Source organism: Triticum aestivum, chromosome 6A, assembly GCF_018294505.1.
Source record: "Triticum aestivum cultivar Chinese Spring chromosome 6A, IWGSC CS RefSeq v2.1, whole genome shotgun sequence".
Lineage (NCBI taxonomy): Eukaryota > Viridiplantae > Streptophyta > Magnoliopsida > Poales > Poaceae > Triticum > Triticum aestivum.
This window is the reverse complement of record NC_057809.1, coordinates 60584889-60656977: the sequence shown is the minus strand read 5'-3', so window position 1 is coordinate 60656977 and position 72089 is coordinate 60584889. Positions and strand designations below refer to the sequence as shown.

General features: G+C 44.6%; 3 protein-coding genes across 4 annotated transcripts; 2 read left to right on the top strand and 1 right to left on the bottom strand.

Annotated features, from left to right (window-relative positions):
* The first annotated feature begins 28083 nt into the window (after positions 1–28083).
* LOC123130275 (F-box protein SKIP19-like) lies at positions 28084–29401 on the top strand. The gene is made up of 2 exons (XM_044550207.1): positions 28084–28479; positions 28659–29401. The coding sequence occupies exons 1-2, from the start codon at positions 28100–28102 to the stop codon at positions 29314–29316; spliced, it is 1038 nt and encodes a 345-aa protein (XP_044406142.1). The 5' UTR covers positions 28084–28099; the 3' UTR covers positions 29317–29401.
* Positions 29402–31742: 2341 nt separating this feature from the next.
* LOC123130274 (65-kDa microtubule-associated protein 3) lies at positions 31743–36486 on the bottom strand. The gene is made up of 6 exons (XM_044550206.1): positions 35624–36486; positions 34866–35540; positions 32742–32829; positions 32541–32614; positions 32342–32416; positions 31743–32164 (listed from the first exon to the last, which is right to left on the bottom strand). The coding sequence occupies exons 1-6, from the start codon at positions 36113–36115 to the stop codon at positions 31922–31924; spliced, it is 1647 nt and encodes a 548-aa protein (XP_044406141.1). The 5' UTR covers positions 36116–36486; the 3' UTR covers positions 31743–31921.
* Positions 36487–59022: 22536 nt separating this feature from the next.
* On the top strand, positions 59023–66201 carry LOC123132021 (calcium-dependent protein kinase 4). 2 transcript variants are annotated; one of them, XR_006464451.1, is made up of 12 exons: positions 59023–59375; positions 60914–61044; positions 61555–61596; positions 61701–61812; positions 61883–61994; positions 62122–62291; positions 63297–63423; positions 63959–64074; positions 64154–64261; positions 64343–64405; positions 64503–64676; positions 65776–66201. XR_006464451.1 is itself a non-coding variant. In XM_044551771.1 (12 exons), the coding sequence occupies exons 1-12, from the start codon at positions 59121–59123 to the stop codon at positions 65932–65934; spliced, it is 1536 nt and encodes a 511-aa protein (XP_044407706.1). In that variant the 5' UTR covers positions 59023–59120; the 3' UTR covers positions 65935–66201. The 2 variants fall into 2 exon arrangements, 1 of the variants encoding a protein (XP_044407706.1); XM_044551771.1 differs by having other exon boundaries at positions 61916–61994.
* Positions 66202–72089: the final 5888 nt, after the last annotated feature.

The following is a 72089-nucleotide window of genomic DNA, read 5'->3' as shown; positions in this document are numbered from 1 at the left end:
TCTTAAGCAATTTTTCTTTAATCAAAGCATTGAAATTCTTTTGCGAAGTAATAAATTCTTTAATATTAGATTCAAAATCAGAGGGCATCTTATTATAATTTCCATAAGAATTGTTGTAGGAATTACCATAATTATTAGAGGGATTACTAGGATAAGGCCTAGGATTAAAATTTCCTCTATACGCGTTGTTACCAAAATTGTTCCTACCAACAAAATTCACATCCATAGATTCATTATTATTCTCAATCAAAGTAGACAAGGGCATATCATTAGGATCAAAAGAAACACTCTTACTAGCAAATAATTTCATAAGTTCATCCATCTTTCCACTCAAAACATTAATTTCTTCTATCGCATGCACCTTTTTATTAGTAGATCTTTCAGTATGCCATTGAGAATAATTAACCATAATATCATCTAGGAGTTTAGTAGCTTCTCCTAAAGTGATTTCCATAAAAGTACCTCCCACGGCCGAATCTAAAAGATTTCTAGAAGCAAAATTCAATTCGGCATAAAAATTTTGTATAATCATCCACAAATTCAAACCATGAGTAGGGAAATTACGTATCATTAATTTCGTCCTCTCCCAAGCTTGTGCAACATGTTCATGATCAAGTTGCTTAAAATTCATAATATTGTTTCTAAGGGAGATGATCTTAGCGGGAGGAAAATACTTAGAGATAAAAGCATCTTTGCACTTATTCCATGAATCAATACTATTCTTAGGCAAAGACGAAAACCAAGCTTTAGCACGATCTCTAAGTGAAAAAGGAAATAACTTCAATTTAACAATATCGTTATCCACATCTTTCTTATTTTGCATATCACACAAATCAATGAAGCTATTTAGATGGGTAGCGGCATATTCACTGGGAAGGCCGGAAAACGGATCTTTCATGACAAGATTCAGCAAAGCAGTATTAATTTCACAAGATTCACCATCGGTAAGAGGAGCAATCGGAGTGCTAATAACATCATTGTTGTTGGTATTGGTAAAGTCACACTATTTAGTATTATCTTGAGCCATCATGACAAGCAAGCAAAACTAACACACAAGCAAACAAAAAGCAAGCAGGCAAAAAGAGGCAAATAGAGAAAGAGAGGGATGATAGAGAGAGAGGGCGAATAAAACGGCAAGGGTGAAGTGGGGGAGAGGAAAACGAGAGGCAAATGGCAAATAATGTAATGCGGGAGATAGGGATTGCGATGGGTACTTGGTATATTGACTTTTGCGTAGACTCCCCGGCAACGGCGCCAGAAATCCTTCTTGCTACCTCTTGAGCACTGCGTTGGTTTTCCTCGAAGAGGAAGGGATGATGCAGCAAAGTAGCATAAGTATTTCCCTCAGTTTTTGAGAACCAAGGTATCAATCCAGTAGGAGGCTATGCGCGAGTCCCTCGTACCTGCACAAAACAAATAAATCCTTACAACCAACGTGATAAGGGGTTGTCAATCCCTACACGGCCACTTACGAGAGTGAGATCTGATAGATATGATTAGATAATATTTTGGGTATTTTTATGATAAAGATGCAAAGTAAAATAAAAGCAAAGTAAAAAAGTAAAGGAAATTACTAAGTATTGGAATATTAATATGATGAAGATAGACCCGGGGGCCATAGGTTTCACTAGTGGCTTCTCTCAAGAGCATAAGTATTCTACGGTGGGTGAATGAATTACTGTTGAGCAATTGACAGAATTGAGCATAGTTATGAGAATATCTAGGTATGATCATGTATATAGGCATCACGTCCGAGACAAGTAGACCGACTCCTGCCTGCATCTACTACTATTACTCCACTCATCGACCGCTATCCAGCATGCATCTAGAGTATTAAGTTAATAAAAATAGAGTAACGCCTTAAGCAAGATGACATGATGTACAGGGATAAACTCATGCAATATGATGAAAACCCCATCTTGTTATCCTCGATGGCAACAATACAATACGTGCCTTGCTGCCCCTACTGTCACTGGGAAAGGACACCGCAATATTGAACCCAAAGCTAAGCACTTCTCCCATTGCAAGAAAGATCAATCTAGTAGACCAAACCAAATTGATAATTCGAAGAGACTTGCAAAGATAACCAATCACACATAAAAGAATTCAGAGAAGATTCAAATATTATTCATAGATAGACTTGATCATCAACCCACAATTCATCGGTCTCAACAAACACACCGCAAAAGGAAGATTACATCGAATAGATCTCCACGAGAGAGGGGGAGAACATTGTATTGAGATCCAAAAAGAGAGAAGAAGCCATCTAGCTAATAACTATGGACCCGAAGGTCTGAGGTGAACTACTCACACTTCATCGGAGGGGCTATGGTGATGATGTAGAAGCCCTCCATGATCGATGCCCCCTCCGGCGGAGCTCCGGAACAGGCCCCAAGATGGGATCTCGTGGATATAGAAAGTTGCGGTGGTGGAATTAGGGTTTTGGCTCCGTATCTGATCGTTTGGGGGTACGTAGGTATATATAGGAGGAAGGAGTATGTCGGTGGAGCAATAGGGGGCCCACGAGGGTGGAAGGTGCGCCTGGGGGGGGGGGGTAGGCGCGCCCCCCTACCTCGTGGCCTCCTCTTTTGTGTCTTGACGTAGGGTCCAAGCCTCCTGGGTCTTGTTCATTGAGAAAATCACGTTCCCGAAGGTTTCATTCCGTTCGGACTCCGTTTGATATTTCTTTTCTTCGAACCCTAAAATAGCAAAAAAAAACAATTCTGGGTTGGGCCTCCGGTTAGTAGGTTAGTCCCAAAAATAATATAAAACTAGATAATAAAGCCCAATAATGTCCAAAACAGTAGATAATATAGCATGGAGCAATCAAAAATTATAGATATGTTGGAGACGTATCAGGGACCCACCAGCTACATCTTCGCACGCAAGGAAGTGCGTCCGGGCAAAAAAATGATTCGCCCCCCTGACTGCTGGGACCCACCAGCTATATCTTCGCACGCAAGTGCCTAACAGTCGGGACCCACCTGGTCGAAGCGTGCGTAGCGTTGTCATTATGGTCATGAATGTGTACGTACATACTAGTCGATGTAGAGCGCGCACGTGTCGTAGTTGAGGCGCGCATGTAGCATGTACACGTACGTGCAGTGGCCAGTATGCAAGAAAGAAAATACGGCCACGTACGTACATACGGGCAGGGTCTCGAACGCCTACTCGCGCATACGTATGGCCAGGGCTCATGTACATGGCTGGGTCGAAATGGAGAAACTGCGTCATCCTTGTGTTCATGGGGAGGCAACGGAATGCGTCGTGTTCATCAGGAGGCAACGGAACGCGTGGGAGCCAACCGGCTTGGACGGAACAGCCGATGCAAACAAGGCCTGGCATACCGCAGAATGGAGGAAACGGCATTGTGTTCGACCGGCCATGTTCGAAATGGGATCCTGTTCATTAGGAGGGGTCTGGCGTACCGTAAAACGGAGGAAACGGACCTCCTACAGTCGAAACGGGGGTCCTGTTGATCGGGTGGGGTGTGGCGTACCGCAAAACGGAGGAAACAGACTTGTGTTGGAGCTCTACGGTCAAAACGGGGGTCTTGTTCATCGGGAGGGGTGTGGCGTACCGCAAAACCGGACTCCACGGGATACTATTCATCTCCACCGCCGACCCCCTCTAGCCTCCACGGGCTACTGTTCATCCACCGTCGACCTCCTCCAGCCTCCACCTGCGACTGTTCATCCATGGGCTCCTGTTCATCCAGCCTCCACCGCATGCTACTCCACCGGCTACTGTTCAACCAGCCCTCTCCACGGGCTCCTATTCAACCACCCCTCCATGGGGTACTATTCATCCATCCCTCCACCATCTACTGTTCATCCTGCCCTCCACGGGGTGGTCCTGTTCATCCAGCCCTCCACGGGTTCCTGTTCATCCAGCCCCAACCGGCTCGATCGATCAGGGTCCTGTTCATCCATAGGCAACACCACGGGGTCCTATTCCTCCACCCCACCGGGAACTGTTCATCCAACCCCCCCCCCCAAGTAACGTTCAATGTTCATCTAGAGGCAACACCATGGGGTCCTGTTCATCCACCCCACCGGAAACTGTTCATCCAAACCCCCCAGCAACGCTCACTGTTCATCCAGAGGCAGCATCGATCGGCTTCAGTTAGCAGCAGTAGCGAAGGAATCGCTCGATTGGGTTCAGTTAATAACCATCGATCGATCGCTCGGGTTCAGTAACACGTAGCCTACAGTGCAATCGCTCGGGTTCAGTTAGAGCCCAATGCCTTGCACCCACGCGCGTGCGTGTACGAGAGAAACGCGCATCGCTCAGCCCCGACCACCCACCGTAACCGGGAACACCCCGATATTTTCCTCGCCCTCGCTTCTACCACGGTTTTTCCATCATGGACAGCCCAAAGAATGTCATGCAGCTGCGTCTCCGGCCCGCCCAGGACGAAAAGCCCATTTTTGTCATGTTTTTTTTCGTAGAAGTAGGACCCCACCACATCTATGATGATCCCATGTTTTGTCACAATTATTGTCATAGAAATGTCATAAGTATGACAGGAAAAAAATTCGCTCAGCCCAAAATGTCACGATGTGTCTTTTTTTTGTAGTGTTGATCTTCACTTATAACTTTTGGAGTAGTTTGTTATTTGCTCTAGTGGTTCACTTATATCTTTCTAGAGCACGGCGGTAGTTTTATTTTGAAAAGAAAATTTGAACTCTCATGCTTCATTTATATCATTTCGATAGTCTCTAAACATCATGGTAATTTGCTTTGGTTATGAATTTAGTCCTAATATGATGGGCATCCAAGAGGGATATAATAAAAACTTTCATATAAAGTGCATTGAATACTAGGAGAAGTTTGATTCCTTATGATTGTTTTGAGATATGAGGATGGTGATATTAGATTCATGCTAGTGCGTAGTTGTGAATTTGAGAAATACTTGTGTTAAGGTTTGTGAGTCCCGTAGCAGGCACGTATGGTGAACCGTTATGTAACAAAGTTGCAGCTGGAGATATTTTTTGATTGTCTTCCATATGAGTGGCTGTCGGGGACGAGTGATGGTCTTTTCCTACCAATCTATCCCCCTAGGAGCATGCGCATAGTACTTCATTTCGATGACTAATAGATTTTTGCAATAAGTATGTCAGTTTTTTATGACTAATGTTGAGCCCATGGATTATACGCACTCTCACCCTTCCACCATTGCTAGCCTCTCTTGTGCCCTGCAACTTTCACCGGTACCATAACCCCACCATATACATTTCTCAAAACAGCCACCATACCTACCTATTATGGCATTTCCATGGCCATTAAGAGATATATTGCCATGCAACTTTCCATCGCTCCGTTTATTATGACACGCTTCATCATTGTCATGTTGCTTTTCATGATCATGTAGTTGGCATCGTATTTGTGGCAAAGCCACCGTTCATAATTCTTTCATACATGTCACTCTTGATTCATTGCACATCTCGGTACACCGCCGGAGGCATTCATATAGAGTCATATTTTGTTTATAGTATCGAGTTGTAATTCTTGAGTTGTAAAGTAAATAAAAGTGTGATGACCTTCATTATTAGAGCATTGTCCCATGTGAGGAAATAAAAAAAGAGAAAAGGCCAAAAAAGTAGAACGCCCAAAAAACAAAGAAAACAAAAAATGAGAGAAAAAGAGAGAATGGGCAATGCTATTATCCTTCTACCACACTTGTGCTTCAAAGTAGCACCATGATCTTCATGGTAGAGAGTCTCCTATGTTGTCACTTTCCTATACTAGTGGAAATTTTTCATTATAGAACTTGGCTTGTATATTCCAACGATGGGCTTCCTCAAATTGCCCTAGGTCTTCGTGAGCAAGCAAGTTGGATGCACACCCACTTAGTTTCTTTTTGAGCTTTCATACAATTATTAGCTCTAGTGCATCCGTTGCATGGCAATCCCTACTCACTCACATTGATATCTATTGATGGGCATCTCCATAGCCTGTTGATACACCTAGTTGATGTGAGACTATCTCCTTCTTTTTTGTCTTCTCCACAACCACCATATTCTATTCCACCTATAGTGACATGTCCATGGCTCACGCTCATGTATTGCGTGAAAGTTGAAAAAGTTTGAGAACATCAAAAGTATGAAACAATTGCTTGGCTTTTCATCGGGGTTGTGCATGATTTGAGTATTTTGTGTGATGAAGATGGAGCATAGCCAGACTATATGATTTTGTAGGGATAAGCTTTCTTTGGCCATGTTATTTTGAGAAGATATAATTGCCTTGTTAGTATGCTTGAAGTATTATTGTTTTTATGTCAAAATTAAACTTTTGTTTTGAATCTTATGGATCTGAATATTCTTTAAACAATAAAGAAATTACATAGATAAATATGTTAGGTAGCATTACACATCAAAAAATTTGTTTTTATCATTTACCTACTCGAGGACGAGCAGGAATTAAGCTTGGGGACGCTCGATACGTCTCCAACGTATCTATAATTTTTTATTGTTCCATGCTATTATATTATCTATCTTGGATGTTTTATATGCATTTATATGCTATTTTATATGATTTTTGGGACTAACCTATTAACCTAGAGCCCAGTGCCAATTTCTGTTTTTCCTTGTTTTTGAGTTTTACAGAAAAGGAATATAAAACGGAGTCCAAATGACCTGAAACTTTACGACGATTGTTTTTGGACCAAAAGAAGCCCACGGAGTACCAGAGTTGGGCCAGAAGAGTCCCGAGTCATCAACAAGGGCGGAGGGCGCCCCCACCCCCTAGGGTGCGCCCTCCGGCCTTGTGGTTGACTCATGGACCCCCCCTGACTTGTTCTCGACGTCAACACCTCTTATATATCCCCAAACCTCCAGAACATAACCTAGATCGAGAGTTCCGCCGCCGCAAGCCTCTGTAGCCACCAAAATCCAATCAGCGCCCTGTTCTGGCACCCTATTGGAGAGGGAAATCATCACTGGTGGTCATCTTCATCATCCTGGCGCTCTCCATGACGAGGAGGGAGTAGTTCACCCTCAGGCTGATGGTATGTACCAGTAGCTATGTGTTTGATTTCTCTCTCTCTCTCTCTCATGTTCTTGATATGGCATGGACTTGATGTATCGCGAGCTTTGCTATTATAGTTGGATCTTATGGTGTTTCTCCCCCTCTACCTTCTTGTAATGGATTGAGTTTTCCCTTTGAAATATTCTTATCGGATTGAGTCTTTAAGGATTTGAGAACACTTGATGTATGACTTGCATGTGCTTATCTGTGGTGACAATGGGATATTCACGTGATCTACTTGATGTATGTTTTGGTGATCAACTTGCGGATTCTGATACCTTGTGAACTTATACATAGGGGTTGGCACACGTTTTCGTCTTGACTATCTGGTAGAAACTTTGGGGCGCTCTTTGAAGTTCTTTGTGTTGGTTCGAATAGATGAATCTAAGATTGTGTGATGCATATCGTATAATCAAACATGCGGATACTTCTGATGACATTGGAGTATCTAGGTGACATTATGGTTTTGGTTGATGTGTGACTTAAGGTGTTATTTTAGTACGAACTCTGGGGCTGTTTGTGGCACTTATAGGAATATCTCAATAGATCAATCAGAAAGAATAACTTTGAGGTGGTTTCGTACCCTATAATAATCTCTTTGTTAGTTCTCCGCTATTAGTGACTTTGGAGTGACTCTTTGTTGCATGTTGAGGGATTGTTATATGATATAATTATGTTATCATTGTTGAGAGAACTTGCACTAGTGAAAGTATGAACCCTAGGCCTTGTTTCTAAGCATTGCAATACCGTTTTCGCTCACTTTTGCTACTAGTTACCTTGCTGTTTTTATATTTTCAGATTACAAAAACCTATATCTACCATCTGTATTGCACTTGTATCACCATCTCTTCGCTGAACTAGTGCACCTATACAATTTACCATTGTATTGGGTGTGTTGGGAACATAAGAGACTCTTTGTTATTTGGTTGCAGGGTTGTTTGAGGGAGACCATCTTCATCCTACGCCTCCGACGGATTGATAAATCTTATGTCATCCACTTGAGGGAAATTTGCTACTATCCTACAAAACTCTGCACTTGGAGGCCCAACACGAGTCTACAAGAAGAAGGTTGCGTAAACATCAGTGGTTGTTGTGGTGGTGCCAGAGGTAGGTGATAGGTTTTGGTATCAAGATCAAGGGATTCTTTGGTCTTGATTGTAATTTTCCTTCTTGGCTGGTGTTTCTTTGTGCAAAGGCTAGCATTCTAAGGTCTTTTAGTATCTTTAGCTGATACATCTCCAACGTATCTACTTTTCTAAACACGTTTGCCCTTGTTTTGGACTCTAACTTGCATGATTTGAATGGAACTAACCCGGACTGACGTTGTTTACAGCAGAATTGCCATGGTGTTATTTTTGTGCAGAAATAAAAGTTCTCAGAATGACCTGAAAATCAACGGAGAATATTTTTGGAATATCTAAAAAATACTCGCGAAAGAATCAAGGCCAGGGGGCCACACCCTGTCCACGAGGGTGGGGGCGCGCCTACCCCCCTGGACGCGCCCCCTGCCTTGTGGGCCCCCTGGTGCTCCACCGACCTCAACTCCAACTCTATACATTCACGTTCGGGGGGATCGGAGAGAAGGATTCATTGCGTTTTACGATACGGAGCCGCCGCCAAGCCCTAATCTCTCTCGAGAGGGCTGATCTGGAGTCCGTTCGGCGCTCCGGAGAGGGGAATCCGTCGCCATCGTCATCATCAACCTTCCTCCATCACCAATTTCATGATGCTCACCACCGTGCGTGAGTAATTCCATCGTAGGCTTGCTGGACAGTGATGGGTTGGATGAGATTTATCATGTAATCGAGTTAGTTTTGTTAGGGTTTGATCCCTAGTATCCACTGTGTTCTGAGATTGATGTTGTTATGACTTTCCTATGCTTAATGCTTGTCACTAGGGCCCGAGTGCCATGATTTCAGATCTGAACCTATTATGTTTTCATGAATATATGTGAGTTCTTGATCCTATCTTGCAAGTCAATAGTCACCTACTATGTGTTATGATCCGGTAACCCCGAAGTGACAATAATCAGGACCACTCCCGGTGATGACCGTAGTTTGAGGAGTTGGTGTATTCACTAAGTGTTAATGCTTTGGTCCGGTACTCTATTAAAAGGAGGCCTTAATATCCCTTAGTTTCCAATAAGACCCCGCTGCCACGGGAGGGTAGGACAAAAGATGCCATGCACGTTGTTTTCCATAAGCACGTATGACTATATTCGGAATACATGCCTACATAACATTGATGAACTGGAGCTAGTTCTGTGTCACCCTATGTTATAACTATTGCATGAGGAATCACATCTGACATAATTATCCATCACTGATCCATTGCCTATGAGCTTTTCACATATTGATCTTTGCTTAGTTACTTTTCCGTTGCTACTGTTACCATCACTACAAAACCAACACTATTACCTTTGCCACTATTACCGTTACTTCCATATTACTTTGCTACTAAATACTTTGCTACAGATATTAAGTTTTCCAGGTGTGGTTGAATTGACAACTCAACTGTTAATACTTGAGAATATTCTTTGGCTCCCCTTGTGTCGAATCAATAAATTTGGGTTGAATACTCTACCCTCGAAAACTGTTGCGGTACCGTATACTTGTGGGTTATCAAGACTATTTTCTGGCGCCGTTGTCGGGGAGCATAGCTCTATTCTTTGAGTCACTTGGGATTTATATCTTTTAATCACTATGAAGAACTTGAAAGATAAAAGAACCAAGATTTTTCCCTCAACTACGAGGGGAGGTAAGGAACTGACATCTAGCTCTGCACTTGATTCACCTTCTGTTCTGAGTAAACTTGTGACACCTACTCCTGCTATTCATTCTGATATGTCGCATGTTATTGATGATGCCACTTTTGCTTTGCATGATACTTATGATGAAACTACTTCTATGCTTGATAATATTGTGCCACTAGGTGAATTTCTTGATGAACAACTTTCTAGGGTTAGAGAGAATGAAATTATTGAAACTGATAATATTGATGAAAGTGATGATGAAAATTCTCCCCCTAGATATGAATTGCCTGTTGTTCCTGAGGGTTATGTTATGGATGAAGAAACTGCTAGAGACTTCTTAGCTTGCAATGATAGATATGATCTTAAGAAATTATTAGCTAAGCTTAAAGAAAAGTTTTTGAATGCTAGAATGAAATATGACTCTGCTTTTGCTACTTCACCTATCTGTATATCTAATAAGGATTATGATTTCTCTGTCGACCCTGAGTTAATTACTTTGGTTGAATCTGATCCTTTTGATGGCTATGAATCTAAAACTGTTGTGGCACATCTTACTATATTAAATGATATAGCCACCCTATTCCCTAATGATGAGAAAACTTGCTATTACTTTATCCTTAAGTTGTTTCCGTTCTCATTAAAGGGTGATGCTAAAACATGGTTTAATTCTCTTGATCCTGGTTGTGTGCGTAGTCCCCAGGATATGATTTATTACTTCTCTGCTAAATATTTCCCCGCTCACAAGAAACAAGCTGCCTTAAGGGAAATATATAATTTTGTGCAAATTGAAGAAGAGAGTCTCCCACAAGCTTGGGGGAGGCTTCTCCAATTACTTAATGCTTTGCCTGATCATCCTCTCAAGAAAAATGAAATACTTGATATCTTTTATAATGGACTAACTGATGCTTCCAGAGACCACCTGGATAGTTGTGCTGGTTGTGTTTTCAGGGAAAGAACTGTTGATCAAGCTGAATTTCTATTGAATAATATGTTGAGTAATGAAAATGATTGGACACTTCCTCAACCAACTCCTAAGCCAACTCCGAAGAAAAGAGGTATTCTATTTCTCAGTCCTGAAGATATGCAAGAGGCAATTAAATCTATGACAGAAAAATGTATTAAAGCTGAAGATGTTAAGAATTTACCACCTGTTGAAGAAATACATGGTCTTGATAACCCGACACAGGTAGTAAAGGTAAATTCTCTCTATAGATTTGATAAATGTGAAATCCCATCCAATAAGTTTGCTAGCCAATGCTTGGATGAGTTTGATAATTTTATGGTTAAACAAGAAGACTTCAATGCTTATGTTGGTAGACAATTGAAACGTAATGCTTATATGATTGAACACTTGAGTGATTATATGTCTAGAGTTAAAGGTGAACTTAAAATTTTAGTAAACATGCTTCTATGGTTACCACTCAAGTAGAACAAGTACTTAAAGCTCAGAATGATTTGCTCAATGAATTAAATAATAACAAAAATGATAATGTTGTTAGAGTTGAGACTAGAGGGGGTAAAATGACTCAGGAACCTTTGTATCCTGAGGGTCACCCCAAGAGAATTTAGCAAGATTCTCAGAGAATTAATGTTGATGCACCTAGTTCTTCTAAGAAGAAGAAAAAGAAAAATGATAGAACTTTGCATGCTTCTAGTGAACCTGTTGTAGACACACCTGAGAATCCCAATGATATTTCTATTTCTCATGCTGAAACACAATCTGGTAATGAACATGAACCTAGTGATAATGTTAATGATGATGTTCATGTTGATGCTCAACCTAGCGATAACAATGATGTAGAAATTGAACCTGTTGTTGATCTTGATAACCCACAATCAAAGAATCAATGTTATTATAAGAGAGACTTCGTTGCTAGGAAGCACGGTAAAGAAAGAGAACCATGGGTACAGAAACCCATGCCCGTTCCTCCTAAACCATCCAAGAAAAAGGATGATGAGGATTTTGAGCGCTTTGCTGAAATGATTAGACCTATCTTTTTGCGTATGCGTTTGACTGATATGCTTAAAATGAATTCTTGTGCTAAGTATATGAAAGATATTGTCACAAATAAAAGAAAGATACCGAAAGCTGAAATTTCCACCATGGTTGCTAATTATACTTTTAAGGGTGGAATATCAAAGAAACTTGGAGATCCAGGAGTACCAACTATACCATGCTCCATTAAAAGAAACTATGTTAAAACTGCTTTATGTGATCTTGGAGCCGTTGTTAGTGTTATGCTTCTTTCTTTATACCGTAGACTTGATTTGAATAAGTTGACACCTACTGAAATATCTTTGCAAATGGCTGATAAATCAACTGCTATACATGTCGATATTTGTGAGGATGTGCCTGTTGTGGTTGCAAACGTTACTATTTTAACGGACTTTGTTATCCTTGATATTCCCGAGGACGATAGTATGTCTATTATTCTTGGTAGACCCTTTTTGAATACTGTAGGGGATGTTATTGATTGCAACAAAGGCAATGTCACTTTTCATGTTAATGGTAATGAGAATACGGTACACTTTCTGAGGAAACAACCTCAAGTCCATGGTATCAATTCTATTGGAAAAATTTCAATGATTATTATTGGAGGTTTTAAATTTCCTCTTCGTACTGTCAAGAAGAAATATGATATTCTTATTGTCGGGGATGTGCATATCCCCGTTGAGGTTACCTAGTGTTATTCAAAGTCTCTCCGGTTTCATGCGATTTGGAATGAGTTTGCTAACAATACTTGATCAACCTTGTTAGTGGATTCCTTTTGACGAGCATGAGATGGATGAAGTTAGAAAGCACAACTCTCTATACCCTCCTTTTACTTTCTGTTATTTAGTTTAAATAAAGTAAAAAAATAGTATTTTCTGTCTGTTTTCTGAATTATCCTTGCAATAAAAAATACCCCAAAATAAAAGTTCTCCAAATTTCCTGAAAATTTAATATGATTTTTTCTAGAATATTTAAGAATATTTGGCACTAAGAACCCACCAGGGGGCCCACCATGTGCCCACGAGGGTGAAGGGCGTGCCCTACCCCCTGGGTGCGCCCCTGCCTCGTGGACCCCACATGCCCCCCCTCCACTTATTCTTGAACCCACACACTTCGTCTTCCTCCAGAAAAAAATCATCCACCAGCTCAAACCCGAGTTCTAGCTCATCTTGCTGCCATTTTTGATCTCCTAGCTCAAAGCTCCATTCGCAAAACTGCTTTGGGGGATTGTTCTTCAGTATGTGACTCCTCCAATGGTCCAATTAGTTTTTGTTCTAGTGCTTTATTTATTACAAATTTTTGCTGCTTAGGTGACCCTGTTCTTGAGCTTGCATGTCGAATTTATTTGGTCCCAAGTAGTTCTAATGCATGATATGGCCTCTAGGCACTTGTAGGAGTAGTTGCTATCAATCTTGTTGAGTTTGGTTCACTTTTATTTTGAGTCACTAAAAATTTCAGAAATTTTTCAGAGAAAGAAAATGATGAAGAGATTGTTGAGGGGCTCTTCGAGCCGAAGCTCGAAGGATAAGCAAAGTGAAGAAAATAAGAAGCCCAAATATAACCTCCCTCGCACTGCGGAGGTTCGGTCGTGTGAATGGACTTGTGATGAGTTCTTGAGAGAAGCCGGGATTTATGAAGATTTTATTATTTGGCTGAGAATGCAGGCCTCACCGACTTCCTCCATGACCAACGCGAACAGTATCTCCTACTCACTAATATTTTTGTGCAAAATTTTCATTTCCATGCTAGGATATCACCACCTTTGGTGGGTTTTTATTTCTATGATGACTATAAGGAGATGTCACTTTATGAATTTTGTGCGGTTTGTAAGTTGCCCTTTGAGGGCAGCATAGAGGAACCACATCGTAATGATGTGGAAGGGTTGATTGATATGATCGCTGTAGGGGAAACGAGGAAAGTTTCCGATGCAAGAATTACTAGTATACATTTTCCTGTTCTACGTTACTTTGCAATATTTGCTAGTAGATGCTCAATTGGTCGCGGGAACAGTGGAAACCTTAGTGCCCCTGATATTTTTATTTTGTGTCATGCTTTGTTTCGTGATACCACTTTCAGCTTAGGCGCCATTGTTGCTAAACAGTTAAATCTAAACCGTACAAAGGGTCCCGTCTTTGGAGGCATCTTTGCCTCGCACCTTGCTGCACACTTTAACATACCTATTAGGCATTATGAGAAAGAGGAAAAGATGTTGCCTCCTATTTTTCTAGATTATAAGAGTATGGTAGCACATGATTTTATTGTTAAGAATAAGAATAAGATGCTTAACTATAGACTGATATTTGATAAAAAATTACTTTGAGACTATTACCTTGGCTGCTCCCTCTTTGTTCAACATATTTTCAGGGACGTACCTTGTTTTGCCGGAGGCCGTTCATGCATACCGAAGCCTGACATCAGCTCCAGAGCCTGAGCCGGAGCCACCACTTGATCCTCACCGTCAGTCTGTTTATCAGTGGGATCCGGAGGAGATCGCTAACCAGTGGCACCCTGAGGATCCTCCTCAGTACACCGGAGAGGGCAACTTTGATCCCTGGGCATAGACCGACTTAGGCCAAAAGCCTAAGCTTGGGGGAGTACGTATTTCTCACTAACATTGCATTCATGTTCACACACTCATTCTAGTTGTTGGTGCTCATACTTTTTCATTGTATTATCCATGCTATTTTATTTTATTTTTAAGCTTTCTTCTTATGTGTTTGAAAAACCTTAATAAAAATAAAAAAATAGTTGTAGCTTTTACCTAGTTTACTTTCCATGCTTGTAGTAGTAATAATTAAAAGAAAACCCAAAAAGATTTCTCGTTCTTCTTTTGTTTGTTGGGAGCTTTCCCATGTAAATAGTTTTATTTCTTTCCTTTGGGGTAGAGAGGAGAAGACCATAATGAAAATGTTGAGTGGCTCTCATATGCATTATTGTTGATCTAACAAAGATCCCATATTACCTTGTCTTTTCCCTTGAATTGAATGCTTGCAGATTCCAGCTTAGTCCAATGCATGTGCACTATTATTATTATCCACACTATTCGGTTGTGCAAGTGAAAGGCAATAATAACGATGTATGATGGACTGATTGAGATGAGAGAAGTTGGTACGAACTCGACCTCTCTTGTTTTTGTAAATATGATTAGTTCATCGTTCCTGATTCAGCCTATTATGAATGAAACATGTTTGCAATGACAATTAGAGATTGTAGCTGCTCATGCCATGCTTAAGTAGCTAGGAGTTTATAATGGTTTACCTTGCGTGCCAACATGCTATTAAAATGGTTGTGATGTGGTATGATAGGGTGGTATCCTCCTTTGAACGATTCAAGTGGCTTGACATGGCACATGTTCACGCATGTAGTTGAAACAAAATCAACATAGCCTCCACGATATTTATGTTCATGGTGAATTATATCCGCTTGCACTCATTGCTGATTAATTTTAGTGCATGTTCATGACTGTTGTCGCTCTCTAGCTGGTCGCTTCCCATTCTCTTTCTAGCTTTCACTTGTACTAAGCGGGAATACTGCTTGTGCATCCAATTCCATAAACCCAAAAGTTATTCCATATGAGTCCACCATACCTTCCTATATGTGGTATCTACCTGTCGTTCCAAGTAAATTTGTATGTGCCAAAGTCTAAACCTTCAAATTAAATTTTGTTTTGTATGCTCGAATAGCTCATGTATCAACTAGGGCTTTCTGTATCTTTCTGTTAAGGCAGGTGGTAAACTGTTTGGTGTTAAGTCAGATGGTAAACCGACCGGTTGTTAAACCGGTTGACAGTTAAGACATGAGATAAGTCAGATGATAACTCAGCAGACATTCTTAAACCGGCAGACCATCTTAAACTGGCACCAGTTAACTCCCGGCAGGCAGTGGTAACTGGGTTGCCAGGAGTTATGAAGCCCGAGACGTTACGAAGCCCAAGATGTTAAGAAGCCCAAGAAGAGAAGCATAACAGTTAAGTCTTAAAGTCCGAGTTGGACTCTACATGTAACCCGCCCCTTCAACATATATAAGGAGGGGCAGGGCTCCCCAAAGAGGGAGAAGGAAGAAGAAACAATCTTAAAGGGTTAGGGTTAACTGGGAGAGCCGGTTTACGGCGACTTCCTCATGATCTTAATGAGACATAGCCTCACACAGCACGTAGGGTTGTTATCGGGTGATGTTTCCCGGGGCCTGAAGCTGTCTAAATCCTTGTCTTATGTTGCGTCTCTCGATTCCGCTCAACCCCTCTCAAGTTACACATAGGTGCATTGGCCTCACGACTAAGTCCTCACACTAGGACATCTGCCGTGACAATTCTACGACAGTTGGCGCCCACCGTGGGGCGCTCCGCGCGATGGTGATGAGTTCTTGGAGGGATCTCCCTAGGGATCGAGGAGTTTGCAATTTTCACGTATGAAGATTTTACGATCCATGAGATTGAAGTCGAAGAAGAAATTTAGGGTTGCACTATGAGCTGCCGCCTGTGCAAATCAAAATCCGAGAGGAGATTAATTTTCGCTACTATTACCGCACATTGCCGGGATGAACAGGAGTTCCAATGCGTCCCAGTCACTAGCCGTTTCCGCCGAGTTGTCGTTTGCTGCTCCTAAGGAAATTGTATACTATGATATTTGACTATTGTTACAAGACGATGACTGCTGGACAATCAAAAGCAACGTCGCTGCAGCGCACACATCAAATCCATCAGAATTATCAAACCGTCCGCATGGAGACCGAGCTAATCATCCAGCCCGTACTAAGTTAACAATTATCAACTACTACTAGTACGAGTCGGATCACTAGAGGCCACGACCCGGCAAAGACGGCCAGGACCCGTGGCCGGTCTGGACTCCGTCTCCCGTCCGAGTCACTGTCGCGCTTCTTCTCCCATCCGAGTCACCATCGCGCCTCGCCTCCCCTGGATCGCCATCATCGGCCCGTTCCCGTCGCCGTCATGGCTCATATCCATCCAACTCCGCGGTGCTTACCTCAATGAGCGCTTGCTCCGCTGCACCGACCCTGGGCCGCCCTCACTGAATCTGAGCTGACCCGCTTTGATCCGCCTCGGAGAGCCGCCCTGCACCTCCGGGTCTTCCCGAGTCCGAGCCACCGTGAAGAGCCGCCTCTGCTCCTACCACAAGTGTCCACAACCCGGCCGTCGAATTACTTCCGCTAGCCTGACCACCGCTTCGCTCCGCGGCCGCGTTGAGCCGCCGACCGACGCGCCCGGTGAGCCGCCCCGGTTTCGTTCATGATCTCGCTGAGTCGCCGGCCTCCGTTCGACCAGTACCCATCGGGCCTGCCCCGAGCCGCCACTCGTCTCCGTCTCTGCTGCGGTCCGGCACCTCCGTGCCACGGCCACGTCCTCCAACGCCCGCGCTTCCTTTGCTCGGATTCCACTTCGAGCGCCGCCGGTTCGCACCCACACTCCGGCCTCGCGCTCACCTAAGCTTTAAACCACCTACCGGGCTATCTCCGCTGCTCAACTCCGTGTGTCGAGCGGCCCTGCTTTCAAGGAGCCATCGTCACTATTTTGCCTCTGCTGGCCGTTTCCGCATCGGGCGTCGCTGTATCTCCACGGTGAGGGCATCTCCAACGCGGGCGCTAACCCCCAACGCCAGGATTGATTCCCCAGCCGTTACGGTCATATCCTGTTCCATCCTGAGATTTTATTTGGCATCGATGCCTACTGAGTCGCCGGGCGCCAGCAGAAGATTCAACGTACCGATAGAAGGAAAAATCTGCACAAGCGCCCATCAGATCGTTCTTTGCGTTGGAACGAGAGACGCTAACAAAGCCACCAGATTAAAATATTATTTACTTCTATATTTTAAGCGCCTGTCCAAGCGCTTTGCATTGGACATGCCCTGAGTCGTCTTCACTGCAGCGCCTCTGCCACGGTTCACTTCGCCTTCCGCTATGGTCGCCCTCACCAGCGCAGCCTGAAGTCGCCGTCTTCGGTCAAAACCGTCGGGAGCTGACCCGTCGCTTGCCCTGTTTTAGTCAAACTGTTGCCTGGTCAGGCCACGTCTGCAGTCTGGCGTCAGATCGCCCCCGCTGACTCACCCACTGTTATTCGATTGCCGGCCGTTCCTCGCCGGTTCGTCACGGCTGGACCTTTATTCCACTAAACCGCCACCACCTCTGCCTGTTTCCAAACCGCCGAGACCCAAACATCCATCACGCCGATTTACTACTGCTGCACCCCGCGCACCGATTCACCATTGCTACGAACTGCTGCCATCCTCGCGGGTCGGTTCAGTAGCCGAGACCACGCCCTTATGCTGCCTCCGTTTTGTCTCTGGTTCAAATCGCCACCGGGCTTCGCATCGTTTCCGGTTCAAGTTGCCGGACAATCCTGCGAGTCATGATTAACTCACCATCCCTGGATGTTTCCACGGCGCCCCATTCTGGCTGGTTCAAGTTACCGCAGGGCGAGTCACCTTTATGGCACTGAACCGGCCAGGGTATCACCAACACCTCCGTGAGCTGAGACCCTCCATGCCACGAGCTGCTTTGAATCGGCCTCAACTCGCTCGCAGTGGCCTCCGACTCCGGCGACTTCCGCTTTACTTCCTGTTGAGCCGCTCGCCTTGAGCTGCCCCGGCCGGAATCCACCTTCGTTTCACCCTGAATGGGCCGCTGCCGCCACGGACTTACTTCACTTCCACCCACGCCAGTCTCCGCTTTGATCTCCGCCACTTTCTTCTGCTCCGAGTCAGCCGCAAGACAGCACGCAGCTGAGCCGTCCTCCGCTCGTTGGTTCAACGACCGAGCGCCCGCTCGACCGCGCGGCCTTGGCCTCGGCCTGCTATGGTGGCAGGCATGAGCCCTGGCCGCCCTCCGCTCCAATCCGGCTGGCCTCCGCGAGCCGCCTCCCGCCTTGCTCCTCCTCATGCCACTGCGTTGTTCCCACGCCGCACCAGGGCCAGTTCTTGCATCGCCCCTGCTGGCTTGCCGCCCCGCTGTGTCCCCGCTCTGGTTGTCCTATCACACGGGTTGCGCCCGTACGTTCCCTTGCAGATTGATGAAAAAAATGAGGAGGAGTTTAGCCCGGTGGATACAGAGATAGGCATCAGGCCTCCTGAAAAAAAAGAATAATCAATCAAAAGATATATGAGGCGTTCCTGAGGATAAATATGCCCCAATTTCTTGGAGTGAAGGTTATACAAACGACGACAAATTCTGGCAAGGCCTTGAAAGGATCAACACAAAAGTTCTTGGTTGTCTACGGACGCCATATAATGATCATTTGTCGCCTAAAAATCAGGTGATATTTATCTTATATTTTTTGTTAAGTACATGTTGATTTCCTTTGACAAACAAACTACTCCGCCCTGCTGTATTTTTTGTACACAGGACAATGATTCACTATAAATGTGGTTTATACCATGGATACGGAGCACATACTGGCAACATTGCACCCAGTAATCGTCCGTGCCTCATTACCTGGTAAATGGACGTGCGCAAACAGCCGCCTCCGCGGTCCAGATTACATCAACAATGTCGTGACGGGCTCTCTTGTCCGCGCTGGCTTATAACACTGCAGCCGACTCAGCCATGATTAATTTTAGCTTCACCATGGCGATCATCAACCCCGCGGTGGATATTAACTGGCCTGACATATCAAGTTAAATCCATCCAATATATTTTTATGTTATATATTGCTTTCTTTAAAAGGGGCAATTACTTTGGCTTGCAAAGATATCTAATGCAGGACCCTAAACCGCTATATTGGTGCAAATTTAAAGGCCATCAGAAAATTTCCTGTTTAAAAAGGAGGATTCTAGTTTAAAATCCGGTGCAAGGGAAACCTGTCTCCCACAAAGCTTTGAAGCTCTTAGTATCCGGTTTAACAATGTCCAGTTCAAAAAGAATTCATCTCTCGCAAATTCGAGTTTTCAGAAAAATTACAGGGACCAAAGAGAGTCTGTTGCAAAGGCACAACTCTAACATAGATACCCCTTGAGCACAGCTCACAGTATCATTTGGGGGCTTCATGTTCAAACATAGGTGTATTCACCAAAGAGAACATAGCGTTACTACCCTCTTGATTCCGGTTATCAAGCCAATATTATCATAAGAGCACAGCTCTGGTTATTTCGGTAATCCGGCCATCAAGCCAATATTATCATAAGGGGTCGAAGAGAGTCTGCTGCACAGCACAGCTCAAACATGGGTATCCCTTGAGCACAGCTCACAATATCGCTTGGGGGCTATGTTCGAACCATAGTCACACCTCTTGATAGGCTTAAAGCCACCAGGGAAATCACTTGGGGCGCTGGTCATATCCGAACCATAGCTTATACCCTCTTGATAAGCATAAGGGCACCAGGAAAATCATTTGGGGGCTTTGTCGTATCCGAACCATAGCTACACCTCTTGATAGGCATAAGGCCATCAGGGAAATCATTTGGGGGCTATGGGTTCGAACCATAGTTACACCTCTTGATAGGCGTAAGGGCACTAGGGAAATCACGTGGGGGCTTGGTCGTATTCGAACCATAGCTACACCTCTTGATCGGCGCAATCCCATAATTATGACTACATGGGGGCTCTGGTCGTATCCGAACCATAGCTTAAACCCTCTTGATCATACATATACATCATCATAGCATGTATCATATGTGCATGGATATACCGACTTATATGGTAGGAATCGGTTTTCAAACCAGGTCATATTATTCAAATCTTTAATAGCCAACATGGCTGGATTTTATTATGGTTATCAATAACCAGTATTATGATTAAGTTTTTCAAAGTCACTTTAGCGAAATGACTATCATATTATCAATGGATATGATTTATTCTACAATTGAAGGAATAGTCCCGAGTCGCTGCAGGCTTATGACCCGGCACTTGGAGGATACATTATTCAAGTTGGGATTACATCAAATACACAAGTCTCATGTCACTACAAGCATGCACCATGACACTTGGGGGCTAATGCAAAGTCATTGTTTGCTCACTTATTGAAGATCTGAGTCATCACATCGTAATGAGCCGGCCCTTGGGGGCTACCAATTGCTCCTGTCAACAATTCAAGGTACATAAATTTTCATCTATTATTGAAGGATCCACTACTCAGTTGGTAAAGCAAAAGCTCTCAACCTTTTGGACGTGGGTTCAAGCCCCATGATGGGGGTAACATTGTATAATGTTATCCTCAATGAAGTATACATAAAGTCCCAGCTCAATATTATCTTATTGAGTCGGCCCTTGGGGGCTACACGTTGATGTTCAAAGTCTACATGATTATATTTACAAAGTCGCTGCTCCTTATTGCATAATGACCCGGCCCTTGGGGGCTACACTGGTTGAAGTTTTTATTGGCATCAAGCAATTACAAGTCCCAGGTTGGTGCAAGCAGGACAACCCGGCACTTGGGGGCTATATATTTGGAATACTCAGTTCTGACTGGTGAGTGAGATGAACAAACTGGATTTCTTCAAAGCTTGTGACATTCATATTGAAGCAAGTCTTAAGTTGTTGCTATGCTACCTTCTTAAGACTTGGGGACTACAAGTGATAGGCATATAAAATGTATATTTTCAAAACTGATGTTAACAAACAGTTCTGATCCGGTGCCATCAATATTCTTAAACCGGCAAGTTCTACATTCTTAAACCGGCAAGTTCTACATTCTTAAACCGGCTGAAGCTCAGATGAGTATTTCAAAGACCAATATTTTGTTAAGCATTGGGAGCTGAGTCAAAGGAGTTATTTTTTACAAATATTTATCCGTGACAAGCCAATGTCAGCAAATTGATTGTGAAGCTGGCCTATTGACCCAAAAATTCTAGAAGAAGGAAGTGACAAGGACTTAAGGATGATTAGGATCAGTTTAACATAGATAAATCCAAATTAAACTGGGGGCTAATGTCGGGGATATACCCCGCGGTATGATCCGGCCGGAGTTATAACCCGGCTGGGACTTAGTTTACCGACAGGTGTTAAAGCAGGTGGTAAACCGGCAGGTGTTAAGGCAGGTGGTAAACTGTTTGGTGTTAAGTCAGACGGTAAACCAGCAGGTTGTTAAACCGGCTGACAGTTAAGACAGACAGGTAAAACAGGTAGTTAACCCAGATGGTAAACCGGCCGGTTGTTAAACCGGCTGACGGTTAAGACATGAGATAAGTCAGATGATAACTCAGCAGACATTCTTAAACCGGCAGACCATCTTAAACCGGCACCAGTTAACTCCCGGCAGGCAGTGGTAACTGGGTTGCCAGGAGTTATGAAGCCCGAGACGTTACGAAGCCCAAGATGTTAAGAAGCCCAAGAAGAGAAGCATAACAGTTAAGTCTTAAAGTCCGAGTTGGACTCTACATGTAACCCGCCCCTTCAACATATATAAGGAGGGGCAGGGCTCCCCAAAGAGGGAGAAGGAAGAAGAAACAATCTTAAAGGGTTAGGGTTAACTGGGAGAGCCGGTTTACGGCGACTTCCTCATGATCTTAATGAGACATAGCCTCACACAGCACGTAGGGTTGTTATCGGGTGATGTTTCCCGGGGCCTGAAGCTGTCTAAATCCTTGTCTTATGTTGCGTCTCTCGATTCCGCTCAACCCCTCTCAAGCTACCACATAGGTGCATTGGCCTCACGACTAAGTCCTCACACTAGGACATCTGCCGTGACAATTCTACGACAACCATGAATTATAATTTCCAGTCAGCCCTTGATCTTCAGAGGTGCTCTGCATTTATGTTTTGCGGTCTCAGAAAGGGCTAGCGAGATACCATCTTGTTATATCATATTATGATTGTTTTGAGAAAGTGTTGTCATCCGAGATTTATTATTATTGCTCGCTAGTTGATTATGCCATTGGTATGAGTAAACATGAGACCTAAATGTTATTGCGGATATGGTTGGTTCATAATCTTTGCTGAAAACTTGAATGCTGGCTTTACATATTTACAACAACAAGAGCAAACAGAGTTTGTAAAAGTTTTTCTTTATCACTTTAAGTTTGTCAACTGAATTGCTTGAGGACAAGCAAAGGTTTAAGCATGGGGGAGTTGATACGTCTCCAACGTATCTACTTTTCCAAACATTTTTGCCCTTGTTTTGGACTCTAACTTGCATGATTTGAATGGAACTAACCCGGACTGACGTTGTTTTCAGCAGAATTGCCATGGTGTTATTTTTGTGTAGAATTAAAAGTTCTCGGAATGACCTAAAAAGCAATGGAGAATACTTTTGGAATATATAAAAAATACTGGCAAAAGAATCAAGGCCAGGGGGCCCACACCCTGTCCACGAGGGTGGGGGCGCGCCTACCCTCCTGGGCGCGCCCCCTGCCTCGTGGCCCCCTGGTGCTCCACCGACCTCAACTCCAACTTTATATATTCACGTTCGGGGAGAAAAAAACAGAGAGAAGGATTCATCGCGTTTTACGATACGGAGCCGCCACCAAGCCCTAATCTCTCGAGAGGGCTGATCTGGAGTTCGTTTGGGGCTCCGGAGAGGGGAATCCGTCGCCATCATCATCATCAACCTTCCTCCATCACCAATTTCATGATGCTCACCGTCGTGCGTGAGTAATTCCTAGTTGCGATCACTACAAAACCAATACTATTACCTTTGCCACTGTTACTGTTACTTCCATATTACTTTGCTACTAAATACTTTGCTGCAGATATTAAGTCTTTCAGGTGCGGTTGAATTGACAACTCAACTGTTAATACTTGAGAATATTCTTTGGCTTCCCTTGTGTCGAATCAATAAATTTGGGTTGAACACTCTACCCTCGAAAACTATTGTGATCCCCTATACTTGTGGGTTATCATTAGCTCAGTGTCTACATGGCTTGTAATATGATCTTTATGATATAAATGAGTTACAATGCAAAAAACAATGAAAAACACAGTAACATAATCTGGCAAGTAGTAAGGACGAGAAAATATCATCAGAACATGTTAACTTGGAATCTTATCCAAAGCCCTTGCCAGGACAAACCCACCAATGAAGACGGGTCGTGAATTGGATTAACTGTTCAATTGATAAATCATTTTAAAATTTTGAATTTGGCAATTAACGTCGGGACGTCAAAATGATGCGGGAGATTCTTTAAAACATGCATGTGCTCACTCTATTAGAGGGAAATCCATCGAAGATCATCTACATGGGAGAGCATGATTGTTATGTGTGTGACATCGCCATGGTGGACTCAAATATCTAAAGTATAGGAGAAATTTTGAGAGGGGGGGGGGGCTGTCATATTCCAAATTGGAAAATAAAAACACGTGGACACATTTGACACTGTTATTTTATTTTATTTACAGCCTTTCTTTTCCCATTCTTGTCAAAATTAAATGCTCCTGTCGATCCAAATTACATCGAAAGGAGTATTAGAAAAAATAGAAGGGCTAGCCCAAGGAGTCTCCACATTATGAAAATATTTTATAGTATTTCTTCCTAAAAAATCAAATTTCTTCTGCATTTTTACTCTTTAATGATATCTTAGTCCTTTTTCTGTAAAATCCATGGTTTTTTGGAATTTTTTCCTTCTATCCAGCCAATTTTAAAATGTATTAATATATTTTTGGATCATCCTCACGTTGGTTCCTCCATTTAATAATCATCTTCATGTAATACTCATAATATTGTAGTGCATATAATATATAATATGTCTAAGACTCATTTAGATGTGACATAGTTATGTCACATCTAAGGTGACGTTGCAGGCAATTTGATTATCTTGCTTTGTTTGTTGTCTTCATTGACTTCGTGTTGCCTTTTTTTTGAGAAACACCTAAAATTTTATTCATACTCATAACAATTACAGGAAGTAACTCCTATGACTAAGAATTACTATAAAATCTCTAGGAAACAACTTCTTTGTTGTATTAATCTCTGCTAGTGTACCTGGAGCAACGGTGTTGTCACTCTTTCACCTGCACGAACATTACCAATAATAGTTTTTGAAAGCACCTTGACTCGCCGATCCAAAAAGATGGGAAGCCTTTATCCATGAACGTACTTGCGTCGGGGATGATCCCCTAGAAGTGCAGGCCATCAGATCACAATATCTTCACCATTGTGTCAACAAAAGATTTTAACTCCGCAAGGAATCAAACCAACAAAAAAATTTTTACACACCAACATAAACTCATCAGATCCGAATAATCAGATCCCCAAGGACAAAAAACTCTCTAATCTCATGGCACCGCCAGAAAAACGAGAGTAAATTTTATTCTCGCAAAATACGGTGATCACGAGATGATGACAAAGAACATAGGACCATTGAAGATGTGAGGTCCCCCACCTCTCAGTGTGCCAAGATGGCAGCCGGAGGCGAGGGGACCAAAAACTCCGGTGCGGCGGCGACTGTAGCCCTTGCGAAACCAAGTGTGTCGCTTCTTACGTTGTTTCTAGGTTTTGTTGTCTTCGTTTGTTTTGACAAGGGGACACATCATGTTTGGCTCTAGCCCACCACAGCTCACCACGTCACCCCCTGTTCGTCCTGGGCTTTTTGAGTTGTGGTTGTTGATGTCTCTGGCTGGGCTTTGTTCCAGTTGCACAAAACAAAAGGCCTTCACACACTGGATCAGGCATGATGGTAAAAGGCTTCTAAAAGGCATTCTAATAATAAACTTGTTCCACAGAAAGGAAGAACAACTGAAAAACTGTGTCAGGGGCAAGTTCTTACTAGGCAAAGGAAGATGGGGGATAGAGGAAGTTCTTACCGGGGTGAGATCCCTTCATACCACTCCTCCCCACCCTACTTGATTAGTACACAAATCTCCAACCCCACCTCCAAAGATTATGTGTCGAACACCCCCTCCCCACCCCCGTGCGTCAGTACTCCTACTTTTGACGAATCAAAATGTGTTGATTCTCCTATGTAGTGTTTTTGGGTGTTGTCTGTCATGGCGAAAACAAAACATAAGTGTAATTAGTTTACAAAAAAAAGGTTTAAGGGATATCAAAAGGGATTCCAAATTCAAGAAAATCATGTCAACTACTTGTTGTTTGGTCCCGCCCCTTAGTATGCCAAACTATGTTTGATGAAACAGAGAAAACATATGCTAGACTACCCACCTGTAAAAATAAACAACATATGTTGTCAATACTCAAGTTAGACACCTAGGATTTGTTGCTATCTTGGCTGGAAAAAATCATTTGTGTTCAGCATTTTCATAGCCCATGTATTTCATCTTTAGTATTTTTTATGCATTCAAATAAACGAATTAAAACTGTTTGAAACTAGAAATGTCTTAAACAATTATTGCAGGTGATTAAAACAGTCACCGAGACACCTACATTGATACACAAGCATGTTTCTTTGCCAGATGTGTAATATGGTTGTTCAAAGAAGAGAAGAGAGTACTTACTATAGTTTGGTTTGTTTAGATTGAACATTCTCAATATCCTGGAGCACTATTTGATGGAATAGAACACCGTTGCTTTAGTCATTTGATGCTTGTATTTCTGTTATAACTATGTTGACATTATCTTCTTTAGACTCAACATCTTTAATAAAGTGTTGTCTGTCTTCAACATTGTTTTTGTTGTTGTTGTTGTTGTTGTTGTTGCTGCTGCTGCTGCTGCTGCTGCTGTTGTTGTTGTTGTTGTTGTTGTTGTTGTTGTTGTTGTTGTTGTTGTCAGTTTCACTATATTTGACAATGTTGACACTTGAAGGCTCCTGAAAAACGTGTGTTCTTGCACCTGCATCCCCCAAAAAATGAAAAAAAAAAGTGAAAAAAAGTATTAGATTTTATTTTTGCACAAAATATCATGAAACATGCAATGGACATCCTGTAGTAGCTCCCCTAGAAGAAGAAAATCAAAATTGTGCAAAACAAAACATATTAAATTCTTAACAACCTCTTTGAAATTAATCTCTTTGAAGTATAGTAAGTTAAGGAGGGGTTAAGCTGAGTTGAGGAAAGCAAGAGATGGAGTGGAGGGGGGTCTAAGAAAAGTATGGAGGCAAGGTCAAGGGAAGCACAATGGAGAAACAGATTCGATCATTCACCACCTCTTCCTTCCTTCCTTCCTTCACTTGGGAATTAAATTAGAAGAGAGGCAAGCAAGCAAGGCAAGGAGGAGGAGATGTTGGAATAAGTATGCATATGTCTATCAATGTATCATGTAACCACTCGCAACAACTTCACCGATTCCTTCCCACTTTCCAAAAACTTTCCATTCTTTTTACGACTCATGCTCCTTTTCTCTTTTTATTTCCAACAATTTTGGTTTCGTAAGTTCATAGTCAGAATGGTTACGAGTGTTGCTCGAAAAAAATGGTTAGGACTTAGGAGTTAAACTCACAAGTAAGCTGAACACACCAGCAATGGCAAGGCTTGTTATGTGTGCTGACATCTATAATTTTATTTTCATAAAACATTTGACAAATGTTAATCAAACATTTTTAAAAATGGGTATAGAGAAAATGTTTCTCATGTATACGAAAATGTATACAATGTGTATGAAAAACATGATCATGTATTTAGAAACTTTTAATAAAGCATTTGAAAAATGGTATTCAAGTATTTTAAAAATGATAATCAAACATTTGAAAAATGTTAACTCTGTATAAAAAATGTTTCCCATGCATACGGAACATGCATAAAAAATATATAATGTGCATGAAAAAATGTTCACCGTTAAAAAAATGTTAATCAAGCATTTGAAAAATGTTAAATCTCTATAGAAAAATTGTTTATTTGTATACAAAAAATGTATACAATGTGTATGAAAAAATGTTGATCATGTATTTGAAAATGTGGATCATGTATAAAAATGTTTCTGATGTATACGAAAAATGCATTTTGTACTTGGAAAAAATGCTTATTCTAATTAAAAAAATGTTCACTCTGTACTTGAAAAATGTTGACCATGTATTCATAAAAAAGTGTTCTTAGCTTGTATTTAAGAAAAACTATACATCCAGTGTTTGAAAAAACAAGAAAAAACAAAAATGAAGAAAACCGATGAAAAACAAGAAAAACATAAGAAAACAGAATAAAAAATAAAAAAGTCAATACTTACAAAGAAACAGAAAGAAAGGCGAAGAAATAAAGAAACTGAGAAAGAAACAAAGAAAACCAACATATAGAGAAGAAGAAAAGGAAAAGACAAAGAAAACCGGTGAAATACAAAAAATATATAATGAAGAATAAAATTATAAAATTGGCGAAGAAATAAAAAACAAATGAAAAAACATAATAAAAAGGGAAAAACAAGAAGAAGACCAAGAAAGCCCGACCCTAAACAGTCAAACGCGAGCCCATCCCATGACAAACGGGCCGCGACAAAGACACTTTAACCAGCAACCGATCGATCGATCGAAGCCGGTGCGAGGCCAGCTCGGTCGCCCTTCGCGATGGCGATCGCGATGCCGCCGCTGCCGAGGGCGTCACAGCGAATCCGATATTCCAAGAAAAAAGGGGCACCGCCGGAGAGGGACTGGGCGGAGCTGCGCCCGGACCTCATCTCCCTCATCCTCCACCGGCTGGACCAGGCCGAGCTCCTGGTCGGCGGCGTGGCGGGCGTTTGCCGCTCCTGGCGCCGCGCCGCCCGGGAGCAGCCGGAGCTGTGGCCCCGCGTCGACCTGCGCGAAGGCCTCTGGTACGTCCCGCCGTTCCGCCCCAAGATCAGCATCGAGAGCATGGTGCGCAAGGCCCTGCGTCTCGGCGCGGGACAGACAGAGGCCTTCCTGAGCGATGGCGTCGACAACCACACGCTCCTGCTGCTCGCCCAGCGGTAAGAGATTTACCAGGTTCTTCCCTAATCCTCGAACCCTACCCATATTCTTAGGGTTTTCCCTTCTTCGATTTATTACTGTGTTTAAATTTTAGACCTCACCAAAAGTGTTTTTTTGTTTTGAATGAGGTGCTATGCTCATTCATCACTCATAAGTCATATCTGATGCTATCCTGCAGGGCACCCTCGTTGAAGAGCCTTCATCTCATCACGTGCTCTGTCTCCAACCTCGGATTTGCAAAGGCGATCAAGATGTTACCTCTGCTCGAGGAGCTTGAGATTTCACGACCTACATATTGCAATACACGAGAAATGGTTGAACTAGTCGCAGGAATATGCCTAGAGTTGAAGCACTTCAGACTTGTCATGCATGGCCTTGAAGGCAGGCGTACTAGTGCCAGGGTAGCATCTTTGGTTGCAAGGATGCACAAGCTACGCTCCTTGCATCTTGTCCGCCTTAAACTTGACAATGAAGAGCTGGGAACCATCCTTGACAATTGCCACGACCTAGAGTACCTCGACATGCGAGAGTGCAGCCTTGTTGACATGGATAACATGGATGACAGCCCACGAGTGAAGCTTGCCCAGATCAATATGGATAACCATGAGTACTCCAGTGACCAACAGGTTGACTATGAGTACAAGATCCGTAGTATTCATTACGAACTCAACTACCGTGAACTTAGAGATGGTTCGCTTTCCTACTATCCGGATTACAACGACTCCTATGAGGAATATTGCTACTACATTGGTAGTGGTGATGGTATTGACGATGCCGATCTCGAACAGTATGAGAAAATCCTTGATGTCAAGATCATGCGTAGGTACCTAAGCTAAGTGTGAAATAATGTATACGTGAGTGATGTTTCGATGAAACTACCCCTTCTCGAAAGCATGCACCCCCGACGCTTTGTTGCTTCAGTTTCACCATGGATTTCTTCATTATTAATTGTTCAATGGTTGATCGTTCAAATTTATTTAACCATTTACATGAAAAAATGAGATATATCAACAATTTTTTATTTCGATTTGCCAGAAACAAGTTTAGTAACATGCTACATCAAAGTTTTTCGTTCTTACTTGACTTGTTTACCTTTCTACTGCCTGAAAGGCTGAAACATCACATCTTGTTGTTCCTAGCACAAGCAGATTGTGAACTCATGCTTACTTAAAACTCTAAATCTAGGAGCTCACCAGCTCGTAGAAGACCTGCAGGACCGAGCATAGGATGTTGAATCGTACGCTCCCGAAGCCCTATGATGTTGACTGGAAGAGGGGAGGCATGGGCCACATGCGTGCAACTGAAGGATTAAGAAGACCTAGTTAGCTGGAGAAAAATAAGAGAATAACAGCTGTTGGATGTTAAATGAACGGTTTGCATGCGTATTGCATATAATTAGCTACTAGGGTTACATGACAAAATTGTAATGAAAACCTCTATTCATACAAACAAAATTTGGACATGTCAAAACAAACGGTGCAAAGCTCGTGTGTTTCACATCTATGCTATGAGCATAAAACTCCAAATGTAACACATCCGCCACCTATACCTACCGTTTAGGTGTCACTAGCGAGATCCATCTAAGGTAAGGAACTTCGAGTCGTGGCTGCTCCACTCCACTGAGGTCTTTTGTATTTAACTTTGTTGCCTTCCCGCGCACGAAACATATGGACATGTGTCGTGGGTCAGTTTTGGGGCTGGGGGCTGAGAGAGAGCAGAAGAATGATTCATTTGGATCGACGAGCCATTTCATGAATTAATAGAATATTCCTCTATCCATATCTATTCTATCTTTATATGACCGGCCATAAAAAAGTATTTTTATGGCATGTGGGATGATCACGTCTAAGTAGCCATATATCAGCTACGCTCAATATGTGGGACCTCCATTCGATCAGATCTTTCGCTTCAAGAAATTTGGACCTAGCGAAAAGGACTATAAGCCTTCGTGCAAACAAGCAAAGTAGAAGCAAGACGAGGAAGTGGAGCTGTCATAGAAGCAGTAGCTTCCCCCGACAATATAGAATACAACAATAGCGACCATGGGTAAAAGATCCCCTAGTTTAACGAGTTTGTTGCCTTTCCTAGGTCGTAGAAGGGCAACTACTTATTGATTGATCCCCTTTCTTTGATATGTGTTCAATTTAGTATAATAAAAACTACAACTAGATCAAAGCGGAAGGGCCACTCACTATAGAAGCTTTAACTAGAAAAGCCCTAGCCAATAGTCTAGTTTAGTACTCAGACAAACCCCTATGCTCATGGCATGTTCTTCATATTGATTGAGTTGGAGGGAGTCAAAGACTACCACAGAATCCTTCAATGGTCATCCGGTGACCTTTTTCACCGAAGTGTCACGATAGTTCATATAATCTCCAATGGGGATCAGTCGGAGAAAGCTCAAAGAACTTCCCTTCATTTGCTTCGCGGAGTCGCACATAGCACATAGCTGCAAGTGAGAGGGCTCATACTACCTGCCTAATCCTTCGCTCTGCGGGATTGTAGAACAGAAAGCTCCTTCTAAACAACTTGGCACAAGGGAGGGGGCCTATGTATTTGCATGACCCTGCGGGTTTGACCCTACCTACACCTAGAGTCAATCCCCTAACAGTCCTGCCACCACGGCGCAAAACATGAGCTCGTATGGAACCTTGGATTTCTGACGTAACGGTGGTGAATGGTATCAAAATATTACTGTCACACAACATAGTATATACGCTAAAGTTGGCCAAAATATGGACACCCGAACGGCCCGATGCGCACAATCTAATCCTATCTGAGCCCGTCATTGCATGCACGTTGGACAACTGTCCGTAGCATCATAAATCCTCCCTTTTGAAGTACCCAAATGGAATGGTCCTTATTTGTGTTGCTGGTTGGTCTTTCTCAACGTGATTTCTAGCATGACAAAACATTCTTTATAAGATAGGGCCGTTCACATAAAAAAATACAAAATCAATTCTTCATGGTCAGGCGCATTGCTCCAAATCCTCCAGGATCACAAGTGGAAATGCTAAGAAAGGGTTGGGATGTTGCGAGCTCCGCGTCGAATAGAAAGAAGCAAGCAGTGGATGTTGTCGTAACGCGCAAGAGAGCAAGCATAGGCAACCAAACTAACTAAGGCTACAAAAAGTAGCTAGCTAGGGTTTTTAAGCTGGCTACCGTTTCTAGCGCGCGTACTGTTTTAGTTAAGATTGACATAAGGTGAACTGTCTCTAGATCATATGGATCTCATGTACTTTTGGGAATTAATATATGCCTTCTATACTTCTAGTAGAGAGATAAAACATCGTATCCTCTCATCACTTTTGATCATCTCTCCTTTCTTTACAAGGACACGCAAGAACTTTGCCATCCACCGTTCTGCGACAGCTAGTGTCTTTTCTCCCGCCAACTTCGAGAAAACTACCCCAAAACACGGGACATTGCGTGAACCGGGTCTCACTCGAAAGAATCCTGCGACACCATCTGCCCATCATCGCTCCTTCGCGGCGAGGATGAAGACTTGAGGTAGCTCGGTGTGATTGGCCTCGGCGATGACAATGATGATGATGATGATGCCGACACGATCATCTTCTTGCTGCCTCCCATGGACAATGTCCTCGTCACGTTCTTGAGGTTCTTTTGGAGTGCCCGGGCAACCGGCGACTCCACCGTGCTCTGCCCCTGCAGCCTCCTCTGGTCCTGAGAAAACCATGAACATGGTCATGTCCAAGGCTCGTTTTTGGACGCATGAATTGTACTATGTATTTTTGAATGCATGCGAGATTTGATGTGTGATTCATGTCTCCCCCATCCCCCCATTCGAAAAAATTATTAGGAATGATGTGTTAAGATTAAGTGGTTTGAATTCATTAATACCCTCTGTCTCTTCTTCTCTTGTTCTTTCTCCTTCCTCGTGTTATCGTACTCCTCCAACATGTCCAAAAGCCCCTCCTGCATTTGCACAGTCAATTATTTCTCATTCGCAAAATTGAAAAATGGAAGCCAGAGTACCTTCCCGCCAAATTTCAAAAGGGAAAGTAATACGTAAAGAAAAATGCAAACAAGACATGCATACACCATCGTACAAGAACTTGGTGCCTCTATCCTCCTCCCAGACCACCACCTTCGCCGTCAAGGCCTCAGCCATCGCTGCACCCCATAGAAACAGGACAAGAAAAATTCACAGGGCAGCATCAGTGTTCTGTTCATGAAAGGAGATCAATAGACAAACACAAGTTTCTCATGAAGAACAAGATGAGCATCGACGTGCACACACCTGGCATCTTGTTGACCAAGGTGCGCGCCTTCTCGGCACGCTTCAGCATGAGGTGCATTCCTTTACCCACGTTGTATCTGTTCTCGTTCTGAAAATTACACACATGAAAAAACAATTCAACGTTTGAAACGAAGAAGAAATTTTTTGAAAGCGGATAAAGCTCGCATAAATAGTTATCTCTTGGTCAAAATTTTAGCTAACCAATATCAACATGTACAACTTGCACAAATATCTCTACAACTATAAAAAAACACAGTTGGTGTTGATAGTGTGTCTGCCCTCCATCACTTCTGACCATTAGATTTGCACCTAATGCACACGGACAAGCTGTGGCAATTTTGTAAGACGGCACCCGTCATTCCGCTTCGCCCTTATATTATGGGACGAAGGGAGTATTTACAAAAGAATCCTTAGTCTCTCCGTCCAGCCCCCCCCCCCCCCCCCCTCCCCCACCCCCCGGGCAAGTAGCCATGGAACCAATCTGGATGGTGGCCGCCAGGAGCAGCTCTGTCGCAGTAGCCCCACCTGCCCACCATCAGAACCTCCCCTTCCTCCCGGTATATCTTTGCCCCTACCCCGTCTCCTCCGATGCAGACCTCCGCAAGTATGCCGCAGGTGCCCTCCGTTCCTCGCCGGCTCCTCCTACCTCCTCCTCTGCCGCAGCAACCAACCTCCGGCCTCTCCTTCTCCTCTGCTCATCATTGGCGCCAACACTACTACCTACCACTACATACCCTTCGCCCCCGCCCGACGCACGACATGATCTAATTTAATGTGATGGTTGCCATGGAGGTACAATTTGGTGTCCATACAGAATTGCTTCCCAATGGAAAGAAACTTGGCTGCTTTCTTTAGTGTTCATGATGTTTTTGTAAAAAAAAACATATGTGTGTTTGAATTGTTTCTCAACAATAACTCTAATTTTTTATAGAAATCAATTTCACGCGTGTAGTCTACAACTCTACATTGCTTATCTTCGTTAAATCTTCATTATTTTCCTTCAGCATTATTACTATTGCATTCAGTTGATTCAGCAGAAGACATCTCATGTGGCCTTGAAATGTAATGTTCAGTCGCATCCAGATATGGTGAGGGATCCTAACTTTATGTTGTTTTTGCTTGCTTGATCCATGATACATACATTATTTTGTAAACTGACTTAAATATGCTCATGTTTTGGTAGGTGAGGATGTTGCTCGCTTGCTGCATCAAACCTGAAAATTTATGATCTTATGAAGATTTGTGATGTTGTCGAGGCAAAGGTTGAAACGGGTGTATATTTCTTGTTTTCGTATAAGTATATTTCTTGTTTTCTTATGCAAACATGTCCTTACTAACTGATTGTAACTAGCATAATCATGCCATCTTGTAAGACTTTCTAACCCCTCACTATTAATGAAAAAAGAACACGGTAGGGATTTTTCCCTCCTGTAAATGGTCAAAAAAAAAAATTGGAGAAGGTTTTGTTCCTTCAACCTTTTGATTTTGTGGCGCAACTGACTTTGGCTTCACAACTTGTTTTACTTTTGTTAATTGGATCATAGCATAACCTCTTTCCTGACCAGCAACTGTTGTGTTATGTTTGCCTATCTCTGGAGAAGGTGGGGATGGAGAGAAAGATAAGGGAAATGCTACACTTACAGACCCTCAACGAAATTCAAGGGTGGGGAGATTAATGAGGAGCACACACGTTAGCCTGTAACCTCTCTCCCGTGGCCTAGGATTATTGGGAAGATAATAGCAAGCATGTTGCTGAACTACAATAGTTCAGCATGAGGTTATGCTTAAAGGTCGTGTGAGGTTATGCTTGAAGGTAGTGCTCTCCAATGGCTTGAAGATAGATACACCAAGGAAGGACAGGCAGCGATGTTTAGTACGATGTTAAGTTTAAGGAGACGGTACGAGTGTCGATGAGAACATAAGTAGAGAAAAGTTATATGAATGAAAAGTTGTTATGTTTAACACACATTTTTGAATTAGATTAATTATTTGGCCAGTGTTTTTGTTACTCGTAGCAACGCATCGGACATTTAGCTAATCATGTATAGATCCGATGGTTGTTCCGAGAATAGTAAAACTGAAATGTACTAGGAAATTTCTGTAAAATTCATGTGAAGTACTCACCCTGTTGTACTCCTCGAGCCAGGATTCCTCCTCGAGGGCCGCCTGCCACCTCTCCATCCTCTCCAGCACCTCCTTCCGGCTGAACTCCTCGTCCCTGGCCTCCGAGATCCGGGCATCCAGCCGCTCTAGCACCAGCGACCGCTCCGCCGCGTCTGCGCAGCCGTCGTCGGACACAACCTCGTCGCTGCCGCCGTCCTCCTCCTCCTGCGCGGAGACGATGCGCGCGCGGAGCCGGATCTCCCTGAGCTCGCCGCGCTTCCTGGCCAACAAGTCCTTCATCCGGCGCCCCTTGAGGCCCTCCAGCCGCGCCACCTCGGCCTCGACCTCGCCGATGGCGCCCGCCGAGAGCGCGTCAGGCTCCGTGATCTCGTCCTCCGAGGCCGCGACGTTGCAGGCCACGCCCTGGAACCGGCTCTGCTCCTCCGGCGGCGTGTCCATCAGGCTCCACAGCTCCAGCATGGCCACCACCAGGTCCTGCAGCCTCTGCATCCTGCCCCGCTTGGCCTCCCTCAGCCTCTCCGCCTCCGATTCCAGCCTCGCGATCGCGCCGTCGCTGATGTCGCCGGCACCAGCTTCTTGGACTATGGTGGTGATCTCTTGCGGATCCATGCCAAGAACCGAGGAGGACGCGTGCAGCGAGCTCGTGAGCTCTGCCATCTTCTTGATGCGATTGTCCTGCCAAGAACAGAACAAATTTCATCAGTCTCTCAATGACAGACTAGTTTTGATATTTCTTTTCTAATCCGAACTAACTGGACCTTCTCGGATTGGAGATGCCGCAGGTGCGCTCTGAGCTCCTGGAGACTATTCATGGTGAGGTCGTCGGGGTCGGCGTCGACGCGCGGCGGGGGCGGCCGTTCGCCGGGCCTCATCTCCTGCCGGAGCCGGTCGATGAGCTCCGTGACCTCGGCGATCTGCCGACACATCTCGTCCCGCCGCTGCCTCACCTCCTCCAGCTCCGGCGCGATCGCGCGCAGCTCCTCCCTGAGGCTCCCGGCGCTGGTCTGGGCAGCACTCCGCGGGTCGTCGCCGACAGCGGCGCGGAGGGCGGCCAGCTCGGCGAGGGCGGCGGCGATCTCCGCCCGCAGGCGCGCGCCTTGCTGCCTCACCTGCGCGACCTTGGCCCTGTAGACGGCGAGGCAGTCATCCTCGAGCGCCCGCAGCGCCTCCCGCCGGTCCTCCTCCGCCTCGCCGACCTCGTCCCACGCGTCCCGGAGCTCCCGCAGCAGCAGCTCGCGCCGGGGCTCCATTCTTTGTCCCGGAACTCACGGGGAACGGGATAACCCGCATGCAGCTTCAGGGAGACGGCCATGTCACCCGCCGTCGGGTGGCCGGCCTCATGGTTCCTCCTCCGAGGACGATCGATCGGTGCCGGTGGTGTGTTACGTACGTCGGGGTCAAAGGACGCGGCCGTACGTGGATGAGACAACGTTGGACGGATCAGCGCGACGTGGCGGACTACGGCCGCGGCGACGGCCGGACGGCCGGACGGACGAGCGACACGACGGCGACGGCTTCAGGGATTCGGGCGATCGGTCGAGAGCAAGTTGCGCGAGCGCGGGCGATCGGTGCGCGCATGGCATGCGTGTGACTGGAGGAGCACTTTGCATGCCTGCCTGCGCAAAGCTCTTACCAACGGTACGTAGCGGTGAAATCCCCAGCTAATCATGTTATGCCAACTCAGCCAGTATCTAAAACTCCTAGCACAAGACATGTAGAACAAAACCAATCTTGATATTTCAAACCGATTTAAATTTCTATTTTTCAATCCACTCATTTCACTCAATCCATTTCACTGTAGCAAATGAGTGAAATCGTTTTTTTAAGGTTCCGAATCAAGTGAAATCTATTTTTTGAAATCTACTTATTTCACTCAATCCAATTCAATGTTCCAGTCAAATTATTTCACTCAATCTAGTAAAATCATTTCTCTTGAGTGAAATTATTTTTCTGAATTGAGTGAAATCATTGCTTTGAAATGAGTGAAATATGTTACTGGAAATGAGAGAATTCTTTTTTTTAATGAGTGGGTTTTCTTAATTGTCTAAATTAGTGTTTTGAGATGAGTGAAATATGATTTTGAAACTCGTGAAATCAATGCTTTGAAATGAGTGAAATATGTTATTGGAAATGAGTGAATTCTATTTTTTTTTAATGAGTGGGGTTTTTAATTGACTAAATTAGTGTTTTGAGATGAGTGACATATGATTTTGAAACTCGTGAAATCATTTTATTGAAATGTATGTTTTTCTAAATGAAGCAATTTTTTTAAACGAGTTGAGTGAAATTGGTTTGTTTGTAATGTATGATTTTTTTTACTTGAGTGAAATCAATTTTTGAAATGAGTAAATTTTGTTCTTTCGAATGAGTGAAATATGTTTCACAAAATTTGAACTCATTTAGAATATATTCAAAATTGATCTTGTTTGAAAGATCTCATCGTCAAGAATTCAAATATATAGAAAGATTTAAAATGTATTTTTTATCAAAATATATCAATGAATTAATATCTCACAAGAAAATAATGTACTAGCATTTCTATGGGTTGAGTGGTCTTGTGAAAATAATGTACGACAGCATGGTTCCTTTGGCATCAACACTGACAACATTGTCTTCTTCGGCAATCTTTTCTTTCAATCCTTTACGAGCAAGGTCATTAACCAGTTGGTATGGTGATACTAGTGCGGCTACCTGTCTAGATCATTATGATGACATCTTTGACGATATGCTTTGTGTGATTGCCAACCTACGGAATATGTGGCGGTCTATTATTGCAGTGATTCAACCAAGTCTGGTCCTCTATATGTCTTTGCATGTGCTTAGTGGCTGAAATTCTCGATGTCAACCTTCGTCATAGGTGATGCTCTACTATTGTAGCGATTTGATCAAGTTTGATCCTCAATGTTTTAGTGGCTCCTTGATCATGGAACCATGTAGCCAAACTATTGCAGCAATTTGATCAATTGCTAGGTCTTTGCATGTGCTTTAGTGGCTTGAATTCTCAATGTTGTCCATCATCAACAAGATCTATGGTTACGGAATGACGACAATTTTGGTAGCGGTTTCGACAAGAGTTTTAAGGTATATGGTCTTGGTTATAATCTCCTCTTTGTTTAGAGTCATTTCTATGCCTAAGGATTGGGTTTTGTCATCTATAGGTCACTCGTGCACCACATCCAGGCGAGATGGCCTCCTTCCTTCTTTCGAAACTCTTGAAGTCTATCCATATATATACGTTTTCTTTTTTATGGAACATATGTATCAGTTTTCAAGTGGCTCGGGCCATAGCTACCTATGTCATGAGTATTTTAAAGTTGCCTTTTTCGGTTTGCGATGATCTAACAAAAATGATGAGGCGATACTTGTGGGGTTTGGAGAACGGTAAGAAAAAATTGGCATGGAAAGCTTGGGACAAATTGGTCCTACCAAAGAACAAAGAAGGTATTGGTTTTCGTGACATACGTGCATTTAACCAAGCTTTGCTTGCTAAGCAGGCTTGGAGGTTGTTGGAAACACCGGACTCACTTTGTGCCAGATTGCTGCGAGCAAAATACTATCCAAATGGTAATTTGGTTGATACGGTGTTTCCAAGTAATTCTTCTACTGTCTAGAAAGGTATTACTTATGGATAGGAATTAGTGAAAAGGGGATGCTTTGAAGAGTTATAGTAATGGCTTAAGGATATGTACATGGTGTGATCCATGGATCCCTCGGCGGTCACCGTATACTCCGGTTTCTGTTAAAGGCAATTGTCGACTCAACGAGGTGTCTGACTTCCTCAATCAAAGTGGAGCTTGGAAGGTAGATCTAATCAAACAATACTTTTTCCAAGTGGATGTTGAGGCTATACTTACAATTCATACATCCCCTGGGCTGCTTGAGGATTTCATCACGTGGCCATTGGAAAACTCGGGTACGTTGTCGGTTAAGATGAAATACAAGTTGGCAATGTCTGAACATGAGTTAACCCACTCTTCTGGTGCTACTAGCACAAGATCTGGAGGTGAGCGCTCTCTTTGGAACTTGATCGTGCAAGCCTCGGTGCCTCACAAGATGAGGATTTTTGTGTGGAAAGTGGCCTCTGGTGCCCTGACCGCTAATCAGGAGAAGAATCGGCGCCATATTTCTTCGCGTGTAGTGTGCGCTATTTGTGGATGGGAAGATGAATCAACCTTTTCACGTTGTTCTTGTGTGTGTCCAAATGTTGTTGTTTTATGGGATTCGATGCAACAAGTATGGCCCCTACCGAACATGGCGAACATGGTTGATTTTCAATGGACGGGTAATGAATGGCTTCTACACTTTCTTGCCGACTTGTCAGAAAGGACACGAGATATAATCTTTCTTGTTTTATAACGAATATGGCACCTACGGAAATTTCATGGCAAATCAATCCCTTCAACGAGGATGTCCTGCTTGTTCTTGAGTAGCTATCTCAACTCGTTACTCCAAGTTCAGCAGATCTCTGTCGAGGAGGTGATTAAAAGGAAGTCACCATTGTTTGTGAAGCAGCAGCCACCAAAACCCAGAACGAAGGCAACGCCACAGCTATGGCCATTCCCACCGCCTGGCTGGACGGCACTGTCAGAAGACGGCTCCTTTTGTCAAGCGGACCGTTCGGCGGGCACTGGCATGATTTTGAGAGACGAGAAGGGCTATGTGATCTTTGCGCCATGCATACGTCTCTTTTACTGTAACGATGCTCTGGAGTCTAAAGCATCTTCAGCCGCGTTCCAACAAAGTCCCCCAAGTGATTTTTCGGTCGCTGGCGTCAAAAAAATCGGCCCAGTCGCGCCTCCAAGGGCCCAATTTTCATCGGCTCGGGATGAAATTGACGCCGGCAGACCCAACCCGAACCCGACGCGCTAGGGGCGCTCGGGGGCGCCGGGCGAATCGTTTTTTGCGCGAAAGAGCCGCGGGCCCTCCTTGCCGGCGACTCGTCTCGCTTCTCGCCGCTTCGTCGTCCTCATTGCCTCGTTTCCCGCGGCGAATCAATGCCAAAGCTGCCGCGCCGGTCAGCCTCCGCCATTGATGCCTCATGAGCGGCGCAGTAAAGGCGTGACGACGCGCGTCCCCGCGCATGCCACGCGTAGACGAGGCGGCCACGCGTGCTCGCGCTGCCTCCGCCTATATAAGCCGACCCCAGCGCGCCGGTGGCACGCATAGAGTCTCCACCACAGACGCACCCTCTCTCCCCTTCCTCCCTCTCCCCTCGCCGTCCCAGTTCAAAGAAATGGCTGAACGATTCCCAGGCGATGGCGCGGCAGCGAACGGCTTCGGCCACCGCCACCTTCACGAGGACGAAGCTCGGCTCCTCTTCGAGGCCGAGTACCCGGTCCCGCCGGACATGCGGGTGCCCGGGGCGTGGAGAATCAGCGCCGGCGGGTCCCGGTGCCACCACCGCCCACCGGGGCGGCGCATCGTGCGGAGATCGCGTGTATCCGCGCCTCTCTGCCGCGGGCGGCGAGGGAGGGGCCGCGCTACGTCCCTGACAGCCCGCTCTGGGAGCCATACTTCCGCCGCCATCACGCCAAGCAGCTCGAGGCCACCAACGGCGTCGTGCCCTCCGGCAGGCTCAACTCCGAGGGGTGGCGCTGATGGTGGGGCGTGCCAGGCCGCACGCTGGAGGCCGTCCTTCAGTACATCGAGGGCGGCAACACGCTGAGGCTGGAGTACCCCCCTCCCCCCCCCCCCCGTCCTTCTCTCGCCGCCGTGGGAGCTCGTGGACGCCGAGGCGCATGGAACCCAGGGCGTCCTCCTCCTCGTCTGGTCGGTCGACCGGCTCTCCCTGCCTCCGCCCCGTCAAGCCGGAGCCCCAGGACACGCCCGTCAAGCCGGAGCCCCAGGACACGCCCGTCAAGCCGGCGCACCCGCAGCTCCGGTATCCGCATCGCCGACTCCACCCCCGCTTCCGGGCGCCTCGTCCTCGTCACGCCCAAACTAGAGCCCAGCCTCCCCCCGGAGTACGGGGAGATAGCCCGGCGCGGCTTCTCCGACGCGGACGCCCTGCGGTGGGCGCGCGACGACTACCTCCAGACTGAGATGGCCTGGCAGACCCGGGCCCTGGAGGAGATCGCCGCCCGCAAGCGTGGGCGCGAGGACGAGCGCGGCGTCGTGATCCTCGACAGCGACGACGACGAGGACGCCGCCGGACCGTCCAACCCGGCGTGCCAACCTGGGAGGGTTGCAGCAGGGACGGCGGCGACTACACGCGGTTCTACAGCCTCCTCGGCATGTAGAACTGCAAGGGCGGCGGCCGGCGAGGAGCGGCGAGGCGAGCGAGACGGCGGACGGGCCTAGTAGTGTGTTTTTTTCTTTTTATAAAATACTTTAAATATGTATGAGCGGACGTGTGTGTGCTGTGTTTGGTTGAATTTGGTTTGAAGTCACCGAAATATGTATGAACTCGCCGTGTTTGTGCCGTTCAAAATAATCCCGTGGGCGCCGTGATTGGGTGGCATCACACCCCCAGCGCGTGTTTTGCGCCGATATGCCCCAGGGAGCGATTTTTAGCACCTCCTGTGAAACCAATGGCTGGAGATGCTCTAAGTTACATGCAATCAAGGAAGGCCTTGACTTGGCGAGGCATCGGATTTCCCTGCTGGTTTTAATCCAGTCTGACTGCTCCAATGGTTTATTGGCAATTATCGACGGATCTTCGGGCAAGTCAGCGCAGCGCATGGCCATTTGATTTCTGAGATCAAACTATTGATGGAAGATAGGGTGTCTACTCCTTTTAAGATTACTCGTGAACAAAATAAGTTTGCAAATTGTTTAACGAACTTTAGGTGTAGCGGGGATAGCACTACGTGCTGGCTTAACCAACCCACTTACCTGTGTTGTGGAACTTGCCGTTTCCAATTGTAATCCTGTGAGTATGAATCCTTAGCACCGTGACAATTGGATCTAACTTTTCTTGGCACCTGGTTTCGATCAATGGTGCAAGGGACATCAAGCCATCACGAACAAAAAACACAAACAAGAGATTTAAGAGTTTCAAATAAAACTTTTGCTGACGAGGCGTGTTTATCTCTGCTTTTAGTGTGTTTCTATTTTGAAGTGCATGCACGTACTACTCGGGATCTTTTTTTTCCTGTCCTAACATTCTCATGCACTAGTTTTTATGGTACTCCTTATTGCACTGCATCTTTGTGCTGCATTTTTCTTTCTACATCACATCTTAGACCTCTTCCAATGGAAAGGTGCTTAAATAAGGTGCTAAGCGCATTAAATACTTTAGCAACTATAGTCCACAATGCATAGGTGCTTAACTTGTTGTTGCTAAGCTCCCTTCATTTAATGATTTAGCTACTAAACTCGTTCATGCATTGGTGAGCTTGCTCCATTTAAATGTTTTGCCTAGGTTCACGTGTTTGGCATTGGTTCTTCCTGGAGTTACCAAATCAATCTCTCTCCTATTAATTGTTTTGCCACATCAGATTTTTCGCCTACATGGCATGCTTAGCACCTGTACAAGGTGGAGCATTGGGAGGAGCCTTAGAGGTTGAGTACGAACTACAAAAACGGTAGAGATTACTCGGAAGTCTAGCCCCACAAGAATGCAACCGTAAACAATTATGTGCAAAAAAATTATGCTTCAAATTGTACTCCCTCTGTTTTTATTTACTTTACATATATATTAGTTTTGTCTCATGTCAAACTTTTCAAACTTTGACCAAGTTTATACCAAAAAAATTAGCATCCATAATACCAAATCATTATCATTAGAATCATCATTCAATGTATTTTCATACCATATTTTTTATTGTGAAAGTTCAAATTATTTTTTGATAAATTTGGTTGAACTTTATAAAGTTTGACTTAGGTCAAAGCTAATATGCGGAGTAAATAAAAATAGGAGGGAATATATCATTTAGAATATTTTAATTGGACATAGTTAGGAGAGTAAATAGTGGGAAAAAAACTACCACATTTAGGGCTAGGCTTATAGAAAACTACCACTTTTTTTAGTTTCTCAAAAAACCACCACTATTTGGTTTCGTTGTTCAAAAAACACTAATTGCTAAAGTGTTAATTTTTAACTATGTTATGACAACACTAGCCCACCAGTCAGGTTTAACTTGGCATAAAAGTAAATACCGTTGGTTGACCATAATGACATGTGTAGCCCACATGTTGGTCCCTTCAAAAAAAAATATAAGCAATCAGGTACCTGTAACTTTTTAGAAAAAACAATCGATTCCTTATAACTTTTTAAAAAAATCAACTAGGTCCTTGTAACTTTTGGAAAAAGGAACCGGGTCCCTGCAAAAAAAAGCAATCAGGTCCCTGCTTGGCCGCCGGCGAGCTCATCCGCGCCTCACCGCTGCACTAGAGCAGTTGCGATGTCGTCCCTGCTGTCATACATTACTTGATAATCACGGCCGTTGCACGCCCTCGCCCGACCGTGCGGCACAACGGTGCCCTACACTCGCGACATCGACCATGGTCTAGCGGGAGGCGGACCATGAGCTCGATTGTGCGACATGAGCGGCTGAGCAAGGCGGCCACTGAGGGCACCAGTGGCGGCGAGGAGACGGACATGTGGGCGACCACTTTGGTGGCAAGATGGGGGTGTCCTCACCGGGAGGCTCAAGAATCGGAGGGGGCTCATGGGGAAGGTAGTAGGTGACGGTCGACCGTGGTGTTGATGACACAGCGCGTGCAAGGAAGAGGAGGCGACACTCTGTCTGGACCCTGGAGGAAGAAGGAGAGGAGGCAGGGGAGCGTGGGGTATTCATTGGGGATTTTTTTTCACATGGATTTTAATGAGGCTGATATATGGGTCTCATCCGTCATTTTAAAAAGTAAACAACGCTAACCGTGTTAACGGTCAGCGCTTATGGGTGAGCTCCACCTGTCATAAAACGGGTTAAAAATTAGCCACGCAGCCGCGTAGAACAAACTATTGACAGAGCAAGAACCAGCAAAACGGAGACGCGGGTGCCGACCGAAGAGAGAAGCACCAAGGTTTACCTGGGATCCTGGATGCAAACGGAACGGAACGGAACACATTTATGCCTCGGTCGAGAGGAAATTCGCGGCGAGGAGCTGGACGGGACGGAAGAAAGGGTCTGTAAGACAATAAGTTTTGGGGAACCAGCACAACCCTCTAGGGGTGGCTTATCTCATTATATATAATGGTTGTGTTATAATATGTACCATATACGTACATAGGTACAGAAGCTATACATAGTCTAACACCCTCCCTCAATCTTAGCCACTTTCTAAAGAACTGAGAAGGGTAAGATTGCGCCTACAAGCCTCAAACTATGGCAGCGGTAAAGGCTTAGTGAAGATGTCTGCAAGTTGATCCTTAGATGAGATAAACTTGATCTGGAGTTGCTTCTGTGATACACGTTCCCGTACAAAGTGATAGTCAACTTCAATGTGTTTCATTCGGGCATGAAATACTGGATTTGCAGAAAGGTATGTAGCACCGATGTTATCACACCAAAGAATAGGAGGCTGTGGTTGAGACAAACCCAACTCCTGAAGCAAAGACTGCACCCAAATAATCTCTGCAGTAGCATTAGCCACAGCCTTGTACTCAGCTTCAGTACTGCTACATGACACAGTAGCCTGTTTCCGAGCACTCCAGGCGATCAAATTAGAGCCAAAGAATACTGCATAACCCCCCGTGGATCGCCTGTCATCTGGGCTACCAGCCCAATCTGCATCAGAGAAGGCCGAAAGGACCGGAGAGGAAGTCGGCCGAATATGCATACCAAATGTCAGGGTGAACTGAACATAACGAAAAATGCGTTTAACAGCAGCCCAATGAGTATCTCTGCGAGCCTGAAGATACTGACAAACCCTGTTAACAGCATAAGAGATATCTGGTCTCGTGATCGTCAAGTACTGAAGTCCACCAACAATGCTCCTGTACTCTGTGGCATCCGCAGGAGACAAAAGCTCACCATCAACAGCTGTTATCTTGTCGGTAGACGACATGGGTGTGGTGGTCGGTTTGCACTTCAGCATGCCAGCTCTCTGTAACAACTCCAAGGAGTACTTCTTCTGCGTAAGGACAAGACCAGTAGCACGAGAAGTGACCTCAACTCCAAGAAAGTAGTGAAGCTTCCCAAGATCTTTGACCGCAAAATCAGCACCAAGAGAGCAGACAAGAGCATCAGCAGCATACTGAGAAGAGCTGACAAGGATAATATCATCGACATATACCAAAAGATACATAGTGACTTCTGGCTTCTGTAGAAGAAATAACGAAGTGTCAGCAGTAGACGGCACAAACCCATGAGCACGAAGGGCAGAGGCAAGGCGGGCATGCCAGGCACGAGGAGCTTGCTTCAAACCATATAGTGCTTTGGAAAGACGACAAATATAGTCAGGACGATCAGGATCAGAGAAACCAGGCGGCTGTTTCATATAAACCTCTTCCTCCAAAAATCCATGTAGAAAAGCATTCTGCACATCAAGTTGACGAAGTGACCAACCACGAGAAACAGCAATGGAGAGAAGAAGCCGAATAGTGGTAGGCTTGACGACAGGACTGAAGGTGTCCTCATAGTCAAGACCATGACGCTGCCGAAAACCGCGAGCAACAATCGCGCTTTGTAACGCTCAATAGATCCATCCGAATGCTTCTTCACTTTGAATACCCATTTTGAGTCAATAACATTTACCCGTGGTGGTGGAGGAACGAGAGTCCATGTCTTGTTACGAAGAAGAGCATGAAACTCCTGCTCCATAGCCTCTCGCCAATGTGGAATGCGCAGGGCAGGCTGATATGAGCGAGGCTCAGAAGATGGATCCGCAACAGCAGCAGCCAAACAAGCAGCCAACCAAGCAACCGTACCATCCTTACGTTCCTTAGGTTTGAAAATGCCACTGCGACTGCGTGTATGTGGTCGGGACACAGGAACCACCGAGGTCGACGGAGCAGCCTGCAACGGGCTGGAGGACGGCGACGTTGACGAGTCAGCCGGTGACGAGGAGCCAGTCACGGTAGCCTCGGACTCGGTTGGCGAAGAAGGCTGACCCACCGGCGAAACCGGCAGAGCAGATGAAGCAGCTGGCGACTCCGGCATCACAGACCGGGCCGATGGCGAGCTCGGCATAGTGGGCCGTGGCGCGGCCGGTGTCGCGGGCCGATCCGCTGATGAAGGCGACGTGAGGACCCGAGCCGCGGGCGAAGACGGCGTGACGGGCCGAGCCGCAGGCGAAGACGGCGTGACGGGCCGAGCCGCGGGCGACTCGGCGGCCGCTGGCGAAACGAACCGAGCAGTGGAGATGCTCGGCGCGACGGGCTCGTCGGGTGACCATGCATGGGCACGCGAATCGATGCCATGCAACATAGGGCGATCGACGTGCCCACCAGAAGACGACGATGATGATGGTGAATCCTCCAACAGCTCCAAACGAGCTCCACGTCCGGTTCCTGCACCATGGTTAGGTAACAGCAAAGGAGAGTATGCAACATCATCAAATTGGTCAGAAGCAACAGAGGATGAATGCAGGGATGGTGGTTCGACAGTGGACACAGGAAGGTTGGCAAAGGGAAAAATATGCTCATCAAACACGACGTCCCGAGATATATAGACACGATTAGTGGGAACATGAAGACATTTGTAACCTTTATGAAGAGAGCTATAGCCAAGAAAAACACACTTCTTAGAACGAAACTCAAGCTTGCGCTTGTTATATGGACGAAGATGCGGCCAGCAAGCACACCCAAATACCTTGAGAAAGGTATAATCAGGTTGTTCATTAAGGAGAACCTCAATGGGAGTCTTCATGTTTAAAACACGAGTAGGAGTACGGTTGATGAGAAAGCATGCAGTGGTGAAAGCATCACTCCAAAACCGAAACGGAACAGATGCATGGGCCAAAAGAGTAAGACCAGCTTCAACAATATGACGATGCTTACGTTCGACTGAACCATTCTGCTGATGTGTATGTGGACATGCTAAACGATGAGCTATCCCAAGCGACTGAAAGAAAGAGTTGAGGTTGCGATACTCGCCCCCCCAGTCTGACTGGACATGAACAATTTTGTGCTTGAGAAGACATTCAACATGTTTTTGAAACTGAACAAAAATATCAAACACATCAGATTTGCGTTTAATAAGGTAAAGCCAGGTAAAGCGACTATAAGCATCAACGAAACTGATATAGTAATTATGACCACTGACAGAAGTCTGAGCAGGACCCCATACATCTGAAAACACAAGTTCTAAAGGATGTTTCACCTCACGACTGGACTCCAAAAAGGAAGTTGATGACTCTTCCCCTGCTGACAAGCATCACACACTGCTACATCTTTATGACTAGACAAACTAGGAAGCTCATGACGACGCAAAATATGACGGACAATAGGTGTGGCCGGGTGACCAATACGAGCATGCCACTGTGACGGAGAGACCCGAACTCCACTGAAAACACGAGCGACACCAGGATGCTCCAGACGGTAGAGGCCCTGGCACAACCGCCCACTAAGAAGAATGTCCCTCGTGCCCCGATCCTTAATAAAAAGATCAAAAGGATGAAATTCACAAAGCACATTATTATCACGTGTGAGTTTAGGAACTGAAAGAAGATTACGGGTCACAGATGGAACTCGAAGAACATTGCGAAGCTGAAGACTCCTATTGGCATGTCTAGTGAGAAGAGATGCTTGACCAATATGAGAGATGTGCATACCTGCTCCATTGGCGGTGTGGATCTTGTCGGAGCCATGATAGGGTTCACGAGTGTGAAGCTTCCCCATCTCGCTGGTTAGATGCTCTGTCGCCCCAGAGTCCATGTACCAGTGTGGATCGATGGAGTAGGACTGAGTGTGTCCCTGTTGCTTCTGCGGCGCGGGACGATCAGCCATGGCGACCTGACGGGCATTGTTGCGTGTATCTTTGCCGTCATTGCCAAGACCAAGGAAGCTTCGCTGGAAGCGCTTATGACACTTGGAGGCCCAGTGCCCATCGCGGCCACAAAGCTGACACACACGTGGACCGCCAGCCCCCGGTAAGGTCGCAGTAGGTGGGGGGGCCGAGGCGGGCGACGGTGGCAGCCCCAAGGGAGACCGGGGTGATGAAGAAGAGCGGCCACCCTTGGTGGCGGCGTTGGCCGAGAGGGAGCCAGTGCCCCTGGTGCGGCGAGTCTCGACCCGTTGCTCAGTGAGAAGGAGCCGAGAGAAAACCTCGTGTGCCAGCATGGGTGTCGAGTTGCCCCGCTCGTTGATGATCTCGACTAAGGCATCATACTCCTCATCAAGACCATTGACAATAAACGAGTTGAACTCGGAGTCGGTGAGGGGCTGTCCAATGGAGGCCAATGTGTCGGCGAGGCCCTTGACCTTGTTGTAGAACTCAGTGGCAGTGGAGTCAAGCTTCTGACACTCTCCAAGCTGACGACGGAGTGCAGAGACACGAGCCTGGGACTGCGCTGCAAAGGTGCGCTCAAGGATGGTCCAGGCCTCATGAGACGTCTTCGCGAAGACAACAAGGCCGGCAACTGCCGGCGAGAGCGATCCCTGGATGGAGGAGAGGTTCGCCTGGTCCTGCCCCGTCCAGACGCGATGGGCCGGATTGTAAACCGGACCGTGCACGTTGTCTACCAGCGCGGGTGAGCAGGGAAGCGATCCATCGACGTAGCCTAGCAGGTAGTGACTCCCCAAGAGCGGGAGAACCTGCGCACGCCAGAAGATGTAGTTGTCGGCGGAGAGCTTGATGGTGATGAGATGACCGAAGTGAAACGGTGGCGGCGAAGACAATCCCATCGAGGAGGCTGCCTGGGGTGCAAACACCATGGAGGCAGCCGGAGGCACCGAAGCCGATGCGGGAGGAGGCGGGACCGCAGCCAGGGCGGGCGCCGCAAAGCTCACGGCCGGTGCGGACGCCGCAAGGCCCGCGGCCGGGGCGGACGCCGCCAACCCCGCCAGCGGGGCAGTGTGATCCGCTTGCGGCAGGAGCGGCGGGACGACGCCTGCGGAGTCCGCAGCGGACGGCGGCGCCGCGGTGTGGACCACGAGGTCACGCCCAAGCGAGGGCGACGGCGGCGTGGAGAAGACGGAGCCGATGCTCCTTGTCCCGATCGGAGCCGGAACAGAGACGGCATCGAGCGGGAGGTTGAGCAGAGCCGCAAGAGAGACCGGGAGGAAGCCCGCAGCAGTGGAACCGGTGGTGGCGGCGCTCGACATGGCGGCGGCGCGATCGGTGGCGCGGCGGCGGCGGTGAAGGCGGCGGCGGCTACGGCGGCGGTGCGGGTATTAGGGTTTAAAAGCGGAAGCGATCGTAACCTAACGTGATACCATGTAAGACAATAAGTTTTGGGGAACCAGCACAACCCTCTAGAAGTGGCTTATCTCATTATATATAATGGTCGTGTTACAATATGTACCATATACGTACATAAGTACAGAAGCTATACATAGTCTAACAGGGTCACGGGGTCACGGGCGCCACGCACAGGTGCACGGAGATCTCCTGCCCCGGACGGAGGCGACCGTGGAAGAAGATCGACGCGACGACAGAGACGGGCGGGTTTCTCCACGCGGAGTTGGACTCGCGTCGACGTCGACGTCGCCGTCGCCGTCGGTCCGCCGCTGGCGTATAGTATTATAGTCATCACGCAGCAGCAACCCCTCCCTCCCGGCCGGTGGATCGAGCCGGTGAGAAGCTTCGCCGTAGTACATACATACGCACGCACGCGGCATCGACCCCCGGCCCCCAATCGATCAAAGTCTCCGGTCAAACCAGCGAGCGGATACGGCTCCACGTACGTAGGCATGCATGCTGAGCTCGTCGTGTGCACCGAAGGCTGGGTCCTGAGTGCCGCGATCCAGACTCTTTTCTGTTTTGTTTTGTGCTATGCTTTGACTTTCGTTTCACAGAGGTTTTTCATTAGGATTTGTGTCTATATCAATACATGCGTGTTCTCCCTTTTCGGCCGACGAAATGCCAGACCCTCGACACGCATTTTCGTCGTGATTATGCGTCTTTCATCTGTATAGAAAGGAATTTTCTACATTAAAAAAGAAGAAGACCCGGTTCTATTGCTGAGGCAGCGTGTGTGCTGAGCTCTGCGTGCTTGTAACAGAATGATGCCCCTCTGGTTTCGTTGTTCTCAATGGAATCGGGCTTTACGCCCTTTTGCTCTAAAATACAAAGCACCTAAAACACAATAAAAAGAGTATTTTATTGACAAATACATGACGACAAATCATTGGTAGTACTAGTTCTGATCACTTTTCTTTGACATGACTAGTTGATCACTCACTTAGAGAAGTCCAGCATTCACACATGCATACACGTGGAAAATGAGGTAAAAAATATTCCCTCCGTTCCTAAATATAAATATTTTTAGAGATTTCAATATAGACTATATACGGATGTATATAGACGTAGTTGAAATCTCTAAAAGGACTTATATTTAGGAATGGAGAGAGTATATGGCTGGTTACAAGTTGAGACGTGAGAGAAAATTATAAAATAAATTTTGAAAATAATGATTCCCTCTGTAAACAAATATAAGACTTTTTAGGTTACCTAGTAATTATAACCATGAAAAATCCCCTGCAAACAAAAATTAACGATGAAAATAGTGAAGAAAATAGTTGATGGATCTAATGATGAGTTATCCCCAACGGGAAATCTACAGACTTCTGACGCCATATGACTCTTCATCCTGCCAAAGATAATTGTTGACCAGGAGGAAAGGGAGTAGAATCTACTCTTAGTTCTATGCAAGAAAAAATACTCTTAGTTAAGAGTCAACCCATCGATCTCTGCACACAATTTAGAGTCAAGCATAAAGTAGTTTGTATGATAGGGTGTGATTTCCCGTGTTTCAAGCAGACCTTGTGTGAAGAGTCGCCATACAAAGGCAATAAGGTAGAGCTAATTGTTTGATTGTGACTCTTAGCTAAGAGTCGATTTTATTCTCTATCTCCTCTCCTCTTTCCTACGCACCAACAACTATATTACCTGTCATAACTAAAATTAGCTGGCAGATAACTTATGTATTTGCCATTATAAGATTTTAACAGTTGACCTCGATGCCTTTTGTATTTGTACAATGCCACAATAATGTGAAATGTAGACTAAGCTTAAATTTTCTAATAATGTAAGTTATTTTAAAATAGACTCGAGATGATATGGAGAGATCGAAGAACCAATGACACGAACTTGCTTTCATCTAGGTATATGTTAATATTGTCAAAGTAGTGGACCTACCTATAGGGGGGAGGGGGCGAAAAATGACAATGGAGGCCGAGCTTCTTGGAGCTCATTCTCGAAATACCATTTTCTACAGCCCGACTTTTTTTGAATTTTTGTGTAAACACACATACACATGCATACTACGCATGTGCAAAATTTTGAAACATTATACTTTCACTAATTGTGTACAAAAAAGGGAATATCTATTTCCAGGTAGACTGCGATTTTTTTTGTTCGGACGAATTTTTGTTTTCTAAAGACTATAATCATTTTTTTTCTAACAAATTTTCACCTGTTTGTGCTGAACACATAGAAGTTTCCATGGGAAATTATTTTTCCTAAACTTTTAAATATGTTTTTTGAAAGAAAAAAATACCGAGCTCTAAGGAGATCGGGCTCCATAAGCCCGCATTCGGGAGGGGGGGGGGGGGGCTGCTAGCTAGATCTAACTAATGGCTTTCATTGTCTCAAAGAAAAACTAATGGCTTTCATGCTACTCGTTTCGTTCAAAAATGGATAATGATTTAGACAAAGGCAAAATCTCCCACGTGGTACTTACATAGTTACTTTTCAAATCATTAAGTAAATATAAGATTACAGCTTAATGTTAATAAAAAATCAATGATGCTATTTTCTTCTAACCAATCAAAATAACTGCAGAAAATATTATTATTGAATTTCTAAAAATTTTGGCCACATACTATTTATAACCTCATCTGCTTCTGAATGGCAGTATAGCAAACCCAGTGACCATCGATCAACATCAGCGGCACTATCAAGCACAAGTAAAATCCAACTTAGGAACATAAAAGGCGTCACAAGTGGCGACATTTTTCTATGGAAAATGGAGAAGTTTCTCCCTGCTAATCTAACATGTGTGTAGTGATTGATAAATCATAAAGATGAGACATCATGCATGCTCGGTACAGTAGCTTTTGAAAAGGAAAAAGTTGCTTATGGTAGCACTACGTAAAAGGAGCTCAAACTGCATTGGAAAATCCAAATTTAGACTATTATAGCGTTATCACATCAGAAGCCTTCTCTAAGTTCCAAACTCGAGAATATTAAGCGACATTGGTGTTCAAATTTTCGGTAAGGCCTTTTTCGAACTTCACCGAAATATCAGAAATTTCAACAAAACATTTTAGATTTCGATGTATCGAAATTCAGTTAATGTCAATGGATTTTAACTGAATACTCCCTCTGTAAACTACTACAGGACTCTTTAGATCACTAATTTCGGCACCCGTCTTAATTTCGGGGATGTCATCAAAATTCGTTGAAGTTTAAACCTTGAGCGGTAACAAAACAAGAGTGCAGTATCTACAAATGAAAAAAAATAGTAAAGAAACATGAGAGATTCAGGTCTTTAAACATAGTTGTTTTTTAGTATCTATAAGCCGTCTCTTTAGGACTTTCGTCCTCGAGAGAAAGACAGAGCGTAACATAGAGCGTATCTAGTGCTCCCGCAGCTCGCGTTGCTACCGAGCGAGCACAACCAAAAGGCATTCAAAAAAATCCAAAACTTTTCTAAGTGGATCGAGACAATAGACATGAGAGCACTAGACGCATGTATCTAGAAGACCAAATTAAAACTATATATCGGACCCCCAAAAAAGCGGTAGAAAACAAGGATCGGGCACTTATAAAACAAGAAAGACATCTGCTACTTGGCCACGAGGCTAATTAGGCTATAAAATACAATGTGCGCTACCTTTCCGGAGCGGACAGGACAGCAGTGGCCGGGGAGCAGGGAAAAATGTGTGAAAGCAAGGTGGGCCACAATACTTGAGAACACCCAATGCGGAAGACACTGCTCGGATCCTAGCCCAGAATGCAGCAAGAGGATTTCCTGGGATGCTTGGAAGCATCGACTGCATGCATTGGAAATGGAAGAATTGCCCATTTGGTTGGCAAGGGATGTACAAAGGCGCCAAAGGTGGTTGCAGTGTGGTGCTTGAGGCGGTAGCCACACAGGACTTCTGGATTTGGCACTCCTTCTTTGGTATGCCAGGAACTCACAATGACATCAACGTGCTGCAGTGCTCTCCTGTTTTTGCCAAGCTCGTTGAGGACCATTCTTCTCCGGTGAACTTCGAGATCAATGGGCACAAATACAACAAGGGGTACTATCTAGCTGACGGCATCTATCCGAGATGGTCGACATTTGTGAAGACGATCTCAAACCCTGTGGCAGGAGGCAAGAACGCCTGGTTTGCGAAGCTTCAGGAGGCTTGCAGGAAGGATGTCGAGCGGGCATTTGGTGTGCTCCAATCTTGATTTGCTGTTGTTCGGTACCCCGCTCAGACCTGGTCCAAAGATCAAATGTGGGAGATTATGACTTGCTGTGTCATCTTGCACAATATGATCGTCGAGAGCGAGCAAGAAGACCCAGTGTTTGACACTGAACCATACTACAGGCAGGGTCCTCTAGCCAAAGTTGATCACCAGCTACCGGCAACTTGGACTGCCTATCTCAGTATGCGTCAGGAGATCCGAGACCCACAGGTGCATCATCAACTGCAGAAAGATCTGATTGAGCACCTATGGAGGCTCAAGGGGGACGCCGTGTGATGAAATACGAGTTTTTATTTGTTGAACTATATAATTTGTATTGAACTATTTATTGTTGTACTATTTTGTTGAAGTATTTGATTTTTTTGTGATGAAATATGTGATAAGAAATAATTGTGTTGATAATTGAACGCCGAGACACGGCGAAACCACGCCGAATATGGGCCTATTCTTGCCCATATGGGCCCTTTATTCGCCGAAATTGGGCTGCAAAGTGGGCCAATTTCGGCGCCTGGGGGCGAGCTGGGGGCGACGACTGTGCGCAAAACCGCCCCCAGCGCCGATTGTATCGTCGGCTCGCCCCCAGGGGGCAATTTTTATTCGTCCTGGGGGGTGCAACGGCTGGAGATGCCCTTACAAGTTACAACACGTGGTTTTCAAAGGTTTGGTAAATACCAACTCTTTTTCTTTTGCGGTCAGCCATATCAAAGTTTATTCTCTCTCACACACAATAAAAAATAATTGATATTCAAGGACTAAGTACACCTGATTATTACTAAACAGACAAATAAACAAGATTAACAGTAAGTGTGCCCAACTATTACGGCTTCCTCTCGTGTCCTCCCCCAACCCAAGTGCGGTGCTCGGGTCAATGGCGGTGTTTCTTCTTCGAGTTTGTCTTCCGGACTTTGATCCCTCTTGAGTTCGTCGTCATGGACGTAGTTGACGGAGCACTGGCATAGATTTTTGTCGTCTTCTTGGGCTTTGAGGTCAGGGTTTCTCGTCTTGTGGCAAGATTTGGCGTCAGTTGCTTCAGATCTATGAAAGAGTTCAACAGTGACGATTGCGACTTTAGTGCGTTGGTCCTTAGGGGCACGTGCTTAAAGACTTTCCGGCTATCATCAACAAAGTCAATCCGACTCTGGTAGGGGAGCGGCGACAGTTGCAGGTCGACATTCGTTCTGGCGGCAGCAATGATTGTTCGGTGGTCTTAGAATCTCATTGCAATTTTTATCATGTTTGAGTTGTTTTTGTACTTTCAATGAAATTTTATAATAGATGTGATCGCAAAACACACACACACAAAAATTGATGGTCCATGTGCCAAAAAGTGTTGGAAACTTGGCAAATACTTAGTAGCCTTACTTGGCATTCAAGTACATTTCAAACTTATTTTGCTTATCAAGACACAAACAAAGGCGCAATTACACTGGACGGCCATGGCCGATCGAACTCTTTCGTTTGGACAGCACACGCAATGCATGTTGCTCAAATGTTTCGGCCCGGTTTTCCACCATGGTTACCTCAGCAGTAGTCTTCTTTTTACCTAACGCTTTGTTTGGATGTTCGTATTGAATTGGACAGGAATTCAATTTAGTGAGGAAACTTTTTCCTTAAAAAATATTTTTTTAATGCATGCCGACTTTATTTCATACACATTTCTGCATTTTTGTATACACTAGGAACAACATTTTATACACGTTTAACATTTTCTCAAATATATGTTTGATGGCTACCTTTTTCTCATACATACTCTACATTTTTCATATACATCTAAAACATTTTTCAATATATGTTTAACATTTTTTAAATACATGTCAAACATTTTGAAAATAAACATTGAACATTTTTTATGACATAACATATGTTTTTAAACTGTGCTAACATTTTTATGAACATTTTTTAAAAATGTTACAAATATTTTTTTAAACACCTAATTTTTATAAAATGCAACATATATTTTTCAAATGGTCCAAAACATTTTTTACATTGTATAACATTTTTATAATGACATGTACATGTTTGAAAACACGTGAATCTTTTTTTTAAATGTCACATATGTAATTTAATGGTATGAACATTTTCTAAAAGTTGAGCGAACATTATTTTTGAACTTCATGAAGATTTATTAAATGTGTGATGAACACTTCTCAAAAAATTAACTAAATTGTTTTTTCATAATATATGTATTTGGTATTTTCAAGATATAAACAAAAGTAAAAAAACACGTGCCTGATGTCAGCGTGATGAAACCACATGCATATTGGGACGGCCCACTATCAGGTCCGAGTAGGCGAGCTCGGCTTTCGTCTCGAAAAAAGATGAGACATAGACTTGCCCGCTCGTCGGCCAGGGCACCAGGGTGGAGGGGAAACCACCAACTCGACCCAACAGCTGAAACACACGCAACGAATGAGCGCCTCACCGCCGCCATCCTCGGAAGAGCCGCGGGCTTTTCCGCTGGCTTTCTCTTGCGGCATGCCGGAGTCGAGGGTGGAGAGGTGGGAAGGGGGGTAGGTTAAGGTCGAGCGACATGGGGCAGGTGGGGAAGGAGTTTGCAGACTGCTGTAACCTGTATGATGATTGTCGTGTTGCATCTTTTGACACTTTTTTCCCTCTTAAATACAGATGATTTCGAAAGGTTCGGTCCATGAACGAAAGTTGATTTGACCAAGACCGCGTCCAAGGAGGAATCTACCCGGCTACGACGCATGGGAAGTCAACACACGCTGAGTGTAAATATTACAAAAGTTTTTTCCCGGCATAACACACATTTGATCTGCTTAATCCCTCCCTATCTAGACTGCTGCGGAGAGACGACCAACATAGCGCTGTCAGGCAATCAAATCAAACTTAATTCGTAGTATTATTATAATTAAGTGGCTGCTGGTATGGAACCACCAGGAAATTAACACTGGCCGATCATGCAAAGCTAGTTTGGGAGCACATCTTTTAACAGTATGCATTTTTTTTTCCTTTTACAGTATGTATACAAATCGTTAGCTGCCGCATGTGTAAGATAGCTCGATGCATGTTTAGATATTTGGAGAAAGAGTGTAATGTCAAAAAACGTCTTTCATTATGGAACAAAGAGAGTAGATGTTTAAGGACTATTGAACGCCTTGTCCCTAATAAAATTTGCACATACCGATTCTGGAATAAAGAAACCAATATCACACCTACCAATGATGATGTTACCAACCGTGTTGGAAGCATGCCCAACACTAGTGTCTACTATTTACTTTTCCTTGTTTTTCTTTTGAGAAAACTCTGGTACAAGATTATTTTGTACACTCCCTCTACTATCGAAAGGCCATGTATAATATCCGGATTAATATGATAGATATGCTACTCATATCAATAAAGAATTTCTTTTTTTCTTCAGAAACTCGTCTGCAAGGAACCTCAAAATTAGACATAATAATAAGGAATTCCCTCTTGGCTTAGAGCAATTTGAGGATAATAGTAGTGTTGATCTATGAGATCAGTCTAGATCTTAACCATATATGCTGGGACGTTACACCAGGCATGTTTGCTTCCACCTCGTGCTCATCCTCATCGCTGCTGAGGGCGGCGAGCCACCATGTCCGCCTCGGACTTGAACGACCTCTGGAGGGGACTGAAGGACACACAATGGAGAAGTGAATGAGGCTAGCGATTAGGGATATGACATGGTGGCTGAACAAGTAAAACCAGAAAAGTGGATCATCGAGGGGAATCAGACGAGTCACGAAGCATCAAAATTGGTAGGACATCAAACCGTCCAAAATAGAGAAAGGATCTCATCATAACTCATAAGCATAACATATGAGTTGACACTTTGGGTGAAGGATGCCAAGAATGTTGTAGCATAGCAAAAGGATCTCTTCGCTCTTCCTCATCCTCCTCCTCCTCCCCTTCCCGCCCCTTTTCGTCCACAACTCCGGTGATGGGCAAGTCCTGGGCCTCGGCGTCGGCAGGCAGCAGTTTCGGGGTGGGTTTCGACGGATCGTGATGACGCCACCCTCGAACTCCGGGGTCGTCGCCCTCATCGACAGGAGGCTCCTCCATGAAGGCGGAGATCGTCATCTCCTCCAGCGACGAGGAGGACCAGTCGTCGCTGCAGCAGCAATCCGCGGGAGTGGTGGCGGACCAGGTGTACACGGCCACAGATGAGGAGTACGAGCAGCGGATTGAGTTGATGCTCAGTCGCTCCATCCTCCACCTGAACGGCCCGCCTCCGCCACCGGGGATGCTCCTCCCCGTGAAGTCGGAGCCGACATCCCCTTCGCGCTCTCCACCGCCCAACCGGGGTGTCCAAATTGGGCACCGCGTGAAGGAGGAGCCCCTGTCGCCGCAACCCCGACGTGTGAAGGAAGAGCACCTCTCGTCGCCACCCCGACGCGCAAAGGAGGAGCGCCACTCATCATCGCCCCGACACGTCAAGGAGGAGCGCCACTCTCTACCACTCGTGCCCAATGCGACCACAAAGGCGCGTGGTCGCCTTCGCCACTACCTCGGCGGCAGCTCTGGCAGCGGCAGCTCTTAGTCATCCTGGAGCGCCCTAACGGCGCAGGAGTACGTCGACAGGGGCGCTGGCGGGATAGGCGCAACGTGGCATGCCGGCGCGGAGTTCACGGACTCCAACGCCTCGGCGCCATACATTTGCGCCGGACCCGGAGAAGGTGTACGCCCGGGCCCTAGACCGCTCAGTGACGATGGCGGAGATGATCAAGCGGTGTTTCTGCCGCTTTGATGAGAGATGGCCAAGTAGGAGTGGTCCCTCAGTGAGATCGCCACAGCCAACACTGGCTCCTCCCAGGCCCGGCGCCCTCTCGCCTCTCCCACGTTGTCGGTAGCCGCGGCCGCACTGCGCCCGGTACAGGAGGAAGCTGAGAGGATCATCCGCGAGCGTGACGCGGCTGCCGGGAAGCCCTGCTGCAACGCCGCCACCTTCCGGTGCCCAACTCCAACGACTCCGCCGTCACCTTCCGGTGCCCGACTCCAACGACTCCGCCACCAGATCGGGCGACGATGATGGAGGAGGAGCCGCCAGCTAGCCCGACATGGCCCATAAGGTCACCGTCAAGTGTAGAGTAGTTAAGGGTTTATGTTTTAAGGTTTTTAGTTCACTAGCCGAAATATTTATATAAAAATTATCCTAATTTAAATGAAATCTGGCATGTTTATATGAAATTCGGCCTTATTTAAACGGATTTCGTCCGGTTAGTTTATCGAATGTATGCGGGCAACGTTGAATGACTGCCTCCCGCATCCATGTTTGTAGACGGATGCGGGAGGAAATTGTTAGTCCAGGACACACAACAGAAACACAGAAATCAGACAAACTAAACCCCCCTCGACGTCGTTGTAACTTAAGCTAAACAGAAAAATTACATTACGATAGGAGAAACAAGGAAGGAAAGAGACAAGAATAGAAGGGAAGAAATGGTCTGAAAGAGGGGGAGGAGGTGTGTTGACAATGGGAGGCAAGGCAGTTTGACGGTTTGACTGACTGACCAGCGACACACGGGAAGGCCTCCTCTTCTTCCCCTCTCGCTGTCTCCCTCCTCCTTCCTCCGCTCCGCCCTCACCTTCCTCTCCACCTTCCTCCTCCCCCCCCCCCCCCCCCACCCCACCCCACCTGACCCGACCCAAACCCCCCTCCTCCGCCTCCGCCTCCCCGCCCCTATATACCTCGCCCGCGCCCTCCCTATGCTGAGCTCGCACCCCCAAACCCCCGCGCCCCCGACGACGACGACGACGACTCTCCCGGCGACGACCCTTCCGACGACGAGGACCGGCCATCATGGGCGCCTGCCTGTCCTCCTCCAAGCAGGAGGCGGACGCGGAGCGGCGGCGGCGGCAGCGGCCGAGGGGCGGCAAGGCGGAGGAGAAGGGCGCGGCGGAGGCGCCCGCGGTGGAGTTCGGCTACGAGCGGGACTTCGAGGGCAGGTACGAGGTCGGCCGCCTGCTCGGCCACGGCCAGTTCGGCTACACCTTCGCCGCAGTCGACCGCCTCTCCGGGGACCGCGTCGCCGTCAAGCGCATCGACAAGGCCAAGGTCCGTTTCTCAGGATTTCCCCCCACCGCATCTGCAGCTCGGTTCGGTTCGGTTCGGTTCCCCGCGGTCTTCGTTCGGTCGGGAGATTGCGACGGAATCAGTCGCCGCCGCCGGTCGTCGGGCGATTCGTTCGGCTAGCTTGATATCACCCGGCTCGTCGATTCAGCGGCGTTGCGCGGATTTAGACTTTAGAAGATACGATTATTACACGGGGTAAATGAAATTGCTCGCCATTCTCCGTATAAGATTGCTGAATGCTGCCGCTGCCGCTGCCGCTGATGGTATGTGGAGGAGGATGGTCTACCCTCCGTGTCGGCGAGGCCCTACACTCTTCCTCTTGTCGATTCATCAATAGGTGCAGCTGTCCACTTTCCTTTTTGGGGGTCCAGTACATGAGTGAAGCCCATCTTCGCGGGTTCCTTCCTGGTTTGGCACTTGAGTAGTTGTTCACCACGCCAATTTTGCTCCTGAAAATGGTACAAGTACCTGTACTTCTACTTCTCCCTGAAATGGTGAAGACGCTTCCTCCTAACTCCTGACTGTTTGCGTAGATGCTTCGTCTTTTCAACCTCAGAGGGAGAATGTTATGGTTGATAGTAGTAGTTTGTACGCTACCTTGTCGGCGCCTCTTGTTTCTGTTAAGAACTTGTGAAGCGCCATTTTTGTGAAATACATTTCACATGGAGCTCCAGTTTTCGCGTAGTGTATATGTCTTCGTTTTCAACCTTGATTTTAGTTTTGATATTATTTTTTGCAGTCTTTACGGATAATTTGGTGTAGGTGTTCATTTAGGATAGCTTATCCTGTTGCTCCTGGTAAGCTCACCAACCATTTCCTGGAGTGGACAATGTCTCTTTGGCTTCTTCCGTGTTATTGGCGGATGACATTTTCTTCATTCCACTAAATTTGACCTGGGAATGCATGTACTAATCAACATGGTGTTGATGTATTCAAAGACTTAGTACCTTGGTTCAAACGACAGTATTGCTTTATTATTTTCTACTCCCTCCGATCCATATTACTTGTCGCTCAAACGGATGTATCTAGCACTGAAATACGTCTAGAAATTTCAATCACCACGGAATCTTAAATGACTTTCATAGTAAATTCGTGTCATAGGTATGCTAGAAATATGGGCCATTCGTTCTGTGGCAGAATGCATAACAATTGAAAGTTGACAGCAGGATATCCTTGTGAAAGTCGTACTGACTATTGATTATTAACCTTCTGTGGAATTATACCTCTTATTCCAAAGGAAACAAAATGTAGCACCTGCACTGCTATGTTGCGATCTATAATAATAACCAATGAAAACATAATACTTCACTGCATGAATGCTAATTGCCCATGGTTCTATAAATCATTATCCTCTATTATAGATAGATTTGGCGTCGAGTCCTGTTCAGCTAATGTTCATCCATGCAGCTAATTGAAGTCTTGGATACGTGCAGTGTACAATTACACATTTACATCTGTCTGCTATGCATCATCTTTGGAGTATGTGATTAACACAAGTATATTTATGGACTTCATGACAGATGACCCGACCTGTTGCTGTGGAAGATGTAAAGAGAGAAGTTAAGATTCTTAAAGCCCTTAAAGGCCATGAGAACATTGTTCACTTCGACAATGCATTCGAGGACGATTCATATGTGTATATTGTGATGGAGTAAGTAGTCTTGTACATTTAGCAGAATTTGCTCTCATTAACATTTAATCATATGATGGTCTGCAGATTTAATGGTGTTATTTTTTTGTTGAAACAAATTACGATTTCTTGTTCCTAGAGTCACAAACATGCACTTGCTGAAATATCGTCCTATATCCTAGTAATTCTGTCCTGTCCTGAGATAGATTAAGTTTCTATTCCTAACTGTGGATAGACCAGTTGTATTGTCTATCTATCTTTTACATTATAATAATATATGAATGTCAGAACGTGTTATAGTGTAATTAAATGTTTAAATTTTGAGTTCATGACTTTTTAGCACTTAGTCATGTATGTTTTGAACTCTTTGCAGTTTCCTTGCATTGTACGACAGATATTTGGTTAGCATATAGCATGATCTATTGGACTATCACACTTAAAAGATATCCAGAGTTCTTTCTTTTAAAAACATAATCATTCCTATGCTCTATTACCAAGTACTAAGTCTTGCTTCTTTGCCCTTTCTTGCAGACTTTGTGAAGGTGGTGAACTATTGGACCGGATTTTGGCAAAGTAAGATCAGATATATTCTGCTTTTCTTGTTCCATATATCGTTTTCTCTTCTAGTATCATTCGGTTGCTAGAGCCACTTCTCATTGGTATTTCCCCTTTGGCAGAAAAAACAGCCGCTATAGTGAGAAAGATGCTGCTGTGGTGGTGCGGCAGATGCTCAAAGTGGCTGCTGAGTGTCATCTGCGTGGGTTAGTCCACCGAGATATGAAGCCTGAGGTAAAAATTGATCGGTTTTGATGTCTTGGCATTTAGTATACAGTTTTGGTGATACTTCACTACTTCTCAGGTCATGTAAGAATGTGCCTATTTTCCTTCCCAGAACTTCCTTTTCAAATCAACCAAGGAGGATTCGCCTCTGAAGGCAACAGATTTTGGTTTGTCAGATTTCATAAAACCAGGTACCTGCTTCAGTGTCTTCTGTATATGTGCATCATTGTTATGTGTATCTTGTTGCATCAAGTCTTAACGGGGCATAGAACTCGGTAATTGCTCTGGCTCATACATCGTTTAAATGCATGATTACAGGGAAGAAGTTCCGTGATATAGTTGGCAGTGCCTATTATGTTGCACCAGAAGTATTAAAACGTCGATCTGGACCTGAGTCCGATGTTTGGAGCATAGGAGTTATAACTTACATTTTGCTCTGTGGGAGGCGCCCTTTTTGGGATAAAACAGAGGATGGTATATTCAAGGAGGTAAATGGATTGCTGTTGTATTGATTATGCTTATGCTTCCATGTAAAGTGTGCTTGGTGACTGCGGTGAGCTTTATCAGTGTTTTCACAGTGAACAGACAAAATGAAGAAGCTGTGTTTTTTGCAACCTTTTCACTATGTAATGTAGCAATGTTACCTTACTAAGGGTTAAACTTAAACATGTGCAGTCTCTACTCTTTATGCAATTTCTGTAGTAGCTGATGCCTGCCAATTTATTTGACACAATGCAGTCTTAAATTGTATAATCCTTCCCCAGACCCCACCTGGCGTGGGAGCTTCTAGCACTGGGTCTGTCCTTTTAATACAGCCTTAAATTGCCTACCATTATTTGGACGTGTTGATGTATAACCGTTAGCCATCTCAGAAATCAATGTATAAAAAAGTGTCCAATTTTATTTAATACTCCCTCTGTAAAGAAATATAAGAGCGTTTAGATGGCTAGTGATCTAAACGCTCTTATATTTCTTTACAGACACAATATAAAGGCACAGTCTATGGTGCCAATCCTCCCAGGCAAACTGTGCATAGCTGCTGGTATAGCTACTGGGAAATTTGATCCTAGGATTATCCATGTTAAATGATGGTATATTGCGTTAGTTTCAGACAGGCACCTAAGCATAGAAATTTATAGTACTATCTCCTGGAATAAATTTTCCTGCCAAATCATGTTATAACTATTTTTAAAACATGTCTATGTATTCTCGGTATTTTACAAAAAGAGAACAATCTGCTGCCTTTCCTACTGGCTTGCTAGAAAAGTCTGACCCCACATGCCATGACAGAACATTTGTAGTTAATTTAGAAAATAACCATAAGTTAAACATTTTCCTCAACCAGTAAAAGGTGTTGGATAATATGGCCGCCCACTTAAATCTACCGTCATTTTTTATTGTTGTGTGTAATGTTTCTGTGCATGTACATCAGCAAAGACAGAATCTTGATAGCATACACGATCTTATGTGTTCTATTAATTTCTTTTAATCAGGTTCTAAGAAACAAGCCTGATTTTCGTAAGAGGCCTTGGCCAAGCATCAGTTCAAGTGCTAAAGATTTTGTTAAAAAATTACTGGTGAAGAACCCAAGGGCGAGATTGACAGCAGCTCAAGCTCTCTGTAAGTTCCAATATAATGTCAATACTTTGCTAGTATACATGATGCTTAGGGTTGTATTTTTTGTCTATTCTTGTTTTCTGCGTGAGAAAACACACACATACATAGTGCCAAAAAAGAATGCACATGAGTAAGTCTGCAATCTGCATGCTAAGTGCTGTGCATACATACAGCCTGAGGACAAGTCTGTCTTTCATCACGAAATTTTTCTGGCATTTTCAAAATATGATGCTAGAACCAGATGTTGCATTCTGATTCCGGGAGTAACATAAAGTCCTCTAAAAAAGAAGCCTTATGAAATTTTAAAAACACATGTGAGTTATTCAGTTTTATTTGGTTTTTTAGTGAGGCCAAACACTGGATATCTGCTGCAATACCATATTTTTTCCAGGCTGTATCATCTTATAGGAGTTTATTTGATTGTAGAAAGACATATAGTGTTAACATGTAGCTTAAACTTTTTAAGCATCAAGTTAGGAAGATGATTGCAGCAAGAATGTTTACTAATTCTGATTGTGATTGTGCTTGACATGATTAGCACATCCATGGGTGAGAGAAGGAGGAGATGCATCTGAGATCCCTGTCGATATATCTGTGTTGTACAACATGCGCCAATTTGTCAAGTACAGCCGTTTTAAGCAATTTGCGCTGCGGGTAAGCATCGCGGTCTCAAAAATATTTTTATGGTATTCTCATTCTGTTCCTTACAAATATTGCTCCATTGCTTGTTCAGGCCTTAGCAAGTACAGTCAATGAGGAAGAGCTAGCGGATCTAAAGGACCAATTCGATGCTATTGATGTTGATAAAAGTGGATCAATTAGCATTGAAGAAATGCGGCATGTAAGATTTAGAGTCGTTTTTATATGAGAACGTTTTGCACTGGTACTGGATGGTGCTGACGATCTTTGTATGTTTCCATAGGCCCTTGCGAAGGATCTTCCTTGGAGATTGAAGGGCCCTCGTGTTCTCGAGATCATTCAAGCGGTAAGCTTTGAGTAACTTCTTTTCAGTCTCCCTTTTATTTCACAGCAAGCAGTTGACATAACTTCAACTGATCTTATATTCTTATTTTATATGATAGATCGACAGCAACACGGATGGCCTTGTCGACTTCAAAGAGTTTGTTGCAGCAACTCTCCACATACATCAGATGGCTGAGCTGGACTCTGAAAGGTGGGGCCTGCGCTGCCAAGCTGCTTTCAGCAAATTCGATCTGGATGGTGATGGATACATCACCCCCGATGAACTTAGAATGGTAAGTTCTGATTCCCATTGTGTCCATGTTGGTTCTTCGATTCACACATCATGTCACATAATCCTTTTTTGCGCTTTTTTGCTCATGAATGGTGAGTTGGCTCGACTTAATCTGGATGAGACGGTCCATATTGTGCTTTGCTTCCAACTATCTGGTTCTTCATATTCAGTGAATGAAGTAATTCCTCGAGTTTGCGCATAGAAATTATGTTTTTTCCACCATAAAAAGAAAGTATGCATCAGGTTTGAAAGGCTCGTTTGTTTGTCCAAGCTGCATGCTTGAGCATTCATATTTGGACCATTACTATTTAGAGCCTAAATATTATTAGGAAACAGTATAACTGAGCGACCTACGAGCCTTCGTAGCGTTTTTCCTTCGTCAGTCCTTGGATCTGTCAAGGAGCGGTGCAGATCTTTTCTTTGTGCCAGCAGTGTTGTCGTTGCAGGCCTGCCATCTCTTGGGCCGCTGCTCCAAGTGTTGACCTCGGAGAGCCGTGGTTAATCAGGCTATAATGGATCATTGGGTTGACACATTGGGAATTGGTGTAGTGCATATCTTTCCCGCGGCAGCCTTTGGTCGATGTAGCGATGCCGTGGCCGCCATTTATCATGAATATATTTTTTCCTTTGAAAACATGATTTTTTTCGAGATAAGAGAACATCATGTAGTATTTGTGTAAAATACTACATGATAAATGGAGTAAAATGGAGGAATTCAGCTCAAATGAGGTAGAACCTGTCAAAATCATCAAACTTAGGGGTAAAACATACAATTAACTCAAATAGTAACATAATAACATGGCAAGCTAAATAATCTGGTGACACGCTGCATTCTATGTATATTCATTCCAATTTTCAGAAATTGTGCTTGCAACTTAATTATATTTCACATAATGGGAGTAACATAGTGTATATATTACATTCTTATACAACTTAAATTCCATCATACAAAAAGGAGGGCGTGGCAATGTGCGATATTATGATATGATCTAGAGTAGTATATTTACTGAGACAGACCAAACAGTATACCAACAACAGCAGCATAGATACCGTAATGTAACCGGTAGTGTTCTCACTTGTGATTTTCCTCCGATGCGCAGCACACGGGCCTGAAGGGATCCATCGAGCCATTGCTGGAGGAGGCCGACATCGACAAAGATGGGCGGATAAGCCTGTCCGAGTTCCGCAAGCTCCTACGAACCGCGAGCATGAGCAACCTGCCGAGCCCGTCCGGAGTTCCGAATCCCCAGGCTCTGTGAGAATCGACTAGGAGCGTCTATAGGGGGAGATGGTGATGAGCACAGTAGTCTGTTTATTTCTTCTTCTTTCGTGCTGTTTTCCGCGTTCCGTGCGATGTGAGGGTTTCTGATTTGTTAGCATCCAGGTTCTGTGTGCAGTCATTGTATGGGTAGACAAGTTTCAAGGTAAATATTTACGGAGTTGCGTGGAAGGCGCAGATTACAGTTAATTTCTTGTACAACCTTTCCCCCCTTTTTTACGGAAAAGTACATTTTTTTCTTGTTTCCTCTTTCCGTGTTGCAACAAACAGGTTTAGAACCCCCAATTATCCCTTGGGACAAGAGGATACAAAGGATATGTTATTCCAATGTCAGAAAGCAAAGGAGGTGTGGAGAATGCTGGGACTGGATCAGTTCATTAAAAGAGCTTGCGAAGTTGATTATGCTGGTGAGGCGGTCCTCGAGTTTTTATTCTCTATACTTGAAAACGAGCTGACTATCTTGTGTTAGAAAAACTGTGGTTTACCCCCTATTCCTCCGTGCTTATCCGTGATGCCGCTCACAATTCGTGTATATGAGGCTAGAGGGTAGGGACCTTTTTTTTTTGAACCTGTGAACAGTAGGAGAACCTCCCACTGTTATGTTTGTATTAAAATGGTGATATACAATTTACATGGTGTATATACATGTGTCAACACCCCATTTTGGGTGTGAGAGGGAGCTAGACTACAGAAGAAAGGATGATAGGGATGAGATGTTTATGTTTTTCCTTGACCCTATAGGTTAGGAGAAAGAAATCTTTCTTAAATCTGTCTAGCCAAGAAAGTTTTGTTGGGACAATCCCCCTGAAGTGTTTATTGTCGCGTTCCTTCCACAAGCTCCATGCCGCAAGCAGGAACATCTCCATGAATAGAGGTCGATTCCAGTGCTGTTTGGCCATAGCCACATTCTGAAGGCGTGACATTCCTTGTGGCCAGGAGAGTCCCAGACTTGTCCAACATTCAATGCTGAATTGGCATTCGAAGAATAAATGCTCCAGGGTTTCCTCAGTTTGCAGTCCACAAAGGATACAGTTGTGGTCTTCACCAATGTTGTAATGACGTCGTTTGAGCATATTCCTGGTATTAAGGTGATCAGTCAAAAGCAGCCACCCGAAAACCTTAATCTTCATGGTGGATCTTGACTTCCAAATCCAGCCAAAGGCCTCATGCGCTCGAACATCTCTGAAGTAGAATGTATAGTATCTATGAGCTGTGAATTGATCTGATCCCCATGCATATATCCAAACATCTGCCTCATCAGATAAGGTAATCGTAGCCAGGTCAGATTGCATTTGTCGAACTTCAGCGTGGGCTTGTTCTGAGAGTGGAAGGTGAAACGCCTCTCGCAGTGCCGTGATGGACAAGAAATCTTTGACCGACACGTCTTCATTTATGGCGTAGGAGAATGCGCAGGGATAGTTTTCAGCGATAATATTGTCTGTCCAAGAATCCTTCCAGAAGAGAACATTCTTGCCATTCGCTACCTGGACAGTAGAGATCCCCCTATAAATGGGCATTAGTTTTGCGACATCTCGCCACCAGAAAGATCCACATGTGTCTGAAGCGTGTGGAATTCGGTTAGAGTAATATGTATTCCAGATTAGCTGGACCCAAGGAACATCCCACCTGTTATAGAATTTATGTAAGTATTTGAGTAAGAGGGCGTCTCCTTGAGTTCTGAGGTCAATTACACCTAGGCCACCGCATTCTTTGGGTTGGCAGACCATGTTCCAGGCGGATAGGGAGTTGCATTTGTCACCTTGCTCAGTTTTCTTAGTCCACAAGCACTTTCTTCTAATCTTGTCCAGCAGTTCAATGATCTTGGTTGGCAGTCTGAGTGTGCATAGAGCAAAAATGATCAATGAAGTTATCACAGAGTTTAGCAGGGATAATTTGCCATCGTAGGATATCATGTTTAGAGTGGCAGTTAGTCTTCTTTCCATGGAGCAAACCAGCAGCATGAGCTCGATAATTGTTGGACGTGTAGTTCCAAGTGGGAGGCCCAAATAGGTAAACGATAACTTGCCAATGACACATCCAAAGATATTTGCAATTTCCTGAGTTTTTTCCGGGTCACAATTCATTGTGATAAGAGTGGATTTATGAAAATTTATTTTCAACCCAATGGACGTGGCATAGTCATTTAAGATGTCCTTGATGGTAGTAGCTTGTTGGGTGCATGCGGGCATGAGCAAGATGGTGTCGTCTGCGTATTGAATTACTGGGTAATCCTTCTGGTGTGGGGATGGGAACGGCAGGTGGATCAAGTGGCGCACAAAAGCATCATTTATGGCCGCTTGCAAGAGGTCAGCCGCAAGAACAAAGATTAGTGGGGAGAGAGGGTCCCCCTGCCTCACGCCACATTTGCAGTAGAATTGCCGACCAGGAGTGCCATTAAAAAGAACCGAAGATTTGCCCGAGGAGAAGATGCATCGAATCCATCCCAGCCATTTGTCATTGAATCCCATGCTTTTCATAATTTCAATCATTGCCTCATGTTCAATCGTATCAAATGCTTTGGCGAAATCTAACTTGAGAAGCATGATTTCCTTTCTGGAAGATTGGCATTGATATATGTATTCGTAAGCCCATGCAAGACAACCTTGTATGGTCCGGCCTTTAAGAAATCCATATTGATTCTTGTGCACAATTTTGAGGATGACTTTTTAAAGTCTATTAGCCAAGCTTTTTGTAGCAACTTTGAGACAACAGTTCAGAAGCGTTATCGGTCGATAGTCATTGAGAGACTCAGGAGTCCCAACTTTGGGGATGAGGGTGATGAAGCCCTCATTATATTGTCTTTCCAAAGAGTCCACCTCTTATGCAGATATAAGATTTCTAGCCTTTTCCACTAGTTTTCGGGATAGAGTCCAGATCAAATTACCAACCACGATCATATTTGTCTGTTAAAGGATTCTACCCGTTATGTCCGTGGAGCACGCGCTTGTGAGCAACGCCATAATAGAGAAATTCCCCTAATTACGTAGATCAACATTAGTGTTGTAATCTAACTATACGATCTAGCTCCTTCCAATCATCAGTGTACCCGTGTAGTCTTTTCAATATAAATAGTATATTGTATTCCACTGATAATCGACCAACTTCCTTAAGCATATTCTACTTAAGTACTTTCCAACAAGTGATAATTCCATGATAATCATGTAAAGTAATTCCATGCATAAATACATGTATAATTCCACAATGAGGTATTCCGAATATTTAGTAATTCCTAGTAATTTGAATATAGTTGCAGGACACATAATTCAAACATCTCCCACTTGTCCAAAACGATCATTCAAATATTCGTAAACCCATAGTCTTAACAAGCTTACCAAATACCTCATGACTAATAGGCTTAGTCAAGGAGTCAGCAACCAGGTTAATACTACGTTGAAAATCCAAATAAATATATAATGATACCTTCCCTCAGTATGTTTCCTTGCCGTGACACTTAAGATCACTAGAGACCTTTAGTTTCCGCCTAATTATTCCAGCAGAGCTGTCCTCGGCGCCTCAAGTATTATTTCCTCGAATATAATTCCACCTTTATAGGCACCTTGAGTATTCTGTTTCCTCAAGTGAAATTTCGCATCAATTATTTTCAGTCACATACATCAATAATATGAATAATTCCACGTTGAGTCAAATAGGAGATAACCACGTTGAATAAATTCTCAAAACCACATAAATATCAAATCCTTTCAGTAAATGAAGTTTCATAATTGATGTGACGGCGGCCCGATCTTTCGATAAGAGTGGGGATAATTATCGATTTGGTGGATTTTGACCTTGACGATCCGGCTATACCGTACCCGACGATACGCCTCAACAATCGCTAAACCAATCTCCGATGGTTATTGACCTTGCCGTAGGCACGATCAACCTGAACAACGAGGTTCAAGTTCCTGCAAGCAACCGAAGAACCGACAAGAACAAAGGTGAATTGCAATCTGAAATTGCGTATAATAAACTGAGCACACGAACTAGATGAAAAGTTGGGGTTCCACTGTGGATCTGACAAGGCGGTAGTCCTACACGTCTCGTAGATGCGAATTGTAGCGATGGCTAGACAATACAATAAAACCCGAGTCTAAACCCTAACTTAACCTAGCTATTTATTAAAGCAGATGCCGCCTGGGGCTGATCGGACACCGGTCCGTACGGCGACCGAGTGCTGCACGTAGGAAGTAGTCAAATCGTGTTGGCCCACCATGGCCCAAAACGTGGTGTCTCTTGGTCCATGCAACAAAAATCAATTGGCTTGGGTCTTGTGGCGTCTGCTTCCTGTACCATGGCATGCACGATGGATGGGATGGATGGTGCGGTGTGCGCATGCATGCAAGGACGATTGAGAGCATGCACGCAAAGAGTGTTGTTCCATTTGGTTTAAAGGCTCCTCTTCAATTGATTGTTTGATCCCTTGGTTTCTGAGTACAATTAAATCAGAACATGAGTGTAATATCATATTCTCGTTAGCTAAATCATATGTACAAAGGAGCGATAGTACCTGGCCATTTATTTGTCTCGCTCGCGCTCTAGTAATAGGACCAGGTGGAATAACTGATGTAGGAGTCGCGGCGGGTGTAACAATAGAAGAGATGTCCTCATCATCCCCCCCCCCCCTTCTTGAATCGAAGTCGTCCTCGACGGCATCTCATCGTCATCACCCAAATAAGGCTTTAAATCTGCAACGTTAAATGTGGGACTAACCCGAAATTCTGCAGGCAAATCAAGCTTATATGCATTCTCGTTAATTTTTTCAAGCACTTTAAAAGGTCCATCCGCACGAGGCATTAATTTTGACTTTCGTAAATCAGGGAAGCGGTCTTTTTGCAAATGTAACCATACTAAATCACCTGGTTCAAACACAATACTTTTCCTACCCTGACTACGAGCAAGTTTATACTTGGCATTCATGCGTTCAATATTTTTCTTAGTCATCTCATGCATTTTCAATACTAACTCAGCACGTTCTTTAGCATCAAGGTTTACCTTCTCCGAAGATGGAATAGGTAATAAATCAATTGGCGCACGAGGTATAAATCCATAAACAATCTCGAAAGGGCATAATTTTGTGGTGGAATGAACGGAACGATTATAAGCAAACTCTATATGAGGCAGGCAATCTTCCCACATTTTTAAGTTCTTTTTCAAAACAGCCCTAAGCATAGTAGACAATGTTCGATTAACCACTTCAGTTTGACCATCTGTTTGAGGATGACATGTAGTACTAAATAAAAGCTTAGTCCCCAATTTTGTCCACAACACCCTCCAAAAGTGGCTAAGAAATTTTGTGTCACGATCAGAAACAATTGTATTTGGCACACCATGTAAACGAACTACTTCTCTGAAGAACAAATCAGCAATGTAAGTAGCATCGTCACTTTTATGACAAGGTATAAAATGTGCCATCTTAGAGAATCTATCGACAACAACAAATATACTATCCCTCCCCCGTCGTGTTCTAGGCAGTCCTAATACAAAGTCCATAGATATATCTTCCCAAGGAGTGCTAGGAACAGGAAGAGGCATATATAAACCATGTGGGTTCAAGCGTGACTTAGCTTTTTGGCATGTCGTGCAGCGTGCAACATATCTCTCCACATCCCTTCTCATTTTTGGCCAAAAGAAATGACTAGCAAGGATGTCTTCTGTCTTCTTGACGCCAAAATGTCCCATAAGTCCTCCTCCATGCGACTCCTGTAACAACAAAAGACGAATAGAGCTATCTGGGATGCATAGCTTGTTAGCGCGAAAAACAAATCCGTCATTAATGACGAACTTGTTCCAAGTTCTACCCTCTCTGCAATTGAGCAATATATCTTTAAAGTCAACATCATTAGCGTATTGCTCTTTTATAGTTTCAAGTCCAAAAATTTTGAAGTCAAGTTGTGATAACATAGTATAGCGTCTAGACAAGGCATCGGCAATAACATTCTCCTTCCCTTTCTTGTGTTTAATAACATAAGGAAAGGATTCAATAAATTCAACCCATTTTGCGTGTCTACGATTCAGTTTGCTTTGACTTCTAATATGCTTGAGGGATTCATGATCAGAATGTATGACAAACTCCTTAGGCCATAAATAATGTTGCCATGTCTCCAAAGTCCGAACTAGTGCATAAAGTTCTTTATC

Coding starts and splice junctions, on each gene's coding strand:
- LOC123130274 (XM_044550206.1), bottom strand. CDS start 36,115: ATGGAGCCCCGGCGCGAGCTGCTGCTGCGGGAGCTCCGGGACGCGTGG. Junction 35,541..35,623: donor GGCATCTCCAATCCGAGAAG/GTCCAGTTAGTT, acceptor TGTTCTTGGCAG/GACAATCGCATCAAGAAGAT. Junction 32,615..32,741: donor CTTGGTCAACAAGATGCCAG/GTGTGTGCACGT, acceptor TATGGGGTGCAG/CGATGGCTGAGGCCTTGACG.
- LOC123130275 (XM_044550207.1), top strand. CDS start 28,100: ATGGCGATCGCGATGCCGCCGCTGCCGAGGGCGTCACAGCGAATCCGA. Junction 28,480..28,658: donor CTCCTGCTGCTCGCCCAGCG/GTAAGAGATTTA, acceptor GCTATCCTGCAG/GGCACCCTCGTTGAAGAGCC.
- LOC123132021 (XM_044551771.1), top strand. CDS start 59,121: ATGGGCGCCTGCCTGTCCTCCTCCAAGCAGGAGGCGGACGCGGAGCGG. Junction 61,995..62,121: donor GTCAGATTTCATAAAACCAG/GTACCTGCTTCA, acceptor GCATGATTACAG/GGAAGAAGTTCCGTGATATA. Junction 64,677..65,775: donor CCCCCGATGAACTTAGAATG/GTAAGTTCTGAT, acceptor TCCGATGCGCAG/CACACGGGCCTGAAGGGATC.